Source organism: Felis catus, chromosome B2, assembly GCF_018350175.1.
Source record: "Felis catus isolate Fca126 chromosome B2, F.catus_Fca126_mat1.0, whole genome shotgun sequence".
Lineage (NCBI taxonomy): Eukaryota > Metazoa > Chordata > Mammalia > Carnivora > Felidae > Felis > Felis catus.
The window spans coordinates 11,857,918-11,930,006 of record NC_058372.1 but is presented as its reverse complement, the minus strand read 5'-3'; the positions used below and the strand labels follow the sequence as shown (position 1 = coordinate 11,930,006).

Genomic DNA, 72,089 nt, shown 5'->3' with positions numbered 1-72,089 from the left:
GCTCTCTCTCTCTCTCTCTCTCTCTCTGTCTCTCTCAAAATAAATAAATAAGCATTTAAAAAAAGAAAATGCTTTATTTTTATTTTTTAAGCAGAAGGAAAAAGTGAATAAAGGAATATTGAATAATAATATTGTTGGGGCTCCTGGGTGGCTCAGTCAGTTAAGCATCTGACTCCTGATATCTACTCAAGTCTTGATTTCAGGGTCATGAGATCAAGCCTTGCATTTGGCTCTGCACTGGGTACGGAGCCTACGTAAGAAAAAAAATAATTATATTGCTATGTTATTGAGTGTGAATAATGACAGTCATAATAATGAATCCAGCCTAGGTAATATTAATCTTTGTAGCAGTGTAGGCCTAAGACAGAATGTTTATTTATTTATTTTTTTATGGAGGAAGGGACCCACAGAAGGGCCCGGCACTAAGCTGATGTGAAAGGGACAAGAACTGAAGTACTCCTCATCTTTGCCCAGCACTGCCAGAAATTGAACTGCTCTCCACCCATAAGATATCTAGACAATGAAAGCATACCTTTTGCAGGTGCAACAGGTTTTTTTAATGTTTATTTATTTATTTTCAGAGAGAGAGCATGCACACAGGCAGGGGAGGGACAGAGAGAGAGAGGGAGAGAGAGAATCCCAAGCAAGCTTTGCCCTGTCAGCACAGAGCCCGACCAGGGGCTCGATCCCATGAACCACGATATCATGACCTGAGCCGAGATCAAGAGTCAGACACTCAACTGATTCAGCGACCCAGGCCCCTGCAACAATTATTTTTATTTGAACCCTTTGATGAGGGAAGGAAACCTCCCAAGATGTCTCACTTTGCTGCCTTATTAAAAGGGACATCATTGAAGTTTCCCGTGAGGGGGACAAGGTTGACATTTATAATGCAGCAACATGGTGTTTCCTGCCTCCGCCTTGCAGCCATGCCTATGGTCTCTGCATCACCCCCCTGTCATTGGTGTGTTTGCCTCCTACGACGTCCCCACTTATGATCTGCTGCTTATGGTCTGTTCTGTGGAATAAGGCACCTATGCTGGCTGAGATAATGTGTGGAGTCAATAAACCCTGAACAACGACTGGGGCCTCCCTGAAAGTACATGCTGTTCAGATTCTGTCTGACCATTTCAGGCACTCGAGCAGCCCGCACCCTTACCCTCGGGTTTCTCAAAATCTAGTTGAGGAAACAGGGCAAATGCCAAACAACAAGAGAATCATACAGAATCAGCTGGACTCAAACCCCAACCACGAGCATCATGGGAGATCAGGAAAGACAATAAAATGGTGCTACCCATCCACATGGCAGCCAAAAACGGGGCGCAGACCCTAGGTCCCAGCTCCACGACTCACTTGTGCATGACCTTAGGTAATTTACGTAACCTCCTGTGCCTCAGTTTCCTCATCTGTAGAACGGGGGAGATGATACTACGGATTTCACACTATTTTTTTTATTTTTGATTTCTTTAGTGCTAGGTCACTGCACGTTTGTGTTGTCCTTACATCAGTGCCTGGCGTGTAATAAGTGTTCCTAAGTGCCGTAGCATGAGATGAAGGGACTGAGAAGCTGACACAGGACCAAGAGGAAACGAGGCCTGGGATGGAAAGTGAGCCATCCGGCCAAGTCGCAGTTCTATCCCCGCATCCCATGGTGCTGAGCCAGTGCGCACATTCCCACCTGCTTGCTCACTGCGTCTGCCGTTTCTCTGAGTACCAGGATGAAACGTCACCTCTCTCCGAACGGCCACGTATCCTTACGTCCCCCTAATCAGACAGCCCATTGACTTGGGTCTCCAGAGACAACCCAGGAGGATTTTACACAGTTGCTGCCGTCTTCGCGCCGTGGCTGTTCTCGGCATGTAGATGTCTCTGTATGTACGTACCTATGTGTGTAATGCTGCGTTTCTTACCCCATTCCAGAAATAACCTGAGGCCTCCAGAAAAAGTTTTGTGAAAAGATTCCAGTCATCCGCCGAAGGGCTGGACTATTGATGCCTACAAAACCATCTTTTCGACACACGTGCTGCCTTGACGTACATTTGCTGAACCGGACGAATTTTGCAGGTGCCTTCTGCAGTGTTAGCCACGGTCCTGGCAACAGGGGGCCACCACAGAACCTCAGAGCTTATCTCCCCGTCCTGCGCTTTGTTTTATTAGCACCAAGGCCCGGATGGTGTTCGTAGGTAGAAACGCTTGGCCCGTTTCTATGGCAGCCTGACCGTGTAGCCTCAGCAGCGGGACCTTTCTGTTGCTGACGGCCCACGCTGTCTACCCGGGATGCCCGCCACCCAGCCACTCTGACACAGATACAAGCCTGGGACAGGAGGCAGTCGACATCTTCAGAACAATCCTTGAGCAAGGGAAGTTGAGCCAAGAATTTAAACACTTCCTTGCTCCCGCTCTTGAAGAATATCCTAGAAGGTTTCTCACAAGGGCTGTCTAGCACGGGGCTAGATCTCCAAGGGACAACAGCAGCTCAATCACGCTCTCTTGAATTGGTTTCCCTTCTTTCTCTGTTTCTGTCTTCCAGCCGCCCTTCGCCACTCTTATTTCCTGAGCCCAGTTCCCTAAGTATACTAAAGGCACAAAGGCCCTACTCTCAGGCTATGCATTTCCAGGCTAAGATCGTAGGGATGACCACCAAAGCAGCGTGGGAAGCCTTACAGGGCCCTCAGCCAAGGCTCTATAACAATGTCACTGCACAGAGCCCCTAAAGATGAAAATTGACTTCAATACACCGTACATTATGCTATTATGGGCTTGTTGCTAACAGTATCGGTAACAACTGAGTGTCCCCAAATTGCGGGATTGTAAAATTTACGTCAGTCTGACAGGAGGGTATGTCCCAAAATAAGTACGAGGAAAATTAGTGTGGTTGGAGAAGAGGAAATTCAACATATCCCTCTTAATATTGAGTTTAATGGAGTTTCTTCTTCCAAACGAAAATGTTATTAAAAATGTGCAGTGCCCTTAAGAAGGAATCCTCGGTTTGGAGCACCTGCGTGGCTCAGGAGGTTAAGCGTCCAACTCTTGATGTCGGTTCAGGTCATGATCCTCACGGTTCCGGAGTTCAAGCTCCCGCATAGGGGCTCTGTGCTGACAGCATGGAGCCTGCTTGGGATTCTGTCTCTCCTTCTCTCTGCCCCTCAACTGCTTGTGCTCTCTCTTTCTCTCAAAATAAACAAATAAACTTAAAAAAAAATACAGAAGCTACTCTTTCCCAGTTTATGGAGCCTGCTTGGGATTCTCTCTCTCCCTCTCTCTGCCCCTCCCCCACTCACACACTTCTCTTTTTCTCAAAAATAAGTAAGCAAACAAACAAACATTAAAAAAACAAAAAAGGAATCCTCAGTTTTAATTCCCAGAATTTAAATCCTTCGTGGAAAGGGGCACCCTGGGTGGCTCAGTCGGTTGAGTGTCTGACTTCAGCCAGGTCATGATCTCGCGGTCCGTGAGTTCGAGCCCCGCGTCGGGCTCTGTGCTGACAGCTCAGAGCCTGGAGCCTGCTTCGGATTCTGTGTCTCCCTCTCTCTCTGCCCCTCCCCTGCTCGCACTCTGTCTCTCTCTGTCTTAAAAATAAATAAAACATTAAAAAAACTTTTTAACAAAAAATATTTAACTATATAAAAACAAAGCAAATTTGCACAACATGGAAAAAAGCATTAGAAATTCAAGACAACCGACAATAGAAAAACATCTGTAAGTCGCATCACCGACAGGGATAATTTCCTTGATGTGCGTAAAGACTTACAAATGACCCTTAAACACATAAAGAGATCGTCGATTTCACCCATCTGAAAGGAAATACCAAATAAAACCATGAAGAGATACAGACAGATTGACAGCTATTAACAAAGAGGCTGCAGGAAGACTCAAGAGTTACGTGACCGGAACCACCATCATTAACGTGCAGATTCTGATGGAGGAGGTCTGGGGTGGGGCCTGAGAACCTGTATTTCTAACAAGCTCCCTGGAGAGGACTGTGTTACTGGACCGCTGACAGCATATGTTGTTGGTGGGCACGTAAGTCTGTATTACCTGCCCGGAGGGCAATTTGGCAACATCTTCCAAAATAGAAAGTGCACATCCTGTTTGTCAGCAATTCCATGTTAGTAATGATGCCGCAATAGATTTAGACATATGCAAAGCTATGTGCAGACAAGGAAATGTATTGCAACATTACGAGTAGTAGCAAAAACCAAGAATCAAGATGAGTATCCTTCAAGAGGGGACTGTTTAAATATATTATCCATACAATTGAATACGTATAAGGCCGATGATGATGTGGGGCTAGGGGAAATCTCCAAGATAGCTTAATTTTATCAGGAAATTTCAGAAAGAGAAAAGCACACACATTTCTACCTACAGATGGGTGTGTGATCGCTTTATTGAAAGGGTTGAAAACGCGACTGATTTTCCCCCTTCCCCACTAGCTATTCAAACCAGCTGTGATCCAGTTCTAACTCAGACGGTTTCCCCCAGCTTTTTCAGACACGTGGGAGTAACGTGCACGTGCACTCACACGGAACATAAGTGTAACTCTCTTCCTCTCTGCTCTGTCGGGACAGGCAGATGGTAGCAGCTCCCTACCCCTGGGTTGCTCAAAAACGAATCATCAGGCACCATCCACTATTTCTATTTTCCCTCAAACTGCAGGAGACACACTTCAAGCTCCCCAAGTAGACTCTTGGGCTTACGAAGGGATAAGGCAGAAACGTCTGTCTTGCTTATGCGACTATTTCAGGAGTGTCTGCTGTGTCACTGGAGTAGATGTAGCTATAGGTCTTTATGATACGCACCCTAATATTAGAAGCCACAAACTGGCTGGGCAGCAGAGATATTTTGTTTTTTGTTTTTGTTTTTGTTTTTGTTGCGTTTGGTTTTTTTCCAGCTTTCTTGAGAGCTAATTGACACGGAAGATTGCGTACATTTAAAGTACACAAGGAGTTGATCTGAGACCTGTATAAACTGCAAAACGAAGACCTCCATAGTATTAGCTACTACCCTCATCTTGTCACGTAGTCACCACTTCCTTTTTGTGATGGGAACATTTAGGACTTACTCTCATAGCGACATTCAAGACTATGATACGGTACTATGAACTATAATCACCATGATGTGCATGAGATCCCCAAACATAGTAATCCTCTAACTGCAAACTTGTACCCTTGGACCCGATATCTCCCCCATGTCCCCCACACGCCAAACCCCGGTGGCCACCATTCTACTCTTGGTTTTTCTGAGCTGTCTTCTTTAGATTCTACGAGAGAGACTTGCATCACTCTGAGTCAACATTCTCAGACTAGAAGATTTTATTTAGACTTCCAGGTTTCTGAAAAGTTGAGAGCTCTGCCGACATAGGGCCTGCATACCTCCTTGGCAATAGTTGGCTGGGGCTGAGCAATGGTCAGCATTTTAGTGGGAGCCCCCAGGTTCCATGTTCCAACCATTCCCAACTAGTCCAAGATCTGCTTATTATGATGCCGGCACTGTGGTCTCTCTTCCACCCACCTGTTTCTTTCACTGGTGCGCATTTGACTATGTGACCCCCTCCCCGCACCACAGAGAGCACGAACCGTGGGGCAGGGCTGCCCTAAGCAAAACTGCAGAGGCTTCAGAGCATCCTAGTACTTCTTTCTAAACCAGTCCCCCTATGTTGACACTTCTTCCCTCTCTCCAAATGCAAGAAGTTACTGTGTTCTTACTGCCTCTCCCCTGGAAGAAAGAAATATGACCATCTCATTCACAGTAAACTGTTAGTGATTTAATATGTCCTTCGGGGGACAAAACAGCCAGGAAGTGTTTACTATTTCCAAATTCTAACCATTTTGGCACTTTGGACGAAGAAGACATTTGGGGGCGGGAAACTTCTTTAACACCCTTCAAACCACATCTTGTGGACAATTAGTCCTTCCCCACTCGATGTCAGCCAGCTCAAATGTTTGCAAAAATGATCAGAAGGTCTGTTCCTTTTTGTTCCTCAGGCTGGTGGCTTGCCAGGGAATCCCTGCCCTACTTGGTTCTTCCTGGGAGAAATATTTCTATAATTTGTTCCCATTCCGGGGTGGGGTTCCCTGTGTGTTTCAGCCTACCAGAAGTTTCATCTGCGCCAAGGGTGCAGTGTGGCTGTAAAACAAAACACAACAAAACACTTGAACATCAACTTAGCCACGTCCATAGACAGGGGGAGCACAGGAAGCGGATTCCCTGAAATCTTAACCCACATCCGAGGATTTCTACAGACCGTCCTGGGAGTCCACGTGCCGAGAACGCTGACAAAGTCAAGAGCATTCCGAGGAAAGAAACCAAGAAAGGGGAGAGGTTGGAACCACACCAATGATAGGAGAAGGAAGAAAGACTCGGTGGCTGCCTTCGAAGGTTTGGAAGGCTGTCCCAGGGAAGGGACCAGATGGATTAGGTGTTTGTTGTGCCAAAGAACAAACGAAGACCAAAGGAGAGACGTTAAGGGATAGAAGTAGGAGGAGATCTTGGCTCAGGAAATAAATTTAACAGCTACTAGATAGAGATTAGAGGAAAATGACTTTCCCTTTCACTAAAAATATCCCCGGAGAGGCTGTTTGACCATCTGTTTGGAGTGCTATAGAAAGAATCCTTACAATAGTTGGTGGCCTGATTTGATTTTGTTGGGACTCTTTATACTAAATCCCACTCTTGTATGAATTCCACTTGCATATCGTAGGGAACATATAACCCACAAACGCAGGCTAACGTCTCTACCTACTCTAGTCCAACTTCAGTGTAATCATTCAGGTCCTATGGCATCAACGTTCTCTTTCAGACCCAGCATCTGTCATTTCCGCAGTCTTGTCTCTGTGTCCCTTGGACGTGCACACTTCGTATTCTTGTTGTCGGTAAGCATGTGACATAGATTCTCACTCAGCCGGTTTTTGTTTTTTTTTTTTTCTGAGTGCTCTTGCAAAGAAAATGATGTGGCCAATTGTTTATTCCGCGGATAGCCTTTTTCTGTCCCCAGAATATGGCCAACACATCTATGACTCACATTCACAGGACAGAAGGATTGTTCTGGCTTATGCTTTAACTTCTTTTGGCCAACTGGAGAGTTATTTATAAACATTTATTGATTTGGATTCATAAACCGAAGGGAGGGGGGAAGTCTTGCTGTGCTGGTTGCTATGGTAACTACCATTTCACACTTGTACTCACCAGCCAGCAGTGACAGCTCAGAACGAAAACCCTAAGCCTACCTGTAGCTTCAAAACGCATACTTACTCCTTTCACATTTTTCATTGGAAATCAGTGATCTCCTCCACCAGCATCAGGTGATAGTATGTTGTACGGAGGCAGGAAGCAAATCTTTTTTCCTTCGTTCCTGATGTGGTTCTTGTACTTGTCTTGAGGCATTTTCCAGATGCATGTGACTTCTCATCGAGTCTGACTCTCAAAAGTTAAAGGGGTCATAGGGGCGCCTGGGTGGCTCAGTCGGTTGAGCGTCCGGCTTCGGCTCAGGTCACGATCTCGCGGTCCGTGAGTTCGAGCCCCGCGTCGGGCTCTGGGCTGATGGCTCAGAGCCTGGAGCCTGCTTCCGATTCTGTGTCTCCCTCTCTCTCTGCCCCTCCCCTGTTCATGCTCTGTCTCTCTCTGTCTCAAAAATAAATAAAAGTTAAAAAAAAAAAAAGAGGTCATATACCCCAAGTGTAGCTCATTGCCATGTGTTCAGTGCAGGGTGATATGAAAGAAATTTGGGTTCTATTGTTTATCTTCAAGGAACTGAGAGCTGGGTCAAGGAGCATAGAGAGAGAGTAGCAAGCAGGCAACACAAGAAAAAAAATGTGGTTGAGTGCCAAACTATGCCACACGGAGGGTTACGGAAGCAAAGCGGCTGGGCGGAAGAGACACAACGAGTTTGCATGTGTGATCCTGAGTAAACAACTTTGTTTTTCTGCAGCTCACTGAAATGAAATGTTGTCTCAAGGATTAAATAAGAGAATTCTATAAAATGCCTAGAATAGGGGCACCAGGGTGGCTCAGTCAGTTAAGTGTCCGACTTTGGCTCAGTCATGATCTTGCGATTCGTGAGTTCTAGCCCTGCATCGGGCTCTTTGCTGACAGCTCGGAGCCTGGAGCCTGCTTCGGATTCTGTGTCTCCCTCTCTTTCTTCCCCTCCTCGGCTCATTCTCTCTCTCTCTTTCTCTCAAAAATGAGTAAACGTTAAAAAAATAATAAAAAGATTAAATCAAATGCCTAGAATAATGTCAGACCCACAGCAAGCACTCAATTAATTGGAATTTTTGTGTTAAGACACTTTATTGAGATAATAAATAGTTTTTGTTTTTTGCCAGGAAGAGATTCAGGTTTTACGGGCAGGGGAGGTTCAAGCTTTTATAATTTGGGGGCACTGTTTTAAGAACATAATAAAAATTCATGAATGTAAAATCAGGTATAAGGAAGCACTATAAATTCAAAACTTAAACAGGAAAAAAAATCAAAAAATATAACATTATTTTATATTTAATTGACTGACATGTCTCCAGTGTTTCTCTCTACATTTTCTGACTATATATCTTTGATTGCCACTTTATCGGACGTGGATTTTATAACACTTCCTAGAAGAGTAAATGCGAGGGTAACTCCGTCATTCTTCTAGCAGGGCTAATTGAAATTTGCTTTTTATTATTGGTAGTTGGGATGCATAAAACATGTGATTTCACATACAGACACACTTGCTGTTTAGAGTAATGCTACAGGCTTATGTCCTACAAGTACAAGAATTCTGATAACTTCCATTTCATGTGATTGCTGTAAAATAGTAAAGAATATGTATAGTGTATGTGTAATTACACGCATTCCATCACAGGGTCTACAGTAGTCCCCTCCTTACCTGTGGTTTTGCTTTCCACAGATTCAGTTACTTGCAGTCAACCATGGTCCAAAAGTAGATGATCTTCCTTCGGACACGTCTTCAGAGGGTCACCAGTAGCCCATGGCTATGTCACAACACCTGCGTCATTCACCTCACCACATCTCATCATGGAAGTATTCTATCATCCCGCAGCATCACAAGAAGGGTGAACACAGCACAATAAGCTATTTTGAGAGACAGAGACCGCATTCACATAACTTTGATAACAATATACTGTTATCATGGCTCTATTATTGTTGTTAATCTCTTACTGTGCCTAATTTATCAATTAAGGTTTATCATAAAGATGTAGGTACAGGGGAAAAAAACATAGTACATATGGAGTTCGAAACTATTCACGGTTTTAGGCATCCGTTGGGGGTCTTGGAACGCATCCCCCATGGGAAAGAAGGAACTCTACATTCCAGAAAGAACTCCTGTTTTGACTAGGCATCCGTGAGAATCAAATACTTGGCTTACATTTTTCTATGTTTGGCGAGTGGAAGAATTTTCCACAGAGTACCTTCTGGCTCCATGCATTTCAAACCTTGTTTGTCTTTCACTATCCATGTAATTCTGGTGCTGGGTACCCAAGGAGACACGCATACCTTAATTGACCCCCTGGCCCTGCCCAGGGAGATAACCGAGTGGCCAACGGGAGATGGCCAAGAGCCATTCCTACACCAGAGTGATTGCCCACTGTATACACATTTTCTAATAAATCTAAACTAAATGTTTTTCCAAATTAACTTCCTCCAAGCTGGGTCCCCAAAGTGTCACCCATCACCACCCAACGCTAAGGAAAAAGAGAGATTTGTCTTGTCGGTTGTAATTAAAATATCTTATTTTTGTGGGGTGCCTGGGTGGCGCAGTCGGTTAAGCATCCGACTTCAGCCAGGTCACGATCTCGCGGTCCATGAGTTCGAGCCCCGTGTCGGGCTCTGGGCTGATGGCTCAGAGCCTGGAGCCTGTTTCCGATTCTGTGTCTCCCTCTCTCTCTACCCCTACCCCGTTCATGCTCTGTCTCTCTCTGTCCCAAAAATAAATAAAAAACGTTGAAAAAAAAATTAAAAAAAAAAATCTTATTTTTGCTAATTTTGCAATGACCATGAGGGGGTCCCTCCCAGAGCCTTAGAAAGGGCCAGTGCCAGTGAGGACCCCTGAAGCTGAACTTCATTACCAGTCACAGAAATCCTTTCAGCTCTTCCTGCTTTGGAGCCAAGGGACTTTATTCCACATGTGAGAAAACACAAGGAAGGGTCTGCAGAAGTGTGGAGGACCACTGGGCTCCTGGGGCAGCAAGTCAGATAGGAGCAGAGTCCTGGTCACTAAGGCTTCTGAGACCCATCTCTGAGGACCTTGAAAGGGCAGGCAGAGATAGAACAAAGAGCAAAAGGCTTCCGGCAAGAAAGAGACAAAATGAAAGCATTTTAAAATATTAGTTCGAATGAATACCTACTGAGCCTTAGTTATTTGCAGAGGTTCAGAAAAGCATATAGAACTCATCAGGAGGTGGAACTCCGTATGGCAAAAAGAGCTTAAATAATAGAGCAGGGAAGTTCTCTCTTCTGAAAATATGCTGTTTAAGGCAATCTGTGGATCTGAGTGATCATTCCGTTGAAATGCTCTTATGATGTCCCAGAGGAGGATAATCTGTGAGACCTCAAACACAGAGGGAATATAGAAAAATTGTTGCTATCAGTCCTCCCAGGATACTTATCCAGCCGGAATTTTCAACCAACAACTTGTCTTGTTCTCAGAAGTCAAGATGCAAGTTACAGATGCCAGAGAGAAATTCTGCTCCTGTGGCCAAAGCCTTCCACACTCACTGATGTCTCCTGGCCATCATCAAGAGCATCCCCACCTGTCCGGGAGACCACTGCATTGTCCCCTGAGTGTTATTGGACAATGGCCAGAGGAGAAACAGCACTAGCTATGGAGTGGCCAGCTCATGGGGAAGTAGACTGGAAAAATAAGAAATGGGCCCACAAAAAGAGGAAAGAATTAACCAGAGTATCTGGCTAACAAGAGAGGGAAGCAAGGGCTTAGAACTGTATTACTCTGAATAGTAAAAAAAGATATGGCCACATTTTATACCTTAAATCAATGAAATGGAACAGACATATTTTATATGTGAGGCCAGTATGCCTGGATTTTAAATTACTTACTTAGTTATTCAGTGTCTGTTGACTGCCTATGTGTGAGTGTCTATAAATATTATTGTCAGTGAGGGAGAAAGCAATGTTCAAGATAGACAAGGTGCCTACGCCTGTGAAATTTACAACCTAGTCTGAAGGAGAGCAGAAATAAAAAATTTAAGAAGCAGGGGGCCTGGCTGGCTCAGTCAGTGGAGCATGTGACTCTTGACTGCAGGGTTGCGAGTTTGAACCCTAATCTCTGGGTGTAGAGATTACTTAAAAATAAAATCTTTTTGAAAATTATGCTTTTAGAAGCATAATAATTTCAGGTATTATGTTGTTATAAAAAAATATGTAAAATGGGGGCACCTGGGTGTCTCAGTGGGTTAAGCATCCAACATCAGCTCAGGTCATGACCTCACAGTTGGTGAGTTCGAGCCCCGGATTGGGCTGTCTGCTGTCAGCACGGAGCCTGCTTCAGATCTTCTGCCTCCCTTTCTCTCTGCCCCTCTCCTGTGCTCTCTCTCTCTCCCTCCTAATAATAAACATAAACACTCAAAAAATTAACAAATATTTAAAATGTAATAAGATGGAGTTTGTGGCATGGGAGGAAGGGCACAGCTGTTTTACCTTGACGACCAGGAAAGACCTCTGTGAGGACCGGATATAGGAGCTGAAAGATAAGAAGTCAGACATCCAAACACCTGGAGTAAGCACGCCTGCCACAGAGCACCAAGGACAAGATCCCTGAAGCCAGAGGAGCAGAGAGAGGAACAGAGTGTCTGAGTAGAGTGGGCAACAGTGAGAACATGAGGGCACAGATATGGCCCTCAGATCATCTACAACCTGGTAGCTATGGGAAGGCATTTGGATTTTAGTCTAAGTGCAATGGAAGATCACTGAAGGGGTCATGACCTGGCTGGTGTTTCTAGAAGAAATTCCGAGGGGCCTCTGGGTGGCTCAGTAGGTTGAGCACCTGATTTTTAATTTCAGCTCAGGTCATGATCTCACAGTTTGTGAGTTCAAGCCCTGCGCTGGGCTCTGTGCTGGCAGCGTGGAACCTACTAGGGATTCTGTCTCTCCCTCTCTCTCTGTCCCCCACCCATGCACTCACTCTCTCTCTCTCTCTCTCTCTCAAAAATAAACATTAAAAAATTCAGAATTCCTAAAAATTTGACCACAGTTTCAACGTAGAGTCTTTGATCCAGTATTGTCCTAAAGAAAAGTTATTCAAAAAATGAAGAAATTGAACAAAGACCTCGTAACTGAGACTCAACTTCATTTGTTGCCTGAGCAAAATTAAGTTTGTGGATTCAGGCTGATCAAGGCTTCCTGGGACAGCATGTACCAGCAAAGGAGCCTGACAGGCAAATGTTGAGATAAAGAGAGAGAGGAATTTCTGACTCCATTACTAGCTTTTCCAGGGAAATAAATGGCTTCCCCTGTGTCTCATACGAAGTTCTCCAGTAAAAAGACTCTGAAATAGACATTTGCTTGCAGGAAGTTTATTGGGGAATGCTCTCAGAAGCAACAGATGTTGGGGAAGGGAAGAAAGGCGGACCGGACAGAATTCCTTTTGTTGGAGAAATCAAACTTGCAATGAGTTTCCACAAACGTTTCAGTCCACCTCGTGGAAAGGTCTGAAGCTTGGCGGGTTCCCCAAAGATGTCCCTTGATCAACAAGTCAGTGAATGTGGGCTGCCTCTGGAGTGGAAAGTAACCTTGAGTGAGGGGATCCCTTCTCCTGGGAGCAGTCACTGGGGAAGAACTCAGGGGTAAGCTCCCAGCAGCTGGGATCGAGTGTCTCCATTCGGCAGGGGATGGGAGGTGGATCTGCGTGGGAACACCAGGGTCCACCACAATGTGTCAAGCAAGACAGTTGCTGCTTGACTGAGACAGAAGATATGGACATTCATCCGGGTGTGACCACAGACAACGCTTTCCGTTACCATGATGGGGTTAATGCGAGGCCCCAGGGAGTTGAGAAAATGGGAGATGAGGAAGGCAGAAAATGCAAACTTTGCTATATGAGGTGGTGAGGAAGGAGAAAAGCTGTTAGTGACCACAGAAGAAAGAAGAGATGTAGAGATTTGTATCTGTTAAAACAACGGCAGTGATTTGAGTATGTCAACAGAATGAGGGAAGAATTAAATAAGGGCACTGAAAGTGCAGAAGAGAAAACTAATCGATGAAACAAGCACCAGAAAAGAGAGGCAGCAGAGAATTGAGAGTGTATCAGACGGTGAGCCTTGGCAGGGACAGGGAAACAACTTTCTGAGTGGAGAAAGAAATGACAGCTGGAGATGGGGCTGGATGGAGGAGGTTTGAAGGGATCTCTGGCCGCGTAGTGACTTCTATTATTCTCCATGAAGTGGGAGCTAGAGCCTTCTGTTGAGAGTGAGAGGCTCAGGGTAGGTTCAGGATTCGAGATAAGAAATGATGCTCTGAGCGGTGCCTGGATGGCTCAGTTGGTTGAGCATTCAATGCTTGATTTCGACTTAGGTCATGATCTCATGGGCTTGTGAGTTCGAGCCCCGAGTGGGTGCCAGTGCAGCAGAGCCTGCTTGGGATTCTCACCCTCTGCCCCTCTTCCCTGTGTGCATTCTCTCTCTCTCCCTAAAAATAAATAAGTAAACTTAAAAAAAAAAAAAAGAGGAAGAAGAAATGATGTTCTGAAATCACTGCCTTGGGAAATGGATGAAACTTCTGGGCAGGCATGAGAAGACAAGAACGGGCCAGGAATTACACAGGGTAGAAGAGCTGGTCCTGGTCTAGCTTCTGGTTTAGCTCTTGCTTTTGGTTTGGGGGGTTTTTCCTAGTAGAAGTTTTCACCTCAGGGCCGGGAACCGAAGAAATGAATGGCTGGACTCATCCTAGGTAAGGGATGGACGGGATTGGCTGAGGTGGGTGGCATCAGTGAGGAGAGGAAACTGGGTGGTGCCGAACACTTGCTTGAAATAATTGATCTTGAAGCCTAGGACAGCTAAGGAGGAAAGGGCAGCCCAAAATGGGGCTGCTCAACTTGGATAACTGGAAGGGACCAGGATAAGGAGAGGTTTGGTGGATGTGGCAGCTGTATCAGGGGGCTGCTCTTAGGAGGTGAAGGGACAACCCCCCCCACCCCCCTGTTTCTATCAGGAGTTCCATCTTGGGCCTCCAACAGCCTTGCAACTGATGACCACATCTCTAATACCCTCTGACCCTCAGGTCTTGGTGATCCTTTGCTGTCTCCTCAGTGTTGGGCTCCATATCCTCCATTGGCAGCACCATGAGAAGGTTGCTCATCATACCTTTGTAGATCAGAGTGGAAAAGCATGACTTCTTGACAAAGCGCTGCTAGAGAGACTGGCCTTTCTTCTGCGGGATTCTCTTCTATCCTTCTATCTGACCCTTTCTTCCTAGTTACAAGACAAGGAGAAGATGCTCTTTGGCAGAATTGATTTAGACCCAGACAAAAGTTGTGCGTGCTTATGTAAATGTTGTCCATATGGGATGTGCCCATGTGCAACCACAGGGAGTTTTGAGTTTAGGTGAACTTGGAGGCATAGACATATAATAGCAAGACTTATGTTTCATGGTGCATATATGCATATACATAAAACCCCTATTAAGAATCCATTTGAGATTGTGAAAGTTCTTCTGTTCTAAGATAGCACATTAGACTCAAGGTGATCTTTATTTAAATGACATTAAACAAGGTTACGTGAGAACCGCTGAAGGTAGAAAACAGAGATGAGTGAGACCATTTAGGTCATTCTGTACTCTGAGCCTTGGGAGGGAAGTTCCGCCCAATACTGTGTTACTCACTTACACTTTTCCCAGGTCACTTATAATGGATGCAAGAAATCAGGCTGCCACCAGCTCCTTGGGATTTTCTCAGAGTTAAGACCATTGGCCTTGCTTCCGTTTGTCTTAATTTTGTCACTGCCTCCTGGATATACCATCTTGTGAAATTCCTGAGCATACCTCCTGCTTGTCATGAGCTAGATTCTAGAGCCTTCAAGAAAAGAGGGAGGGAGAACACACTTCCTTGTACAGATGCTTCGGACAAAATGGCTCCCATAACCAGCTCACCATTGACCCTAAACCACAAGCCATCACAGAGCAACACGCGCACACACACACACACACACACACACACATACACACACCCTTGCCTTAAGGACCAACAAAGAGATCATCTCGGGCCTCACAGAAGGGTTAGGTAGCTTCACAGGAGATGCCATAAATAAGTAATTCACTCCCAGGTCCGATTTCTTTTGTTTAGTTTAAGTGTCCAACCCCACCTTGTTGTTTTATTAATGCAGGTGTCTCATTTCCATTCTCAGTTTCAAAGCTGATGGAATCAGACAAAAACAAACAAACAAACCAAAAAGCCCTGCATCTGTTAGTAGGCCAAAGTCCATCAATCTCCCCATGAAAAGTATGTTAATTTTTTCTATTATAGGTAAAAATTCAGCATTGTCTCTAATTTGCTTGCTTGGGGTACCTACATTCCTATCCTGTCATTGTTTGCTGTCTCTGTATTGTCCTATAATGAGAAACCATGCCGGGTTGCAGGGAAAGAGGACTCTTCCAATCTGTATGGTCCGCTTGTAAGGGAAAATTGGCTCTTTCCTCTAGGATGGATGGGTCGTTAAAACGGGCCTCAGGCATGCTTCAGTGATGGTAGCGGAGCTCGTAGGCAAATACCGAGGTTGAACTTAGCTCCCAGAAGAGATTGGACGCTCAAACCTGGAAGGAACCTTAGAGATGGTCTCCACCAATCTCTGCCTACAGGCAAGGAAACTGAGATCTCTTCTTAGAGTTCAAATAACTTCCCCAAAACTAGCATGAACTGGGCAAAGACAAGAGTAAAACCCAGTCCTCCTGACCTCAACACTATCACCTGAGATTCTTACACAAATAACCCTAGTCCTAAGTGGATATAACTTTATGTGCCAGGAAATACCCCAAGCCTTAGCATAGATGTGACATTTCTTCCTAAGTCTTCTTAAATATGACCTTAAGATTAGGAAGCTAAGACAAGATTTTTTACTAAAAAACAAACATATATTTATGGTGCAGGAGAACACAAAATTTACATGAATTTTTAAAGAGAACACAAATCTGGAAGGAAGTTTATGCTTGGACACCCAGCTACTGTTCAGGGCACATAATGGGCTTGTTTGATAAGCATTGTTTTCCCTCACAGTGCCTCTAATGCCCAGCGAATCCTTCCAAGGACCACTCGGCTAATTTCTTTTTGTCCTGGCCATTTTCTTCTGCTCTATCCCTACATTACCAACTACAAGTGTACGTATGTACTGGGATCCATTTTGTTTCCTTCTTTCTAAATAGAGGGTGGGAAACAGCCTCAGTGTCTTAATACACTGAAATTTTATGCCTTCTCTGCCATACGCTTTTGGGATTATAAGTCTAATTTAGCAATAGTAAACTGGGAAAGAGTAGCTTCTGTATTTTTTTAAGTTTATTTATTTCTTTTGAGAGAAAGAGAGAGAGCACAAGCAGTTGAGGGGTAGAGAGGAGAGACAGAATCCCAAGCAGGCTCCATGCTATCAGCACAGGGCCCAATGTGGGGCTTGAATTCACAAACCATGGGATCATGACCTGAGCTGAAATCAAGAGTCTGATGCTTAACCGACTGAGCCATCCAGGCGCCCCTGTATATTTTTTAAATCTTGTCACTTAATTCTACATAGTGCCTTTTATTAGTTTGGGTAACAAAGATGTTACCCAAATCCATGTCTAATTGTTTTACTTCACCCTACTTTACCATCACTCACTTGTTTTAAAGAGTAAACACAATTTTTCCCCCTTCACTTAATTTACCTCCTGTCCTGCAAAAGGAGTTTCTCTTAGAGTTTCGTGAAAGCATCTGTGGTACGAAGCATCTGCTTTCTGAAAGTAGCAACTGAAAGTGTCTGAAGGCTTCTTATACAACAGCTAGAACTATTTAGGTACGTATTCCTGATCTGTTTCTGTCCAGAGAAAACAGCCTACAAAAATGAATCTGTGTAGCTCTTCCTCACTAGTTACCTTGTGGTGCTTTATGTTGAAGGCTCCAATTCTTCACTCCTTCTTGTAGCCTTGCACTTTCCCACATGACTTCACAGCCCTTCCTATCAAGTGGCAGAACTTACTTCCCTTTTCTTTGAGTCGGCGTCTAGTCATGTGACTCGCTTTGGCCAATGGGGTCTTAAGAATGTCGCATGAGCAAAGCTTAAAAGGTGCTCCTGTGTGTCTGTCTGCTCTCTCGTGCCTCTGCCGTTACCATGAGAAGAACATTCTCAAGTTAGCCTGCTAGACCCAGAAGAGGATGAGAGACAGATGGAGTAGAACCACCCCCACTCAGCCCCAGAGGTCTGAGTGAGTCCAGCCCAAACCAGCAGTTGGTTATTTTACTTGAGAACTTTGAAGATCTCATGCTCCTGGCTCCTGGCTTCCGCTGTTTTGTTGAAAAATCGACTGTTACTCGCATTGTTTCCTCTCTTGCTGCTTGCAAGATTTCTCTCTTTTTGTTTTTCAGCAGTTTTACTGGGATATGCTCAGATGTGGTTTGATTTATATTTATCATCCCTAAAATTTTTAGTGTTTCTTAAATCTGTGGCTTGATGTCTTTCATGGTTTGGGTGTTTTGTTTATTTTTAATTCTGAGACATCGCTTTTACCCCTCACCTCTTTGTTTTTCCAAACTCCGACATAATATATATGTTGGCTTTTTCACTGGGTGCCCTACGTCTCACACGCTTTCTTGTTTTCCATTTTTGTCACTCTTCTTGCTCTGGGATTCAGTATGGAGATTGTCTTTTGATCTATTTTTCATTCATTAATTCTCTTTTCATCTGAGTCTAGTTTGCTCATAAAATCAGCCACTGCACTCTTAACTTCAACTATTATACTTTCTGCTTCTGAAATTATCATCTGGTTCTTTTCTATTTTTAGTTTAATGTTTATTTATTTTGAGAGACAGAGCATGTGAGCAGGGGAGGGGCAGAGAGAGAGAGGGAGAGAGAGGATCCTAAGCAGGCTCCGTGCTGTCAGCAGAGAGCCCAATGCAGGGCTCAGTCTCATGAACCCATCAGATCATGGCCTGAGCTGAAATCAAGAGTCAGATGTTCAACTGACTGAGCCACCCAGGTGCCCCTCATTTGGTTCTCTTCATGTTTTCCATTCACCTGTCAAAATTCTCATCTGCTTTTATAATTTTTTCTGAACATTTTAAACCTTATCTGACACTCTATTATCTGTAGGTGTACTTCTATTCTTATCACTTCTCTTGAGGTGTTTTTGCCATGTTATATTATCTCTCCATGTGACTGGTTAATTTTATTTTGTGGAACATGACATTTGAAGGATGGTAAAGATGATGTTATGTTTTGGATGATGCTATCTTCTCCCAGAGAGACCTATATTTGCCTCTAACAGGCTGGGGCTAAAGCATTAGCAATCCCAGATCATCTTAACCCAATTGGACAATAAGATGATTCAAAACTGGTCTTATTTCTGATTTACCCATTCTCCTAAGATAAAGTTCTTCAGAGTCTCAACCCTAAGCTTAGGTGAGGGTAACCAGGGAAATCCCCATCCTTGGGCAAGCGATGATCTCCATTTTTGTTTTTGTTTTTGGTTTTTGGCTTTTGGTTTTTGGTTTTGGTCCTTCTAGATTTTTGAGTCAGAGGACAGCTCTTCTCAGATTCTCAGCTGCCCCTTCTAAAATCAACAGATGCCTCCAGGAGAAAATACAAATACTGAGCCCAATTCTCTGAGGTTCCTTCCTATGCCAGATTTGGCCCTATAATTTCTCAATCTAGGTATCTATCTTATGTCTTAAAACAGATTTTTACTCGTATTCGCTATTTGTTCTCAGTGGGAGGAAAGAAGGGAATTATCTCAGAAAAAATATTAAGATGTATCACAAGTATTGGAAGCCAGAAGACAACAGAATGGCATTTCTTAAATAATGAAAGAAAATACCTGCCAACCTAAATTTTATATCTTGCAAAATAAATTTTTTTTCAAAAGCAAATGTGAAATGAACAAATTTCCAAATAAACACAAATGGAGAGAATTTGTCACCAGTAAACCCATAATAAAAGAAGTACTGAGAGGGATGCCTGGGTGGCTCAGTCGAGCTTCCGTGTTCAGCTCAGGTCATGATCTGGCAGTTCATGAGTTCCAGCCGCGCTGGGCTCTGTGCTCACAGCTCAGAGCCTGGAGCCTGTTTCAGATTCTGTATCTCTTTCGGTCTCTCTGTCCCTCCCCAACTCACACCCTGTTCTCTCTCTCTCTCTCTCTCTCTCTCTCTCTCTCTCTCAAAAATAAATAAATATTAAAAGAAACACGGAGATCCAGCAGTTCTACTCCTGGGTATTTATCCAAAGAAAAAGAAAACACTAACACAAAGAGATATATGCATTCCCGTGTTCATTATAGCATTATTTACAAGAGCTAAGATATGAAAACAACCTAATTGTCCACCAGTGGGTGAATGGATAAAGAAAACATGGTGTATGTGTATATATGGAGTGTTATTCAACCATACAAAAGAATGAAATCTTGCCCATTGCAACAACATGGATGGGCCATGAGGGTGCTATGTTAAGTGAAATAAGTCAGACAAAGAAAGACAAATACTGTATGATCTCACAGATACGGAGAACAGATTGGTGCACAGAATAGGTAAAGGGGGTCCAAAGGTACAAACTTCTAGTTACAAAATAAACACATCATGGGGTGTAATATACAGCATGGTTGCCATAGTTAATCGTACTGCATTTCATATTTAAAGTTCCTAAGAGAGTAGATCTTAAATGCTCTCACTACGAGAAAAACAAAAAGTTGGCTATGTATGGTGATGGATGTTAACTAGACTTACTGTGGTGACTGTTTCACAATATATACAAGTATTACATCTTTATGTTGTATTCCTGAAACTATTACAGTGTTATATGTCAACTATAACCGATATAACCAAAAAGGAATACTGAAGGAAATTCTTCAGGCAGAAGGAAAAGGATGCCATGTGGATGGATGTAAATGCAAGTAGAAATGGGGGTAAATCTAGGTAAATACTGAGTACACAGAACAACAGTATAACAACACTTTATAGCACTCAAATATATGCAGAATTAAAATGCATGACAATAATAACACAAAAGGCAGGAGGACTAAATGGAATTTCAGGGCTCTAAGCCTTATGCTTGTCTACTGCTTTGTGTTAACAGTGTATAAATGGGTGGTAAGTGGCAGTGGGAGACAGAAAGATGAAAGAAATACTGGATGAGTCCAAAAGACTGAAAGAAAGGAAAGCGGGACCACGGAATACATACAGAACTAATAGGGTACAAATAATAAAATAGTAAATATAAACCGCAGCATATCTGTACCTCTAACCACATTAAGACCACTTATTAAGTAGACCACTTATTATAAGTAGACCACTTACTTATAAGAGACACGTTCTAAGAACAAAAAGAAGTTGTGTGTCAAAGACATAAAAATCAATACCATAAAAGCACGAAGCAAAAGAAAGCCAGTATCATTATACCAACACCTGGCAAAGTAAACTTTAAGGTGCAAAATATTAATAGAGATAAATAGGGGAGGAATTATATAATAATTATCAGTTTTTGTGCACTCAATCACATGATTTCGGAATATATAAATAAAAATTTGACAAAAATAAAGAAAAAAAGAGACAAGTCCACAATCATAATGGAAGAATTTAGCTCCCCCCTCTCAGTAACTAAAAGGTCATGTGGGGAAAATATCCGTAGGGACGTAGAGAGTCTGAACAACACAATTAATGCACTTGTGTCATTTGGGATATAGAGCACTCTACCCCACAACAGTAGACTACATATACATGTGTGTATTCAAGTGTAGGAGAAACATCTATCAAAATTAGCCATATGCTGGTCCACAAATCAGGTCTCATTAATATTCAGAGATTTTAATCACTCAGGATTAAAACACCACATATGTTTTCTGACCATAGTGGAATTAAGCCAGGAATTAATAAAGATATAACTAAAAATGTTTCAATATCTGGAAATTAAATAATAAGTTTCTATTCCAAGAATGTTGGCTTGAAATTTGAAAATCTAATCAATATAATTCACAGTATTAACATTAAAAAGGAGGAAAATTATATAATTATCTTGATAGATGCAGGAAAAAAGTTCAGAAAATCCAACACCCATTCATGATTCTTTAAAAAGCAAACCAAAAAAAAAAATGCTCCCTAGATGATAAAGAATGGCTAAAAAAATACACAAAACTACTGCAAACATTATATTTAATGGTGAAATAATGAACATTTCCTTTCTGAGGTCAGGATACAGGCACAGATTCCTACTATCAACACTTACTGAATGTTGTATTATATTTCCTAGCTAGTGTAGTAGGAAAGAAAAAAGGAGGCATAAAGTATCCCAGCAGTAATTCAAGCAAGAAGATGAAGAGATGCTAAAATCATTGAGTAAAAGGTTGTTGGCACACAGAATATGTACACAATGTCAAAGTATGGACCTACAGATTTATTTATTAATTACAAAAAAGAAAAAGAAAAATTTACAATCTGGCAAACAAGTGATCTTAACCCAGTGATCAGAATTAACATCACCAGTAAGTCAGAATGACATCACCTGTCTCCCACTGTGATGCCTGGCACACATTTTATCACATAAAAAATATTCTACTGAGAATGTTGATTCTAAATACAAACATCAAGAGCCCATCAGATAAATCCATATTGAATGAGATTCTGCTGAACAAATGGTCTTAAACGTTGTGAACAATATGAAAGAAAAAATAAAAGATCAGGAAACTGGTCTAAAGCATGTAGACATGAAGTGTCATAATGTATGCAGCTCATACAACTTAACTTTTTTTTAAGATTTTATTTTTAAGTAATCTCTCTTCCCAACACAGGGCTTGAACTCATGCCTCCAAGATCAAGAGTCCCACACTCTACCGACTGAGCCAGTCAGCCACCTCGGTTTATACAACTTAAATGATTCAGCAAAATATATGCATATCTATCTATCTATCTATCATTGGTTTATCAATCTGCCATCGATCTATCTTTCTATCATCTATCTATATCTATATCTATCTATCTGTCATCTATCCATCTATCCACCATCTATCTGAAAGAAAAAGTGTGTGCACACACATACAAATTATCACAGCGCTAACAGTGGGAGCACGTAGGCCAGAAGTCAGCAAACTACAACCCACAGGTCAAATCAGGCTGAAACCTGCTTTGCAAATAAAGTTTTATTGGAACACAAGCATGTCCATTCATTCACACATTGTATATGGCAGCTTCCATTCTATAATGGTGGTGTTGAGTAGTTGTAACAGTGACTGGGACACAATACCCAAAATATTTACTATCTGGACTTTTACAATAAAAATTTGCCAACCCGTTTTTGAAAGATTGCATAGAAGGACACCTTCATGAGTTTGGCGGTAGTCAAAGATTTCTTACAGAAGACACAAAAAGTACTAACCATAAACTGGGCTACATTAAAATAAAAAACCTTCTGCTCATCAAAAGATGTCATTAAGAGAGAGAGACTAGGCAAGCTGCAGAGCTGGAGAAGATATCTGTGATACATAGATACAGCAAAGGACATGTAGCTGAGATATATAAAGAACTCTGTGATAGGCAGTCTCAGGTGGCTTCCAGTAATCCCTCACTCCCGGCATGCATGGCCTTGTGTAATCTTCTGTCCTTGACTTTGAGTTGCATAGGTACTTACTTACCTCTCTTTGTAATGAGGAAGTACTTGCTCCTTATTATTTTGCTATTGGCCTTAAGTGGCCTCTGCAGAAGTCAAGACACAAGAGTCCTGTTATAACATTCTATTACATATCTTTTCTAGTCTATGTTTAAGATTTTCTGTTTTTCTTTGGTGGTCTTTGTTCCAGTGTGTTTAAGTGTGGATTTATTTGAATTTATTCTGTTCCCAACTTGGTATGCATCTGCAATCTTTCTTTGCTTTAAGAAAAATACAGTTAGGGGTGCCTGACTGGCTCAGTCGGTAAAGCTTATGACTCTAGATCTTGGGGTTGTGAGTTTGAGCCCAACTTTGGGTGTAGCGATTACTTAAGAATAAAATCTTTGGGGCGCCTGGGTGGCGCAGTCGGTTAAGCGTCCGACTTCAGCCAGGTCACGATCTCGCGGTCCGTGAGTTCGAGCCCCGCGTCGGGCTCTGGGCTGATGGCTCAGAGCCTGGAGCCTGTTTCCGATTCTGTGTCTCCCTCTCTCTCTGCCCCTCCCCTGTTCATGCTCTGTCTCTCTCTGTCCCAAAAATAAATAAACATTGAAAAAAAAAAAAGAATAAAATCTTTAAAAACTACAAATAAAAAAAGAAACATTCATTTACTATCTCTCTAGATATTGCCTCTCTTCATGTAATGTGTCTTCTAACCGGAACTCTTACTAGCTATATCCTGGGCCTTCTGGTTCATTCCTCCATGTTCCTTAACCTCTCTGGTTTTCCATTTCTTATTCTTTGGAAGTATTCCCCCTACGCCATATCTTGCCCTCTTTGGATGAATTCATCAGCTCTATCTACTGCCATGTTTTCCATTCATCTGTATCAAATCTCGTTTACTTATCCATTGGGTTTTTATTTTCATTTTTCCATTTCCTGAAGTTCTATTTGGTTCTTTTAAAAATTTGCTTTTTAACTCACAGTATTCTATCTTGCAATGTATTCTTTCTTCTTTCGTCTCTTGAATAATTTTAAACACACTTAAACTACAGCATTTTTCAGATGGTCTCTGACGTCCTGTACCTAAAGTACTACGTGTTTTATCTGTTGACTTATCCTCACATAGTTCCTTTTTTTGTGTGTGGTAGGTAATTTCTTCCTGGGGGCTCACACTGGGCTTCCCTCCCAGTGTGTTTCCTTCCATGAAGGTCCCAGTGTTTTCACGGACTGGAGTCTAACGATTATGTTTAGTTTTAAGCTTCATGTTCCTTTACGTTGTGGGCGATAAAAGTGTGGACTTCATGCCTGCATTGTGATTGGCTCACGCATTTACGAATATCGTTACTCACCATCGCCCTAAGAAGACATCAACCTTCTTTTTAGCTTTCTGGGTTTGGGGGCAAAGCTTTTCTGATCCCTTTCATACCCAAGGGAAGCCTCCAATATTGCCAGCTTTGATAAAGAGCTTTGTCCCAAGCTCCCCTCCCTGCAAAAGTGCAAGTTTATGTATCCAGTTCCCTGTGTGGATGTTAAAATCCCGCTCAGTTCTTAGGGTCTGTATTCGGGTCTGCTACTCCCTGGGGCTTCTCTTCTTCTGCTTCTTGTTGTGGCTCCAACTTGGAGTTTCTTCTCTGTTCTGGCACCAAGGCATTTCCTTTTCTATCAAGCTAAGCAATATATCATTTTGTGGTTGACATTTTTATGTGATGTAACATCATATGGAAGTTAAAAGTGTGGAATCAGACCTTCTGGATTCAGATCCCAGTTCTGTCACTTACTGACTATGTGACCATGAGCAAGTCTCATACCCTCTTTCAGTGTCAGTTTCCTCATTTGCAAAACGTGCGTAGTAATACTAATAATACATACCTCGTAGGAGGATTAAGGGCCTTCATATAGGGGGAGGGCGTAGAGAACAATGTGCTCATATTCCACGAGTATTAAGTAACTAGTTATTATTTTGGTCTTTCTCTTACAATCATCATCACCATTCTTATCCTATGTGTTTAGACCAAAAGCAGGGCCCTTCTTTACTGGAAATGCTACAATATATTTTCTCTTTAATCCCCAAACACTATCACCCTGCCATATGTCACACTGAATAAGACTCCCTTTTCTCTAGCTCACGTAGGTTTAGAAGATGCAAATCAACTTTAAATTTAGTCTCTGTAAACTATAGTTAGGAAGAGCAAAGTGTTTCAAGGGCTACTTCTAGATTTCTGAACTAATTATAATACCTTTTATTATCTTTGCTCTCTTTTTCAAACATCATCTGAATCCTGGCTCCCCCACGTCAGGGCAAATAACTGGGGAGAAAGGCGGTCGCATATTAACAATGCCACCAATCGCTCAACTATCAAAGACATGCTATTTGAGTTGAATACCCTGTTGTGAAGGCCCGAGAGACAGAGGTCCTCAGACGCGAAGGCTTAGCTGGAATGAACGAGGTAGAGCATAATGAGGGAGGCTTTGTCGTAGAGCCTAATGAATGACTCCTTGACATTCTCTGATCTCTGACATGACAGGCATCTGGTGTTTATCAATAAATAAAAAGGATATAATTACTTGAGGCTGAAGCATTCAGGGCTTGGTAACATTTGGTAAGCTGGAAAGCCGTCTGCCCCGCTCTTTATCCTGATAGGTGGAATAAAATAAAATGTCTCCATAAAAATCTGTTCATCATACATGGTAGTCTTTGGCTGTCTTTAGGATCCCCGAGAAAGCAGTAGTTCATGCTGTAATTTGTGTCCGTAAGTATATGGTAGTGTGTTATTTAAACGACACTTCAAGGGGCACCCGGGTGCCTCAGGCGGTCGAGCATCCGACTTCAGCTCAGGTCATGATCTCGCGGGTTCGTGAGTTCCAGCCCCGCCTTGGGCTGGCTGCTGCCGCTTCAGATCCTCGGTTCCCACCCCTCCCCTGCACTTCCCCCGCCTGCACACTCTGTCTCAAAAATAAATAAACCTTAAAATAAATACATAAATGACTCTCCCAGGTAATCACAATCAGTCCCTAGAGCTTTGGACACACAGCTCCTCAAAAATGTCCCAGACTGAAGATCAGGGCTATTCATCGCCTGGCGGTGGCCACAGCTGGCAGGTCGGTTCTGTTCTGCGGCCTCTACTAAAATCAAGGCACAGCTTGATGCCTTCAACTGCTCCCTGTGGCAAAGGCGAAAGATGCATCAACAAGGAAGCTGCAGAGGAAGGGCAGACGGGGCAGGCTTTCTGTCTGCCTACCTTGTGCATCCAGGCTACGTCCTGTCGGGAAACAGCGGGTGCAGCTCAATCGGTAGGACGATGGCGTCCAACGTGTTTCTACTCCACCGATTTGCCAGTCGCTTAGAGAGGGCCCGTGACAATGATACTATTCATAAAGCACTTTCTTCAAGTAAAGTCCTTGCTGTCACCCGTACGTTCGTTCCTTCTGTGACATCCCATGTTCAGTCGGTAGGAAATCCTATTGTTTCGACCTGCAATATTATCTCCAGAGTCTCCCTACTTCCCACCACTACTACCGCCACCGGAGTCTGAGCTCCGTCACTTCTCCCCTGGATAATTGTGACCACCTCCTAAGAGTCTCCCTGATTTTGTATGCATCGCCCTACAGTCTAGATAGATCCTTTAAGGAGATAAGTCAGATCACATCACAGCTCCGGTCAACACTTGACAGTGGCTCCGAAGTCTTCATACCGGCTGGCCAGGCTCTAAAACCGGGCTTCTCAGGGCGCCCTGGGTGGCTCAGTTGGTTGGGCATCTGATTTCAGCTCAGGTCATGATCTCATGGCTCATGGGTTCGAGCCCCACGTTGGGCTCTGGGCTGACAGCTCGGAGCCCGGAGCCTGCTTCGGATTCTGTGTCTCCCTCTCCCTTTGCCCACCCCTGCTCATGCTCTGTCTCTCTCTCCTTCAAAAATAAATAAACATTAAAAAAATTGTTCAAAATTCAATACAGCAGAGATCCAGTAAACAAGTTTTAAGCATTAGACTTGAAAATAATGGGCAAAAAGAAAATGGGAAGTCCCCAAACATAAAGCTAAAAAATGTGTTGGAGAAACCATATTAAGTGGAAAGCTAGTGCTCAAGGTCAAGTGTAGTCTCTTAATGAAGAAGTATATGGAGAATGGGAACAAGACCCACATTAACCCACACACCTGACCTCTACTTGTCCTTTCCAGTTACTGTTGCCACTAATATTGGTGTGACCTCGGGAGAGTCAAGGGATGACTCGGTATCTGATGTCTCACTTTTATCATAAGATCCGTAAGATCCGTTCCATCTCTACACATCTGTGATCCTGTATAAAAACATGACCAGAAAGTAAAGAGACTACTTTTACAAACGTACTAAAATTTAGGTATGATAATAAGTGCGATCCGAGTAGTCGCCATAATAAGCTATGCACCGATCCCAGCGATGCTTGGTCACTTGAAACATTCTTGGCATTTCTATTCGGGACTTTCCCTTGTAACAGGGCAAAATTTAAGAAATACTAACAAAGTTTTGATGATGGCCGGTAAGAGGCAGAGCCAAGACTGGAACCAGGTGGTTTGTCAGCACCCTCTGGGAGCTTAGCATTAACGCTGTCCTTTAATCAAAGTGACACGCCTCGTACACCCAAGTTCGTAGACTGCGACTGATCTACTGCAGCCTCGACAGGTTGTGAGCATTATAGAAAAACAGCCTTTCATCTTCATTTGTAACATAAGATAGTATCATCCAGCTTGATTGGTTTAATCTCCCACATTACCCATTAAGCTCGGCTATGAATAATTTTTAACCGGTTGTAGACAAAACAGTCTACCCTCCAGGACATGTTTGGTAGCACTGATGACAATCCAACTGTCCAACCGGTCCAACTGGCTCCTAGGCGATTGCAGAAAAAGAAGTCAAGAAATGATGTAAGTCATGGCTGTACCACTCAAGTAAGCATATTGTTTACCATCAGAATGATGCTGTGGTGGTTGGTTTTGTGTGTCAACTTGACTGGGCCATGAGGTGTCCAGATTAAACACTATTTCTGGGTGTGGTTGGGGTGGTGTTTCCAGATGAGCGTATCAGTGGCCTCAGTGACGTAGAGCACCCTCCTTGGTGTAGGTGGGCATCATCTAATTCATTGGGGGCCTGAATGGAAGAAAGAATGGAGGAAGGGAAGGTTCGTTCCCTTCCTACCTGCCTGCTTAAGCTGAGACGTTGGTCTTCTGCCCTTGTACTGGAATTTATACACGGCTCCGCTGGTTCTCAGGGCTTTGGACTCAGAATGAATAACACCACCAGCTATCCTGGGTCTCCAGCTTGCAGGTGGCAGATTGTGGAACTTCTCAGCCTCTAAAATTGCATGAGCCAATTACTCAAAATAAATTTCCTTTTATATATGTATAGATATATATACGTATCTCCTATTGGTTCTGTTTCTCTGGCAAAAACCTGATGAATACAAATGCCCATGGGGATAATGCATTCTTCTATATAAAATATTCTTACTTATTTATTTTTTTTTAAGTAAACTCTACACCCCCTGTGGGGCTCAAACTCACAACCCCAAGATCAGGAGTCTCCTGGTCTACTGAGTGAGCCAGCCAGGTGCCCCACTTACTGGTTTTAAAGACTCACCATATGCTATAGCCAATTCTGACTGCCATTCTACATTCAATAACCCAAGTGGATCCCTTCCAAACAAGACTCGTGCTCGCAAGGATATTGCTTTCTCAATGTATTATTTTTAATGGCGGATTAATTAAGGTATAATTTACATACCACACAATTCACCCCTTTAAAGTGTACAGCTAATTACTTGTAGTGTGTTCACAGTTGTACCACCATCACGATTACCATATTTGGAAATATTTTGGTTTTTTCTTTTTTTCTTTTTTAAGTAGGCTCCACACCCATTGTGGGGCTTAGAACTCACAACCCCAAGACCAAGAGTTGCATGCTCTATGGACTGGGCCAGCCAGCCAAGCACCCCAGTTTTGAACTATTTTCTTTACCCAAAGAGGTAACCTCAAAACCATTAGTAATCACCAACCCCCCATATCCCTCCTCCTAGCAACTCCTAATCTACTTTCTGTTCCTATAGATTTGTCCACTCTGCCTATTTTGTATAAATGGAATCATACAATTTTTGGCCTTTTCCACATGGCTTTTTTCACTTAGCATAATATTTTCAAGGCCCATCCATGTTGTGGCATGTAACAGCCCTTGGTGCCATTTTATTGAGAAACAATATTCCACTGTATGGACGTACCACATTTCTTTATCCATAACTCCGTCGCTTAGTTAACAGGCATGTGGATCATTCTTTTCCAATTTAATATTCTTGAAACACTTGTCAAAAATTGAGTATAAATGTGTGGACTTCTTTCTGGACTCCGAATTCTATTCTATTGATCTACACATCTAGCAATATGCCAGTACCACACACTCTTGATTACTATAGCTTTGGAGTAACTTTTGACATCAAGAAGTATGAGCCCCTTCCTCCTTTGCTTTCTTTTTTCAAAATTGTTTTGGCTATTCTGAGTCTTCTGTAATTCCATACGGATTTTAGGATCAGTTTTCCAATTTTTGCAACGAAAGGCAGTTGGAATTTTGAAAGAGATTTTCACTGAATCTGTAGGTCAGTTTGAAAAGTATTGTCATCTTAATATTATGTCTTCCAGTTCATGAACATAGGATGTCTTTCCACTTACGTGGGTCTTCCTTAATTTATTTCAATGATGTTTAGCACTTTTCTTTCTTTTTTTTTTAAGTTTCTTTTCTTTTTTTTTTTTTTTTTTTTTGAGATAAAGAGAGAGTGTAAGTGGAGGAGGGACAGAGAGAAAGGGGAACAGGGAATCTGAAGCAGGCTCCACGCTGACAGGAGCAACCCTGATGCGGGACTTGAACTCATGAACCGTGAGATCATGACCTGAGCTAAAGTCGGACATTCAGCTGACTGAGGCAGTCAGATGCCCCTAGCAGTTCTCAATGTTCACCTCTTGCATTTGTTTTGTTAAACTTATTCATGAGCATTTTATTTTTGATACTATTATAAACAGAATTGTTTTTCTTAATTTTATTTTTGGATTGTTCATTACAAGTGCATGCAAACAGAGTTGATTTTGTGTTGTATTTGTACTGTATTACAATTGACCTTGGCTTCTGACAGTTTGACTACAACATGTGTATAGGTGGTGATGTCATTGAGTTTTCCTGCCTGGAGCTTATTGAGTTTCTTGGACATGAAGATTGGTATTTTTCATCAACTGTAGGAACTTCTCAGCCATAATTTCTTTAGATATTCTTCCTATTCTTTTCTTTCACTCTTCCTTCTGGGATTCCCTTTGTGCATACATTTGTATGCTTGTGGCGTCCATGGGTCTCTGAGTGTTCATTTTCCGTTTCACTATTCCTTCTGTGTCTCAGGCTGGGTAATCTCCATTCTGCCCACAAGTTCAGCAATTCTTTCTTCTGCCATCTCAAATCTGCTGTTGAGCTCTTAGCAAATTTTTCATTTCAGCTAGTATTTTTCAACTCCAGAGTTTCTATCTGATGCTTTAAAAAATTTTTTAAACATTTATTTATTTTCAAAAGGCAGAGAGAGACAAGCATGAGTGGGGGAGGAACAGAGAGAGAGGGAGACCCAGAATCCGAGGCAGGCTCCAGGCTCCGAGCTGTCAGCACCGAGCCCGATGCAGGGCTCAAACCCACGAACCGCGAGATCATGACCTGAGCCAAATTCAGATGCTTAACCCACCGAGCCACTGAGGAGCCCCTATTTGATGCTTTTAAAATAATTTCTGTCCCTTTATTGATAATCTCTATTTGGTAAGACATCATTCTCATACTTCCCTTTTTTTTTTTTTTTTTAAGATGTGACTTCTTTTAGTTCTTTGAGAATATTTATAATAGCTGATTTGAAGTCTTTGCCTAGTAAGTCCGACTTGTGGGCTTGCTCAGGGACAGCTTCTTTTGACTGCTTTTCTTTCCCCCTGTGCATAGTCTTTCCCATTGCTTTGCATGACCCATAATTTTTTTTGTCAGAAATTTGTTAAAACCGGGCCTTTAAAATAATGCAATGTAGCGACTGGAATGCAGATTCCCCTCATTTCCAGGCTTTTTCTCTAACGTTTTTTAGTCCTCACTGGTAACCACAGCCTCAGGAAGCTACCATTTTAACCAACTGCCACTGAAATCTTTTGACAAGTGCCCCAGGAAAAAGGCTGTTTGCACTGGGTGAGTTCTGTGTGAGGTCAGATAAAGGCAAGCTCTGTGAGTGGAGATTTTCAGGGAGCTGTTAGAAAGGTCAAATAATGACAATTTTCTGGGAATGTTGCTTTTGGGAGATGCTCTAACACCAGTTTGCCCCTTCCAGTGGCTACTTGGCTGCTGTTTCTCACGCCTGCTGTGATTGCAAAACTATTGCTTTTCGAGATTACTAAGTAACAGAAGAAGATGAGACTCCAGTAAGAGACAATGCCACAAAGCCCATTGTTCTTACCAAAATTCACCCATTTGTCTTCAATAAACACTCCTCAAATTTTTGCAAGTGTCTGATTAATTTCCAATTTCTGAAAACACTGATTTTGACTATTTTTTGCAGATATTCTCGCTGCTTTCGTGTGAGAACATAACTTCAAAGGTCTTTGTTCGACCATTCCTGAAGCACTTTTCCTCTACCAATATGTTTTCAAACTAGATGTTTAGACCCTTTGATTCCTCTTGACAAAGAAAAATATACGGTATTTTGGAAGTTCTGAACACCCCTCTTAATACATTGCACATTTTATAGAGTTTACACTATCACAGACAACTTTTCCAGATAGAATCCTTTTATGTGGGATTCATCCTTTGGTTTTGACATGTGTAAATGGATAATATTGAGCAGTTCATTGATTTCCAAGTGAGGAGAAAGCAGTCCTTTCTTCCTTTTTAGCTGCTACTTATAGTTAATTAACATTTCAATGCTTTTGAAATCTTCATGTTCTACCCCCTTCCTCCTGGTTAGAATAGTTTAACAAGGTTTTGCTGAGCTAAGATTTAAAATAACTGAAGTATGTCCACCTAATTAAGATTAATAAAAGAGTGGCAGAGAAATCATACACACCAATCATTTTTCAGAAAAGTTCTTCTCTTCCTTAAACCAATAAGAAATGAAGTAGAACAATCTATCTTTTTAACCCATCTTGTTAATGGATCAGTAGGATATTAGGGTAGTTCTGGAGATCTTTAACCAATGCATTTTGCATTTAGAGAGTTCTGTGGCAAGTATCCGGGATGGTTCCGGGAAACTAAAGGGTAGATTAGGGTTTTCTAACATTTCAAAAAATCTCCAAACCTGAAAGATTTTTACCAGTTATAAATATTTTATTCTTCCCAAATTTACCAATACAGCTGAGACAATGATACGGCAATACTAAAAAGAAGAATTTATGTAATATATATTTTATAATCATAATAAAATATAATATTTATAAAATACAAATATATACACTGTATATAGAAAGTATATATATAAATAACAAACATATTTTCAAGAACAGGTAAATATTGGGGCGCCTGGGTGGCTCAGTCGGTTAAGCATCCGACTTCAGCTCAGGTCATGATCTCGCGGTCCGTGAGTTCGAGCCCTGCATCGGGCTCTGTGCTGACAGCTCAGAGCCTGAAGCCTGCTTCAGATTCTGTGTCTCCCTCTCTCTTTGACGCTCCCCCGTTCATGCTCTGTCTCTCTCTGTCTCAAAAATAAATAAACGTTAAAAAAAAATTAAAAAAAAAAGAACAGGTAAATATTTAATGCCCATACATGTATATAATATTTGGACTAGGCTAATTTATTTTGGGACATGGTACCATGACATTGTTTTCCAAGTACAGTATATCCTAAGAAAATATTTACTTGCATTTTTCATTTGAAATTACTTTATGGTCTTTTTTTCTAATAAAAAAAATAATGATAGTTTTCATCCATAAGTACACAAGACAAAGAAAAGGCAAGTTGAAATTGGAAGAAAAATACTATTAGAAAAAGAAATCTGTTTTTGAAGCTGTGAGGAAAAATATTTTATAAACATCTTTCAAAGATGAGAAAAATAACCCAACTGCAGCTAGTTCCTTAAGTTAAATAACTTTTATACCACTGATTCATCTCTTAAATTGCCCTTTAGGGTTAAAAGAAAATTGCTTTAATTATGACATACTACATTGAGATGGATTTTTGGTGCAAGTTGAGAGTTGTCGTTGTTCCATATACAAATGGGGGCCATGTACATTCATATGGTGATAGAAAGAGAAAGAGAACAGATAACCAAAGTAAATTATTTTCATAAAATGTTTGGGTTATTTCACTGTGTTTTTGTGGATATAATTAGATAAATTGCTTTCCTTTGTACATACAAAAAATAGATCTCTTAATTGTAACTATAAATATATATACATGTATATTAATCTTTATAACATTACTTCTCCTGTTTATGTGATTTAAAGTTTTCTTTTTTTTTTTTTTTTTTCATGTTTATTTTTGAGAGAGAGCACAGTGGAGGAGGGGCAGAGAGAGAGAAGGAGACACAGAACCCAAAGCAGGCTCCGGGCTCTGAGCCCATCAGAACAGAGCCTGAGTTAGGACTTGAACTCATGAACCACATGATCATGCCCCTACTGTTTATATGGTTTAAAACCCAGTGCAAGAGGGGCACCTGGGTGGCTCAGTTCGTTAAGTGTCCAACTTCGGCTCAGGTCATGATCTCGCAGTTCATGAGTTCGAGCCCGTGTTAGGCTCTGTGCTGACAGCTCGGAGCCTGGGGCCTGCTTCGGATTCTGTGTCTCCCTCTCACTCTGCCCCTCTGCAGCTCATGCTCACATTCTGTCTCTGTCAAAAATAAATAAACTTAAAAAAAATTTTAAAAATGAAATCAATTTTATACAACTTGCCCAGAAGTTGATGGATAAGGGAATCAATCTGGAAGCTGACTTTTATAAACTCATGATTTTTTCATTGCTTTGGTATTTCAAAATCTGATGATGAAAATGAATAGTTTCTTGTCTTTTGGCTAAGGCAAAGTGAAGCGTGAAGAAGATACTTATTTACTCTGATACATTTTTCTGGATGAAAACAGACAAACAAAGGAAAATCTCCTGCATTTTTGGTAAGAGTTTGCTGGAAATCTAACATGAATACAATAACTGCCATAAAACAAGCCTCAAGACATGTTTGTCTGATGAATTTAAAAAGTAAACAAATACAGGGGCGCCTGGGTGGCTCAGTTGGTTAAACCGTCTGACTCTTGATTTCAGCTCAGGGTTGTGAGATTGAGTCCCATGTCAGTCCACGCCCAGCATGGAGCCTGCTTACGGTTCTCTCTCTCTCTGTCTCTCTCTGCCCCTACCCTCTGCTCGTACAGATGCTCTCTCAGTCTCTCTAAAAAATAATGACAATAAAATAAAGAAATACATTAATATTCTTAGTGTAAGGGAGTTTTCACCAAAAGTTTCTATATTCATAATTGATTTAAAGGAATTTTGGTTCAGGCCACGACAAAGTAATTGGTATCACTAAATCCACATCACTAAGGAAGAACTATAAAGACAAAACACAATATACACAACATCCATTAGAAGGCATTGGACAGCAAGCGATTCAGGGGTACGAATCTTGAGGGAATGGGAATTCATGACATGAGTCTTACATTCACTCCAGATCTCTCCCTGAAGTTATTTTCCAATCCTTGGCCCAAGGAAATGGGGTCCAAGCACAAAGTGTCAGTTTCATTGGACAGAAGAAACCGAGATCTCGGAGTCTAGTCTACTAAGAATGCTGAGATTTGGGGGACAGGTACCAAATAAGGGAGAACTAAAGATAAAGAGCCCAAAAATCTGCAAAAAAAAAAAAAAAAGTCTTGGATTTTAAGCTACGGGACATATTTAAAAAGGAAGACTGCCTATATTTGTTTAAAAACCTGTCATGGGGGGTTGGAGTGGTAATCGATAAGCAAAGATTTCAGAGGTTGCAAAATGCTACAAAGATCTTACTATTCTAGCTCGTTCAAACTGAAAAGACCTTAATGAACACTCCAGTCATTCATTTGAGACTCCGGAAAATCCATGTTTCAGAATGATGACTACTTTGCAGGAGTAAGAAAATAATTAAAAAGCACTAACTCTAAAAAAATAAATTCTAAATTCCAACATTGAAAAATAGAATTGATCTGTCAGTAAGGTAAGTGCCTACCGAGTTAGCACAGACCCCACAGTTCAAGGGCTCAGTCTTAGAACATTTCCTCCACTTCATTTACCAGCAGCAAACGAGGTCCCCGGTGACCCACACTTCTGCCAGAAAGGCTACAATTCAGGGGTTCTCATGAGCACCCCCTCAGGCTCACAGAACTCAGGAAAGTGCCTTACTTATCACAATTACTAGTTTATTATAAAGGATACAACTCAGAAACCGACAAATGCGCAAAGTAGGGGGCGGGGGGGGGGGGGGGGGGGAGGGGGGGTGGGTACAGGACCTCTCCAGACTCTCCCTAGCTCTCCAAACCTTGTTGTTTAGAAGATTTTATGGAGGTTTCATGACATAACCATGATCAATTAAATCACTGGCCATTGGTGATAGAACTCAATTTCCAGCCCTCTTCCCTCCCTAGATGTTGAGGGCAGACGGGGCTGAAAGTTCCAACCCTTGAATCAATACAGGTTTTCCTAGTGACTAAAGGGTATCCTGACACTATCCAGCCTCCCTCCTCCACCCCAGTCATTTCATTAGCATACAAAAGACAGTAAACTGTGGGTTTTCAGAGCTCTGCAGGAGCTGAACACAAAGACCAAATACTTATTTATTTGCTTTTTTTACTATACCACAGTTCCCCAGAGGCAAAACGTGTGAGTCTGGGAACAACTGGGTGAAATCAAAAGTGGCCCCGATTATCATCACCCCCTGTGACTCTGGCAGGTATATGCTCCCTGTTCCTATGACTCTGGGCTTTGCGTGTATAGAATCCTGGTTCCAAAGAGAAATTCTATTCCAGGGGACACAGCAAGAGTCACATAGAACTCTAAGTTACTGTTGCCACGTGAGCTCCTATGTGGAGGGACCAGCAGACAAGAAGACAAGTCGCCACCCTGATAGAGGTGATTGATGTAATCACCAGGAGGAAATAAGGCTGCTTTACACTACCGGGGCACGTGATCCGCTTGGATGCCTCTTGGTACTACCTCGTCTGATTTTCTGTATGTGTTAACTTGGCTAAGCCATGATGCCCAGTTGTTTGGTCAAATGCTAGTCTAGATGTTGCTGGAAGATATTTTGGAAAAGTGTTTAAAGGACAGATGATAGATATAGATATAAATATAGATATGTGTGTATTTACATACACACACACACATCTATATCCATAACCATACATCCATATATCCAATATTCATGTCTGGAGAACTCGGATCAAACCAGCACGACTAGGTGGCATGCTAGTGGAGGAACAGTGGAATCTCGAACAACGAAGAAGGTGAAAATGGGTATCAGCTGCATCTCCAAGGTGCCCCTGGAGCCACCGAGGCTGTAGTTGATGCCATGAACCTTTCACTTCTAAGTCCTTTCAGGAAAACGAGCACCAGACTCCTGGAGGAGCGATCTAATAACTTATATGAAGAAAATCCAAGAGGCACCGGCGAGCCCACGAAGGACACACGATGCACTCACTGTCCACGTTCCCCTTATTATACCAGGTGCTGGAAGCACGGCCGCCTGAAGCCTCCAACTGGCCATCCCATACGGGGAATACTTGGGCTGAAGAAGACTGCTTGGCCCAAGGTCACGCCTCCTTCCTGGGGCGGGGGACTGGGGAGCATATCCAGTGACCAGTCACTGAGAAGGTATAAAGTCACAGCTCCCTGAACCCTGCAGGATCATCCAGCTTCAGAACTCCCCTTAGGGCTGGCTGAAAACTCTATCGAGTCTGCATGGTGGCTCAATATCCCCTTGTGCCGAATCCTGCTTCCTTAAACTACTGAGAAAAATGTGTTAACACTTCCGACAATGCTTGTGAATTGAGCAGAAGTAGCCAGACACAAAAGTGTAAATATCAAAATCAAAAACAGGAGTAACTAATCCACGAGGAGAGAAGCAAGAATGGTGGTGGTGGTGGTGGTGGTGGTGTGTGTGTGTGTGTCTGTGTGTGTGTGTGTGTGTGTGTGTGTGTGTGTAGAGTGAGGTGGTTACTGATTGGGAGAAAGCACAGGAATCTCTAGAATTGATGGAAATGTTCTACATCTTGATCTGGGTAGTGGTCATATGAGTGTGTACATGCATACATTTAAATTTCTGCAACTGAGCATATCTAAGTTATATCTAAATTTAACACATTTTTTTCAAAGGTACAAAAAACTTAACTTGAATCCCCATTGAGTCCTTTCCTTTTCAAGAAGCCATTTCTCTCTAGGCCTTAGTTTTCTCAACTCCAAAATGAGTTAACATGGCATGGGTCTATCAAAACAGCTCTTTAAAGTATTCTTAGAGGGGCACCTGGGTGGCTCAGTCGGTTGAGCATCTGACTTCGGCTCAGGTCATGATCTCATGGTTCATGGGTTCCAGCCCCGGGTTCAGGCTCTGTAGTGACAGCTCAGAGCCTGGAGCCTGCTTCATATTCTGTGTCCCTCCTTCTCTCCCCCTCCCCTGTTCACACTCTGTCTCTGTCTCTCTCTCTCTCTTTCTCTCTCTCTCAAAAATAAATAAACATTAAAAAAATAGTAATAAAGTATTCTTAGAAATTGAAGGAAAAAGGACAAAAACAATTTTTTTTTGTCAAGACAGGTCTCAAAAGAAAAACAAATGGGGCACCTGGGTGGCTCAGCCAGTTAAGCGTCTGACTTTGGCTCAGGTCATGATCTCACAGTCTGTGAGTTTGAGCCCCTCGTTGGGCTCTATGCTGATAGCTCAGAGCCTGGAACCTGCTTCATATTCTGTGTCCTCCCTCTGTCTCCCCCTCCCCCGCTCATGCTCTGTCTCTCTCTCTCTCTCAAAAATAAATAAACATAAAAAAATTTGAACAAAAAAGAAAAACAAATGGTCCATAGACACGTGGAAACAAAAATTAAGCAACAAGAGGCATTTTGACTCTAGAAAAATACATATATTTAAAAAATTAAATGCCAACATTCAGGATCATTTTTTATTGTTTCCAAAGCATTCATTCTACCATTTCTTCTTCCCAAAAGAACCCAGAATCTCACCACCATGGCGCTGGGTAGGGTTCTCCAGTTCCAGGGATGAGCCACCAAGGGTCTGAGCAAATCAGGGTCTATTCATCTCTGTGCCTGAGAGATTCGTTCCATGATGGGAAAACAGAATGGAGCCCAGACCTGAACAAATTAGCGAATCACATACCTTGGCCTCTAAGATTGGTTCACAGGTGAGCACACAACCTAAAATGATACAATCTAAAGAAGATAAGACTTTTATTTGATAATTGGGCAAAAAGAAGATGTTTTCCCCTGCGTGGCAACAAAAAAGATTCATGGCTTTAGTGGTTGCTGACAGCTACCTGCCGACCTTCAGGGAGTCAGCGGAAAAACAAAGCCAACCAACCACCAGCCGAGGACCATGAAGATTTCAACAAATGAAGTCATAGTCTTGGTGACATGGGGTCAAACCACACCTGAAGCCCTGCCCTGCCTCTGAAATTCAATTTGTATCAGACAAAAAATTCCTTTTTATTACTCAAGTCAGTGTGACTTAGGATTTTAATTTTTTTTTAATTTTTTTAATGTTTATTTATTTTCGAGAGAGAGACAGAGAGAGACAGAGAGCCAGCAGGGGAAGGGCAGAGAGAGGGAGACACAGATTCCAAAGCAGGTTCCAGGCTCCAAGCTGTCAGCACAGAGCCCCATGCGGGGCTCAAACCCACAAACCATGAGATCATGACCTGAGCCGAAGTCAGACACTCAACTGACTGAGCCACCCAGGCACCCCAGGATGTTTCTTACTTGTGAAAAAAAGAATTCTATCTTATATAACAGTGTCAGTGAAGATTCTAGAACACTCACGTCAATATGCTGCTAGTAGAAATAAAATCTGATAATGCCTTTTAGAAGGCAATATGTATCAAAAGATCTAAATATGACCATACCCTTCACTCTGATACATCAACTTGTAAGAATTTAGTCACTTGTTCCGCAAATGTTTGAGCACTTCTCTGTGCTAAACACAGTTCTCGGAGCTGAGGGGATTTAGCAGTGGACAAAACGAAGTCCCTTATAGAACCAGCCTTAGGAAATAATCATCAAGAATGTGTAAAAAGGGGCACCTGGGTGGCTCAGTCGGTTAAGCATCTGACTCCTGATTTCGGCTCAAGTCATGGTCTCATGTTCGTGGAATCGAGCCCCACATCAAGCGCTACATTAAGAGCATGGAGCCTGCTTGGAATTCTCTCTCTCCCTCTCTCTCTCTCTCTCTGCCCCTCTCCTGCTTGTGCTCTCTCTTTCTCAAAATAAATAAACTTTATTTAAAAGAGCATGTGTAAAAAGATTTGTCTACAGGATGTTAATTTCAGAGCCCTTTATAGGGGATAGTTGGAAACAACATAAATGCCCAACCAAAGGGGATTGCTTAAACAAAGCATGAAGCATTAACACAATAAAATGCTATTCAGGCATTGAAAACGAATTGAAGAAAGTAATTACAGGGGGAAATATTCACCATTTACTATTAGGTGAAAAAAGCTCACAGTAAAACAATGTAAAGGGCAACCCATATTTGTTCACTTATATGTGGATATTTATGTACAAGGAATGACCTCATACTAGTCACTCTAAAATGTTACATTATTTTGAATAGAACTGTGGGTGGTTTTTATTTTCCTCTTTGTATGTCTCTAGGCGTTTTTATAATTTTCTGTCATGAACATGTCTTTCCTTTGTTAGCAGAGAAAATATCAGTCTTACAAAATGCTCTCAAGTAGTTTAAATTAAAAAGTAAATAACACCTGAGTGTTAACATCAGGCTGTCTCATAAATCCAAGGTGACTCTAAAACACATGTGTAAAGCAAGGGTCAGACTAGCGTCCTGCATTCTAGGACACGTCTGCTCAGGGAAGACTGTCGCAGGTTTTTCTGACCACCTTCATACTTTTTACTGGAGTGAACCATACAAGGGTCTTGGAGGTGGCCCAGGACCATCTGGGCTGGGCCCTAGGTCTCCTGTCTTGGGATCCAGGGCTATTTCCACCACACCGTGTCCTCTGCTGAGCACACAAGCAACATCGTTAGATGTCATCTGTCATCAAGACAGAGTCATTCAATACATTTGGAAAGTATCATCCACTCCGTAAAAAATAACTTGGCGGCTCCGAGGCTCACTGTTTAAAGACTTAAAACCAAAGTACTTTCTGAATTTAAAATGTGGAGAAGCACCCGGTGGGTTTACATGTTTGCATGCTCTTCCTTCCTTTCGGAGAGAGGCTGTTTGTGGGCAGGGCAAAGTTGGCAGTGAACTCTTTTGTCCCCACCCCCCACTTTGATTTTTGCCCTTCCCTCATTCTGCAGGTAACCCTAGCCTGCTTTCTGTTTTCTGGATGTTGATGCAGAAGAGACATTATGACTTTAATGCCTGAATAACAGTTACAAATTTCCATTTCACTTTACTTACCAGCTTAGATGTGGCTTAATGCAGCATGAATAGAATTTGCCCAGAGGTGGATGTGAGCTGAACTGACTACGTTTCTGACTGCCAATTCTTCTGCACACTAAAATAGCAGCGTAACCTATTACCACATTTGTTATCTGTTATGCAGAGAAAATTACCGACCCACCCAGAGAAACAGAAATACAGCTGATCATGGGGCTTCTCCAAAGGACAGAAAACCTATTGGTTTTACACCAGATGCTCACACAGACTCTCAAAAGAAGGTAAACGTTTCCAATCAGCCAAAACAAAACATGTCATTGAAGCCATATATCTGTTTTTTAAGAACAAAAACAAAACAAAACAAGTGTCTGGCCTAAATACACTGCACGTGGCCGGTTCTGATCAAGACTGTATATTTCCCCCCATCAAGCTTGCAGGTAGATATCTTTTTTTTTTAACGTTTATTTATTTTTGAGACAGAGAGAGACAGAGCATGAACAGGGGAGGGACAGAGAGAGAGGGAGACACAGAATCTGAAACAGGCTCCAGGCTCTGAGCTGTCAGCACAGAGCCCGACGTGGGGCTCGAACTCACGGACCGCGAGATCGTGACCTGAGCCGAAGTCGGACGCTTAACCGGCTGAGCCACCCAGGTGCCCCGCAGGTAGATATCTTTAATATACCAACCCTCTTCAGCAATATTTCTTCAGTGTTTGTATGTGTAGGACTCTGGAGGATCTCACTGACTTGCACGAAACACAGTGACATCCAGAAGACCAATCCTACATGCAGGAGACTTAACTCTCTGAGCATTGCTGTCTTTGGGGCAAGGGGCCTTCATGAGCCAGAACACTGCTTCTCTACCTTCATGAAATATTACTCTGTTTTCTCAAAAGTCTTCCTAAGCCTTGGCCCTGGAGTTGATTCCCATGATTAATTTAAGGGGGCGAGGGCAGAAAATAGGTAAATGAATGCGAAACTGGTCCGTGTCGTTCTGTCCTTCAACAGCCAAATAAAGAGTTTGAACGAAGTGGACACATTTACTGTAAGTAATAAAATAATATCGATCTTGCCATGGAGTAGGAACCAAGGATTCGGGGCCATCCATATGGACTAATTTGGATATGACAAGCTTGGAACCTATTTATAACTTTTAAAGTATTTTATGGTTCTTTCTTTCCAAAGAAGAACACATCATATTGCACAAGGTCTGGACTATCCAAGTATTCTCTGCCAAAAGCAGCTGAGAAAGCAAAAGGATTACTCAAGCATTGTTTTTCAAACTTGACTTTGTAATGGGTAATTGTACAGAAATATTTGGTACTTAATAACCTTGAAGGTCTGAATTCAGAAAGACTTTATGACCCCAAGGCTACACGGTGTGATGGCTCAGGTTCACAAATCCCCCCCAAGAATGGTTCTGGCCCTTGTAGCCGTGCCCACCTTTGGGTAGATGTTAAAACAAAACCCAGCGTCAATAATGCCCAGCCTAAGCACAGTGCCTGCGTGGGGGGGGGGCACTTGGTGCTTTGTCAGACTGCCCTGCGTATGAATTATGGCTTCTGTTTAAATAGGTTTAGAAAGTAAGGAATATCTATTCTTCTTCTTTTTTTATGTTTATTTATTTTTGAGAGAGAGAGAGAGAGAGACAAAGGGTGAGCAGGGGAGGGGCAGAGAGAGAGGGAGACACAGAATCCAAAGCAGGCTCCAGGCTCAGAGCTGTCAGCACAGAGCCCGATGCAGGGCTCGAACTCAAAAACCTCCAGATCTTGACCGGAGCCGCAGTCAGATGCTCAAGTGACTGAACCACCCAGGAGCCCCGGAATATCTATTCTTCTTAACCTTTGTTCTCGGTCAATCCTGTAACACCAGATGATCAGTAATGTTTTAATGATCTATCTGTGCAATTCAAAATCGGGAATACTGAGGCATCATTTCATACAGAACAAACAAAGTTTCAAGCCGAGCTATCAAATATGTACTGCTCGATTGAAAAAACTACAAGCACACCAGTCAGGGGCTGCACGGGATGTGGGAAGGGAGGCTGCATTTTTTTTCTCTGGGACCATGGCAGGGAAGCGTCTTATTTCCAGAAGTGGAGTCCTATGACACAGCGATCCCAACGTGGGATCAGAATTGCCTTGTGGGTCTCACTACTTTACTTAGTGAACATCCAAGCTGCTGGCTATATCCCAGACACCTTCCATCTCTGATATGATCACAGCCCCCTCTGCGGTGGTGGGCTCCTCATCTAGGTACGACGAGAGTTGAGACAGCCGAAGTCACCCCTCCCTTTCAGCCTTCTGTCAGTAGCTTCCCCTCTCACAGAGGGTTTTGCCTGAGCCTCATCTAAGTACAAGTAATTCTTCAGTGACCCTGCAAGATGGAAGTTAACTATTAAAGAACACGCCTCCTTTGTCTCATGGCCCGCTTTGTTTTTCTAACTTTTAATGTTTTTTTTTTGTTTAAAAATTTTTAATGTTTATTTCTTTTGGAGAGAGAGAAACAGAGTGTGAGCAGGGGAGGGGCGGAGAGAGAGGGAGACACAGAATGTGTCTGTCAGCACAGAGCCCGATGCGAGGCTCGAACTCACAAGCTGTGAGATCATGACTCGAGCTGAAGTCGGTCGCTCAACCAACTGAGCCACCCAGGCGCCCCTGTTTTTCTAACTTTTAAAAATTACCGGGGCGCCTGGGTGGCGCAGTCGGTTAAGCGTCCGACTTCAGCCAGGTCACGATCTCGCGGTCCGTGAGTTCGAGCCCCGCATCGGGCTCTGGGCTGATGGCTCAGAGCCTGGAGCCTGTTTCCGATTCTGTGTCTCCCTCTCTCTCTGCCCGTCGCCCGTTCATGCTCTGTCTCTCTCTGTCCCAAAAGTAAATAAACGTTGAAAAAAAAAAAATTAAAAAAAAAAAATTTAAAAAAAAAATAAAAATTACCTTTCATCATACCAGTACACAGAGTCCCTTTTAAACTTGTACTTTACTTAAGCAATGAGGAAAGGATACTATTTACAACTTCCCTTTCTGGCTCTCATATGCCTGTAAAATACCTTATTTTTCTTCAACTGGATTTTTAAAACATTTTTCAAAAAAAAAAACAACTGTAGATTTCTTATTTCTGCACATCACCCTCTGGGGGTTCACACTTAAAGAAACTCATGACCTCAAGAGGCCAACTTCCTGCAGAATTCGACAAGGTGAAAAGCACCAGGATATTTGCCTTCCTGTTAGCTTCGGCAAAGGCAGTGTATGTCATCCTTTTGGACTGACTGCAAAGGTGCCCTGGAAAGAGAAACAGAAGTATGTGTTTCCCTAATAGGTTAACATACTGACCTGCTTTAAAGGGAATAAATGGTACAGCCCAGGGGCAACTTATGTATGGACTTTCTCAGACACTCCTGGTAGACAGAAATGACTTAAAAGCAAATCATGTTCCAAACCGTGGTGGATGAAACATCCTGCTCACATGAAATACCTTCATCCAAACCTCAACTATGACAAGGATTTTATGCTTAATTGAATGTGCTCTTGATAAAAAAGAAGTTGCAAAAAGCTGATATTGAAAAAGACATATAATATTATAATAATAATATTATACACACACACACACACACACACACACACACACACACAGGTTGTTCTGAAGTCTGTATTTTCTACAAATGCTTTAAAGGTCTGCTGGTAGAAACCAGTGGTTATGTAACAAGTCGATTTCAAAAATTACACCTTTTACAGTTACAGCGCATCCTGATAAAACAGCTGAGGTCAAGTCACTAAACGTTCTGGCAATTCAAACAGAAGGAAATAAGATTGATCCTTCGCTTAGGGAAAAGAAAAAAAGAGAGAGGATTTACCATGAGAAATCTGTACCAATCTCCCCAAATAGTTAGGGGGGAATAAGTAGGGAGGAAACACAAATTCGATCATTGTAAGGGCTAAAGTACTAATTTATGGTCCTCTGAAATAGAAGGTGGTGTCTACGGTTACCTAGCTTGGCCGGGCCGTGAGCAATTAAAGCTGTGGTTCTTTCCAGCACACCCAAACACTAGACCTGTTCTGTTGTTGTTGGTGTTTTGTTTTGTTTTGTTTTGTTGTTTTTTGTTTCCCCTCTGGCTCTGCCTCGCTGGTTCTCCCCACCACCGGCTCTTCCGGGTCAAGGCAGGTTGGGGACCCTGAGACCCCAGAGTATCAGACTCGGGCGTCGTTGGCCAAGCTCGCCGGCCCCCCGCGCCGGGGAGGGAACCGGCCTCTCCACGAACCGCCCCAGGCCTCCGGGCCCCCAGCGCTTCCGTCCAGGTCGCCGGCCCCGCCACCGCGGTCGAGCGCACAGAGCTCGCGTCGTCGTTTTGGAACGCGACGCAGCTGCCTCCTCGGACGCGGTCTGCGCGCCCCGGGTCCCCGCTGGGACGGCGCCGAGTCCCCAGGACTTTGACGGGCTGGAGCAGGCGACGCCGAGAGCAAGGCCGCCTCCGGCCGTCCCCAGCCCTGCCCCAGCGCCGGCTCGAGAGCGCGAGCCCCGCGGCCCAGCGCCGCGCCGGGAGAGAAGCAGCTGTTCCCAACAGCTGGGGGGCGGCGGCGCCGGGCACCCCAGGTGCGGCCGCGGCCAATCGCAGGCGTCCGGCCCGCCCCCTCCCCAGCCGGGCGCCGACCCCCGGCCCGCGGGGGAAGGGAGCAGAGAGGTGGAGAGCCGTCCTCGCCACTCGTCTTCCAGCTTCCGCGGCGGGAGGGACACCACCGGAGCCCCGAGCGGCGCGGACTCCCCCACCCCTGGCCCCGCCGCCGCGCCCCCCGCCCGCCCACCTCCGCGCCCGGACGCGCTCTCCGCCGACCCTACCCACGCCCCACCCAAGACACCTACCTAATTTCCAAGAAGGAAAAAAAAAAAAAAAATCTACCTCTAAACGCACCCGCTTCTTCGCTCGAGGACCACCCTCTCCTTTTCGTTTTTGGCCTCCCAGCCGGGTGAGTGGAAACCGCTTGCACATTCTATAGAACGGGATCCTAACCCGGACGATCCGGAGAATTTGTACGGCGACCGGCAGGGGGGGCGGGAGGAGAGAGCGAAGTCAAGTCTCCGGGGCTGCTGGCGACTTCGGAAGCCGCGCGCCCCGCGCCCTCGGCCGCCCCCGGCCGCTCGCCCCCGCCGCGCCGCCGCCCTCGCCCCCGGGCGCGCCCTCGGCCCCCGGCGGCCGCGAAAGGGTGCGGGAGACGCGGAGCAGGAGGAGGAGGCGCAGCCGCTGCCCGAGCCGCAGCCGCAGCCGCAGCCGGAGCCCGAGCCGCGGGGCGGGCGCGAAGATGCACACGACCCAGAAGGACACGACGTACACCAAGATCTTCGTCGGGGGGCTGCCCTACCACACCACCGACGCCAGCCTGCGCAAGTACTTCGAGGTCTTCGGCGAGATCGAGGAGGCGGTGGTCATCACCGACCGGCAGACGGGCAAGTCCCGGGGCTACGGATTTGTAAGTTGCGCGGCTGGGGGCTGGGGGGAGGTGGGGGAGGGAGACGTGGGGGCGACCCAGAGCCCGGCGGGGAAACCGAGGACCGTGGGGGAGGAGAGGCTCTGGGCGGCGCAGGGCCTCGGGGGTCGGGGTTCGCAGCGGGGGGTCGGGGGGGGGTCGGCGTGACAACGCTAGGAACCCCGCGGACGCGGGCGGCGCTGCCCCTTTGCCCCCGGCTGAACTGAAAGTTTGCGCGCGGCTTTGCCGGGGGAGGGAGGGCCGGCTCCTGCCTCGCCGGGTTCCGAGGGGATCCAGCGCCCCGCGGTGTCAGGGGACGGGCGGAGCGGGGGTGGAAGGAGAGAACTAACCAGTGCTGGGTTTGCGGGTGCGCGGGGTTGGGAGGGAGGGGCCGCAGCCCCTCGGAATCGCCCTCCCGGGTTGGAGGCCGGGCGTTAAGCGCGCTGTTGCTTTGTAAAAATGCGTGTGTCTTCAGGCGTTCCGGTTGGGGCGGGGAGGGGACACCCCAGGAGGTCTAGGGCTCTACTCCTGATGCCATCCCCCCCCACCACCACCACACACACATACTTTTTTTTAAAAATGCAAAGATGGGTTCTTTAAAACGATGATCCTGTGGCTCTTTGCTGAACTGAAAGAGAGCATATTAAGCCCCCTGGGGATTTAAGCGTGCAAATTCAGCTGCCGGAGAGCTGGGAGCTCCAGAGTAGGACAATAGCTATTGTCGTTAAGGAGTGCTTGCTGGTGGTTGGGAGCACCCGGCGGATGTGACTCTGGACTTTCTTTAAAGCAAACAGTGCCTCCTAGGCTGGGTAGGGACCTGGGCGGGGTGGGGGGCGGTTGAGGGAGGGAGGGAGGATCGAGAGTTCTAAGATGGAATTCAGGCTTCCGACTCCCTGCTAGGCCCTGCTAGCACCCTTGGGGGTGTGGAGAGGGGCTTGTTTCTTCCTTCCTGTTTTCTTTTCATTCTTCTTTTCTGTTTTCTTTTTTTTTTCTTTTTCTTTTTTTTTCTTTGACGGGGGATCAAGGAGTAAGTTCCAACAAAAGAAAAAAAAGAAAGTTTAAGAACCCTCTTAGTTTTATCATGAATGACTTCTCCATCGTGACCATTGGTTTCCTTCAGGGGTTGATTTAAGGCTTTGTATGTGTGTCTGTGTGTGTATGTTGCTAAGGTCACCATGGCTGACCGAGCTGCTGCGGAAAGAGCTTGCAAGGATCCCAACCCCATCATTGATGGCAGGAAGGCCAATGTGAATCTGGCATATTTGGGAGCAAAACCAAGGATCATGCAACCAGGTGAGAGATGTCCTTCCTCCCCTCCTCCCCTTCTCCCCCCAACTTGGGACACCCACTTCTGAATAGAATGAAGATGTGGCCGGTGTGTTCAACCATGGCTAGGTATTGTACCAAGACATTAAATGAGAGTCGTAAACAGCTCTTGAAGGAAACATACGTTGTGCAAACATAAATCTTGGGGGTCTAAGCAGTTTGTACCCACCCAGACTTAGGCTTGACTCCTCTGTTTCAGGGATGACATACAGTCAGTCCGTGGACTCTATTTTCCAGTTTTCAGCCACTTGTAGATAATTCGCGTGTGGATCGTGGGGGCCAAATGTGGCAACCCCAGCAGGTTATCCTTCCCTGCTTAGTGTTGTCTCTCCTACCACCGGTTGACCTGTGCCCAGAGCGGGAGATCCAACCCAAAGCACTGACCCAAGAGAAGCAGGGGTGAGGGTGGTGTCTCACCCTCTCACATAAAATCACAGACTATTAGTAATTTTAAAAAATGGGGAAATGTCATGTACTTCTGGACCCTCGTGTTGCAGATAAAGACGCTGACACTTAGAGATGGGAAATGTTTTATTCCAACGTCATGCAGCTAGCAGCTAGCAGTGGGCAAGCAGGCTTTTGTCCATGTGAAAATTTGACCTTTTGGATTATTTACAACACTGCCCTTTGCCTTAGCACACATAATTAAGAGCCGAACTATTGACCAAATGGTAATCTTTTTCTTGGGTAAGCAACTTCGTTTCATTATGTCTTGTTCTCTTCACTCAAATCTTTCCGTCTGAAATTTTGGAAAGAGGTTGACACTTTCATGCAAATGGCTTTGCTAGGAAATGAGATTGTCAAGAAAGTGAGTGCATGTGCCAATATCTGTGAACATTCAAAAACACGTGTTTGTCTGCGTGTGTGCTATCCAGAAAAGGAGACTTGGTTTGGGGGAATTTTTAATACCATAATCCGTAAAATCTGTAATCTTCCAAAGCATTGTCCAGCATGTTCTAAATTAGACTTTTTACGGATCATGATTCAGAATTGCAGGAATATTTGTGACTTGTAACTTCATTGTCAAGTCCTCTTGTGTCTGGTTTCATTCCACAAGAATTTTTCCCTGGTCTAATTTTCTACGGTCTTACTGTATGATTGTCAACTAAACTTTGCAGATAATTTTTAGTGTCCACTTGTAGCCTCTTAAAATTTGGCGGGGGGGGGGGGATCAATGATAACATTAATAAAAAGGACATATATATATGTATATATATGTTTATAAGTTATATATATATACTTTACTTTTCTGTAAAGTATCCAAAGAATGGTTATCTTTTCTAAGTGAAAGTTGTGATTGCATTTTATATGTAGGAGGAATAAATGTCTAACCATGCACAAATCGAGAATGTGGTCTGTTTTATTGTTAGGTTTTGCCTTTGGTGTTCAACAACTTCATCCAGCCCTTATACAAAGACCTTTTGGGTAAGTCCATGAATCCGGCCCTCCTAAGTTTTGATAGCTATCATTGGTTAACCTGCCTCTTTGTTATATACAGACAAGACCATCATGTCACAGAACGTTCCTTGTGATACTATTTATATATGTTTGTATATTTTTGATGCTGATAATATATTTTTAGATGAGTCAAGTTACTGACCAAGTACGCAGCCTCCCAACCAGACAAATTTTGAGCTTATGATTAACAAAACAAAACAAAAGTACCAGGTATGACTTGTGTACGAGACGATTGTGTCCCGGCACTGTTACTGCTGTTCAACTTGACTCAATTTGATTTATCTCTTTCTAACCTGACAGGGCTCGTACACAGTTAAGCTAACTGATCAGAAGGATACGATGATAAAAGGTGGAATAGTTCTGTTTGGAATTAAACTCTGTAACCAGTAGACTCAGACACACAAGCTCAGATGGTGATTAACGATGCATGGATGTTGGTGTTGGTGTTTTCTTTTTCACAATAGTCAATAGACCTCCGTGTGCTGTATTTTATTTATTACAGTAATGAAGTGTTGATAGCTAAACTGTGTGCTTTTTACTTAATTGAAAAGAGCTGTAGTGAAAGTGTTTTCTTTTCCTCGGGGAAGGGGCTCTTTGTGGTTTTGATTTTGGTGGTGGTGTTGAGGAGTGTTGACTTTTGACTTTGCCATGGGAAGCAAAGGGCCTTTTTTTTTTTTCTTGCTTTTAAGCTATAGCCTGTGACTTCCACTTAACCATATTTTTGTAGTGAGTGCTAAATTGTGTGATTTCCCTCTGTAAGAATACAGATTCATCGCTTGCATGTCCTAAGTTTCTGTTTTACTGGGGAGTTTTCTGGGAATGGGGTTCTTTCTTTTGCAATGTGTATCCACTTTTAGGCCTTCTAATTTAAAGGTTGAGCAACACTCATCAGGTTTCACGGACACTAGTTTTTTTGAGTCACGCAGCACTCACTTTTCACCTTTCGGACCCTAACTCAGTTGAACAGGCTGCTCATATTTGTTGTCTCTCTGGGCTCTGGGGTTTCCAGCTGTTCTCATCCGAGCTCCCTTATTTCCCTTCCATTCAGACATCATTAAGTGGGTGACCCCCCCTACCACCTAGATGTAGGCAGACCACTTAGAGTCTGTGTTGGCTGTATTCTACCTGAGGGACACTGCTGGGACTCTAGTGCCACAGACTTCAACTTCCTTTTTAAATATTCTAACTGTTCAAGGAGTATTTTATCCTCAGCTATAGTTTCTTCTCTGGCTTAGCACCTAAGTATCTATATGTGTAACCTGGAAGGTCAGATTCCATCTACATAGATAGATAGAGTTCTACCACATGTGTCTCCAAGAGTAGCCCAGGACAAGTAATCATCATTTGACTTGGAAAGGTCAAGTTATATTTTCCACGACCACCTTCTTATAACCCTCCCTTTAACATATGGATACTTCACCTTACCACCGTTACTTTTTTAAACTGAGGAAGAGTATTATTTCCATTATGATGAGAAAGGGCCTTCATATATCCATAGCTTTTTATCAGATGCCTCATCCCAACCATCCTGGACACTGACAACGCATTGTGGGTTGACGGGTCCAGCTGCTTCTGTGGGTTCTCCCCCTCATTGGTCTAGACCTTGTGTAAGGTGGGATTGGGGAGGAGAACATACATATTAAGAAGTGATGATGAACTGAGTCATGATCTCATAATAAGATTCTTGACACAGTTATATAGCTAAATCATCAACAGGTATTAGCATGTTGTTGTGTTTTTCCTGTGCCAAGTGGGTGATACAAAACAGGGAGACTGTAGTTTGGGAGGCAAAACTCACACAAGCCAATCAAGAACTATTAATTGCTAAATTACTTGGCATTGTTTTAAGGACAAAAGGAATTCAGAATAGCAAGAAAACAGGTGAATTGGAGGGGTTGGACAAGGCTTCATGGGACTTGACCTAGTCTCGGACCAGTGGGTATGTCCTGGACAGGTAAGAGGAAGAAGGGACAAGCCTGAGGGGTATAGGACGAAGCGAGCATAAGCACAGGGACAGAAGAGAAAAGATTTAGTGCGTGGAGAAACCAGACCATTGATGGAGGGTCTTGGGAGCCAGACCTAGAAATTTGGACTGGCTGTGGTAGTCTGCATAGATCCTTGAGAAAGAAAGTCGTGGGAGGAAAATAAGAACAACCAGAATAAAATGTCCTATGGAAAGTTTAAGTCAGGCATGCTTTGATAGTGATGTTTTGCTTTTCATCCCTGCTGATATGAAGCTGTCTTTATAAAGGATGGTGATTATTACTGTTTGCATAAATTGTTTGAACTTGAGATTCTTATTAGAAATAGATAGCATTCCACCAGGTGGACCAAGTGAGTCCTCTCTTTTCTGTTTTAAAGGGTTCTTAACACCGCTCTCGTTCCCAGAGCCTGTGCCCAACAAATCACACCTGGTCATTCTAAATTCTGTTTGAATGCCACATGTTCTTATTTTAGGCCTGGAAAGAAGCTTGAGAAATTTTAATCTTCCTTGTTTGAAATTCTAGCATCTGAACTATTTTTCTTTATGTGGTCCTTAACTGGCCCCCAGATTACTCTGGGCTTTTCAAGCGAAAACCTTGGCTTGAAAGAATTTCTGATGTGACAGAGTGGGCAGACGTGTAGAAACGTGTACGTTTGCTAAACAATATCTTATATATTTTTTTTCTGTTTGAAAGAAGCGTTTTCTTATTGAAGATAAGGAAGGAAAGATTATGGGTCTGTGAGTAGAAAATTCTAGGGTAGGGGCGCCTGGGTCGCTCAGTCAGTTAAGTGCCCGACTCTTGGTTTCCACTCAGGTCATGATCTCGCGATGTGCGAGTCTGACCTCCACATCAAGCTCCACGCTGACGGTGCAGAGCTCGCTTGGGATTCTCTCTCACTCTCCCTGCCACTCCCCTGCTCGTGCTCTTTTTCTCAACATAAATAAACTTAAAAAAAGAAAATTCTAGGCTAGGTTAGATCAGGTTGAAATACCCTTAAACATTCACTCAGTGTACCTGTAAGTGCTGAGTTTTAGGCCAGTCATGTGAACACTGTACTAGAGACTATACTGTCCAGTAAGGGGGGCAGGGGAGACAGGACCATTAAGTGAACATCTGCTGTACGACCCAGTTCTAATAAAAGATTTACGTGAGTCCTATAATAGAATTCTCAATACTTATTTGATGCAGGCTGTTCATGTCAGCCTGTTCAAATGGCCTTTCCATGGGTGAAGAAACTGTGATACAGAGACGTTAATTAACTTCCCACAGGGCTAGTAAGTCACAGAGTCTGGTTTCCAGGTTCAGAATCGTGGTTTCCCCGACCTCCCTCAAAAGCGGTGTTCTTTCCTCTGTGTCAAGCTACAGCCAAAAAAGACACAGTTCCATTCTCCCCTGTACTCTGGTAAGAAAACTTGAGAAACCCCCAGAAGGGTTGTGGCTTCAGACAGGGAGGAGAGACAGCAGGTTAGTGGGACCCAAGAAGTCTTCATGGTAAAGGTGGAAGTTGACCTAGATTTGGAAGGACGGTGGAGGATGCGGTACTCTTGTATGGAGTGCCCACTTTTTTCACCATTGTTAGGCTCTTTGCGTAGATAATGTTATTTAATGCACGGCAGTTCGCGGTTAGAAATGCTAGATTCATTTCACGTTTGAGAAAAGTGAGACTAGAAAGTGAAACAAATCCCCGAAGGCTCCATAGCTGGTGAGTGCTAGAGCTAGGGTGGAAAGGACTTGGATTTCAACAGGTGGAGATGGCAGTGACGATTGGCATCCCCAGCAAAGGGACAGCGTGAGCAAAGGTGAGGATCTAGAAACGTGGGGCATGTCCAAGGAGCACCGAGGAGCTCAGCTGACCTGGATCCAAGGAAAGGTGGAAAGAAATACTGGAAGAAATAATTTGGAGCCAGAAGCATGAAAAGCCTAGCATGCCAACCTTTCAGAAATTTGCAGTTAGTTCGGTATGACCTTAGGGGCCACGGAGTCCTATGGACAAGTGAATGAAATGAAGACTTTGCCAGCAGTCTGGTGATAGATTGGAAGAGGAAACCAGTTAGGATGTCCAAAGTCACGAAGAGATGTCAGAGGGACCTGAAAAAGAAGGAATGATGTAGTCCATTTTCTTTGGAAATCGCCCGAGGTATCTGCCTTGCCCTTGTGCTTTCCTAACCTTAGCTAGGGACGCACACGGTACAACTGATTGAGGGAACGGACACCGGTAGATATCTAACTGGGGGAGAGATTCCCAGATCACCTTCGTGGGCTCCTCAAACTAACAAAAGCCCTCCTAATGCAAGATCCTTTTCAGAAGCATCACCTTTCCCTTCAGTCCTTTCCTGCTTTCCTTCCTGAATTGAGATATTTCAGGCTCTCCGTGGTCTTCTGGGTTCCCCTTCTCCTAAGCCTCTAACAATTCTGGGGTTTCGTGTGCCTTCCAGACATATTCCTAACCCTTGCCAGACTTCATGTTGGATTCTGATAGTCCGGGGAACTCTACACTCTCATTGGTTGGCATTATCAAATGAAAGCTATTAATGTGAAATCAGCGCAGAGACAAGAGTCCCGTAGGAAACATTGCTTATCTGTAGTGCATTCTAAACACACACACGCACGCACGCACGCACATTTTTATCTTGCCTGTTTGTAGGCTAAACTTATTTTCCGTCACCACCTTCATTCAAAGATAGGACCCTGGTCACCATCATGTTGTCCTCAGAGCTTTGGGAGTACAGGGGTTAATGTTTCAGTATCAGTGAGATTCATACTGGCTGGCCTCTGCTGCTGATAGATGTTTTACTTTGGCCTTATAAAGACATTTTACCCGCTGGAAACCCTTGTCGCATGACAGGATCAAAAATAGCCCTGCCACAGCCCCTGCTGTCCATCACCACATGTAAACTGGCATGAGAGGGTAGGCTCTCTTAGCCGTGTCTGCACATTGTGGACACGGAGGCCTCCAAGGACAGGGTTTCATAAAGCCACACCTGTTGCTGTGAGGGAGCCAGTCACCTGACCTACAGGCAAGTTTTGAGTATGTGCATGACCGTGCGTCTGGTTTCTGACGAGCAATTAAGAACATGTCTAAGTGTCCTCAGAAACACTTGATGACGTCGTTTCTCCTGGCACTGGGAAAGAGCTGCGAGTCTAGTAAAATTGAGTGTATTTTTATCATTGGGGTCAGAGTTCACCACCCTCTGCGATAAATTCATCTTTTCCATGGATGTTCGTTAATAAGTACTTTCAGTAAAACTCCGAAAAGGCAAAGCAAAGTCTGTTTTCGAAAATCTCAATGTGAAGTTTTCGGCGTTGAGTTCTTTAAAATTCTTTAAAGATTGTTAACTGTTGCTTGTACTTCCTGTAAGTTGGCTTTGCCCACAACCAGATGGCATCATAGTGTCATATTTTTAGAAATATAGGGGGTTTTGATGGAGATTGCTTTAAAGAAAGATGAAAATAAATCAGATATTCATGGTAGCATTTGAAAGGGGCAGTAATGAATCGCAAGAGTGAGAGCTGAAATGCATGGTGTTTTTTTAAATACCTCTTGTGATTTATTTTTTTTAACCAAATTAACTTTTAAGTAAGATCGTTGGGAGTGTGTCTTGATGTGATCTCTGAACGTATAATTTTTAAAGGGACTTGATTTTGTTTCTTGAACTTTTACAGGATAATACATAATACAATTGATTCGGATCAACTATGTATGAGTAGGGGCAGATGTAAAACAAATACGCCAGTCTATCGGTTGATTTGGAAGATGAAACGAGTATTTGCACACAAACAAATATTTCCTTACTCATTTTATTATGTGAACCTTTTAAGTTTGTATGAATTTTGGAACTATTTAGTTGTGTTTCCCTATTCCTACCTTTTCCCTCAACCTCATCATTTCCCCAAAACCCCTTCTGTCTGTCTTGCATAGAGATAAACAAGCTGGCTGACCTTCAGGTGCCTGATAGTCAAACAGGTTTGATTGACCCTTGTGTCCTTATGAATTTTACGGAGAGAAAGAGAGAAAGAAAGGCAAAAAGCGTGCTGCACATCTCTTTGGGAATCACTGCCGTGAATGTTAATAGCATTTCTGTAGCTTCCCACAACAGCCTCTTGTGATAGAGTGAGCTGCACTACAGTTCGTTTGAGAAGTGTGATTCTGCTGTGTTTACCACACTTGTGAACTTTTAAACTCCTTTTTTTTTTTTATTTTTGTCGCCTGCTTCTTTTATCATTATTATTTTTAATAAGGGTGACTGAGGTTGCAGAGAGATTAATGTGTGCTGAGTCTGCATAGCAATTTCAAGTAGGGTTGCCATGATAATAAACATGTGGATTTTGTGGAAATTTAATGTGGGGCACTCGGCCAACCCCCCCCCCCCCGCCCCTCCACCTACGGAATTGGACGATCACAGACTACCTCTGGAGTCCTGTATTCACAGCTGAGAATTTTCCTATTTGCTACGCAGTCTTATGAACCGATCACAAAATTCTCCAAAGCCTTCCTCAATTTAGCAGGTGTTAAATACCTCTCATGTGCGTAAGCCCTCATGAACCTCGATTTAGTCTGCAAACTTCTGCCGAATGATCGAAGTATTGGCCCTCGAAACGATCATCACTCAAACTTGGCAGCAGGGAGGGGTGTCATCCGATTTTTGTCGCTGAAGTCCTCTCGGGGCGCTCCGCGCCTCCGGGCTACCGCCCGAGCGCTCCGCCCCGACCACTGGAAAGGAGATATTGTGGCAACCCTATGCTCGTAATAACCACTAAATCGGAGTCTGTCTGATCTCTGAACGAGCCGCGCTGGCGGGCGGGAGGCGAGCGGCGCCTGACTCGGTGTCCCGTTTCTCCGCAGGATCCCCGCCCACTACGTGTACCCGCAGGCTTTCGTGCAGCCCGGCGTGGTCATCCCGCACGTGCAGCCCACCGCGGCCGCCGCCTCCACCACCCCCTACATCGACTACACGGGCGCCGCGTACGCCCAGTACTCGGCGGCCGCCGCCGCCGCCGCCGCCGCCGCCGCCTACGACCAGTACCCGTACGCGGCGTCGCCGGCCGCCGCGGGCTACGTCACCGCCGGGGGCTACGGCTACGCCGTGCAGCAGCCAATCACCGCCGCCGCCCCCGGCACGGCCGCCGCCGCCGCCGCCGCCGCGGCCGCCGCCGCCGCCTTCGGCCAGTACCAGCCGCAGCAGCTGCAGACCGACCGCATGCAGTAGCGCGGCCGCGTGGTCGCGGTCGCCTCGCGTCCCCTCCCCCCCACACACAGTTGCCCGACGTGTAGTAGGTAAGGCGAGTTCACGTTGACTTACCAGCTTTAAGAAAAACAAAACAAAAACAAAAAACAAAAAAAGCGCTATGCTATTGTGAAACAGAATCCTCCTCCTCCTCTTCCTCCTCCTCCTTTTTTTTTTTTTTTTTTTTCCTACTCCAGTAAGTGTCGTAGTTGAGAGAGAGAGGGGAGTGGGCGCAGTTTTGGAAATCGATCCCAAAGAGCCTGAGGAAAGGAAAGGCCGCGACGACGCGACGGTGGCAGGGGCAAAACAATGGAACTTCACTTTTTCTAACGGGATTTTTTATTTTTTTGCTCTTTTTATAGTATCAGGGAAGCAAACTGCCTTTTACAAGTTTAGGAGATGCTATTTGAATCTAGTCGAACCAGGGAATGCAGAGTGAGCAATATGTAGCTTGAATTACCTTTAAGAGCAGATTTCAAACACACACACACACACACACACACACACACACACACACACCACAAAAGCGGTGAACGCACTGATTGTCATTTTTAGCGGTCACGAGGGCCTCTAGAACTTCTTCAGGTAAGAAGATAACGTTCTTACCGTCTCAAAACATGGGCATCGAACAATCAACCTAGGAGCGTGGCAGTGGGTGAAATGGTGGACAGGCACCAAAGCTATTTTCTCATCTATCCTGTGGATGAGCGGGACTGTGGGGCAAGTGATGTGGAATTAATGGGTGCAGCAGCTGTACAGACAATCAATAACACACACAGTTCTGGAAAGAACACATCACTTGTGCTTGTTTGATGAGCTTGTCACATTCTAATCCCTCTCCCCATCCTGTTTCAATTTTGGGAAACTTGTATCTGCTGGTGTCAGCAGTTCTGATTCTGAAATAGGATCAGGCTTTTACTACAACAGCCTTCTCTTTCTATTTATTGTGTTGACTCGTGGCTTACGATTAAAGGCAGGCAAAGTTTGCAGACTCCAAACCCTTAAGAACTGTCTTAAGGACACGTATTTCCTACCCCCTCCCCCTTTTTAAATAATTTTACACTTTTTAGTATCTATTTCAGAGTCATATTTAAAACTATTTATTAGTGAACACAGTACACGAAACAACAAGGTTACTGAGATTATAGTTCTTCAAAGGTTACCGATAATGTGGTTTATACTGTGCCTTAATAGTAACGCTATTTAAGATATTTATTTTTAAGTTTTACTATGCTGCACTCTAAAGAAAGGAACTTTAGATGTGACACTGTAAAATTATGTATTCATCTCATGGCATAAATTATTTAGTAGGTCTAGATGTAGCATATTAAATATTAACCTATTCAGCTAAAGATGTTGACTTGGATTTATTTAAATTCGTATGTGCACTGTATAAGAGAGTACTCTGACATTAACACATTTTAATTTATTTTAGTTTTTAGGTTTTATTTTAAAGCAGATATATTGCTAGTTTCATGCTTCCTTCTCTTAATTTTTGCTCGTGTAGATCTCATTTATTGGTACTTCATTAGTTTAACACTATTCTTCTGTAGTTTATGTAGTTTTTAAATGCTGCTTTACTTTTTTCTTCCAAAACTGCAATACTTGCAATTTTTATTCTTAAACTAAATTGAATACTATTTTACACTGTATTGGATTTTTATACTTGAACAATTTCATACAAGGGAAGACAGGTTAGCATTTTTATGGACTTTCTCCATTATCACTGGATTTACTTTAAGTATTCCCATACTAGACAGTGTTATGTAATGTAGACATGACTCTCCTGTGCAAATTATTTATTCATTGTGTATATTGCTTTATAACATTTCAGATCTTCTAATCTATTCACTTGTATTAAATATAATTTTTAAAAACTTCTGTTGCATCGATCGTTTCTAATTTTGTCATAAAGGTTAGAACAGCTTCTCCTTCCAACTAGCATCCATGGCCATGGTTTACATGTAACATTTTCAGTGAGCAGAAAGGTTCCCAGATGCCCTGTGTTCGTACCTTTTAAGTACATTTTATTAACCCAGGTCTTCCTTGCATTGAGCAAATGGTATAGGTCCTCCCCCAACAGTGAATCCTAAAGGACTGTTCGTGTCGCTGAACATTGCTTACGTGAAGGTCACTTGAAAGTGTGGGCTGCACAGGGGGACAGTCCATCCGAAGCTGGAGTTGGGTAAACTGAGGCTTGGTGTTAGACTCTACCACCTTCTAGTAATACGAATGGAGTGGGTTGTGTTCTGTAATCGACTTTTTGGGTGAGGTTTTCATTGATTTCTCATCCATAATGGGACAGTAATACCTGTCTCACATGCTTATTTAGATATTAACTAAAATAAAGTGTATCAGCTGCTTGGTCCAAGGCCAAATCTATAGTACGCTCTTAATAAATGGTCACCAGTAGTAGTTGTGATACACTATGGTAAAAGCTAACCAAAAAGGAAGTCACCTGTTGGAATGTTCTCATTTTTAAATTTCTGTGTACAATGATGTGGCAGCATGTAATAACGTTGATGGCAAAATTCATTTGACTGCCATATTGATTGTCTTAAAGGGTGTATGGTACTTTAATTATGGAATAGATTGTTGCTGGTCAGTTGGTCTCGGTACTTACCAAATCTGTGATGTAATATCTTTTCTTGAATTCCATTACTTTGCAAAAATTACGAGCAGTAGAAAGTTGTGATAACAGAATCTATTGTGCTTTCCACTTTATGATAACCAATATCCTAGTTAGGGCCAACACAGTCTCAAATTTTAATTGCTTTTAATTTTCCGAAGAAAAATAGAGACCAACTTATTCCCAGGCTGGGATATTATTGCACTTCAAGGTATTATCTTGGATCAGTAAAATAATTTCTAAGCTACTTAATTCAGTCAGTGCATCAAGGATTATTGTACTCAAAAGACATGTTCTACATTCAATTTTTCAGATTTATGAAAGGTCACTTTTGTCCTCAATAAGCCATATGTTGATTGTTGTATTTTAGAATGAAACATTATTTGACTTATCGGTGAAGAATACGTCAGACAGTTCTGGAAAAAGCTTGTCTAAAGTAGCCATACTCAAGAAAACCAAAAGCCCACCTATGCTTGGTTGTACCTTCCTTGGGGGTGTTTCTGATCTATGTTAATATCAATATTAGCATTTGGAGACAGGGTAATGTTTTTACTTTGTAATACCACAGCATATATTTCTCTTTTTTTAATTTTTTTTTTTTTTTTGAGAGAGAGCAGGAAAGAGAGCAGGGGAGGAGCAGAGAGAGGGAGAGAGAGAATCCCAAGCAGGATCCGCGCTGTGCAGGACAGAGCCTGACACGGGGCTTGATCCCACAAACCATGAGGTCATGACCTGAGCCAAAATCAGGAGTCGGACACTTAACGGACTGAGCCACCCAGGCACCCCACAGCATGTATTTCTAAAAATAAATACAAGTTCTCAGTGTCTAATAAGGAGGGGAGAGTAGCCATGACCTAATGTGTACCGTGGTCAGGCAGGTTGGTTGTATTGGTAGAGGCACAGAAACCAGTGGGTCTGAGAAACAAAGAACCAGCTGAGTCCTGATTTCCTTACTTACTAGCGGGGTGAACTTGAAGCGCTGTACCCTCGTAAGACGTGAATTGATAGCACCCAACACGGTGGCTCTGTTCAGTGAATTAAGTGAATTAATTATATGAGAGCGTTCTGAAAATTCTCAAGTAGTAGGCAAATGGAAATTACACTGAGGGAGTATATGCGATACGAACCTGGAAATTGATCTCCAAGGTCTTGTATTGAATGACCCTTCCAAAGGAGGACAAAACTGTATCTCAAGATGTTATGTTTATTCAGTCCCAACCAAGTAACAGCTAAAACTGCTGTGCCACAGGAGCGGCACAAAAATCACGCTGAGAGATAGAAAGATTGCCCAGATAGGGGAAGGAAGGGGAGAAGAGAAGAGTCTCGAATACGTTTCTCTCACAGGGGAACTATATTTAGCTCCTTCCTCGGTCCTGTCAAATACTGTTCTTCTTAATTCCCTCTGAGGCTTGAAAGCGTTCATTAAGATGACAGCCTGAGGTTTGGAGGGGCAGAGGTGAAGAGGAACCAAAAAATAAATAAATGCATTTTCATGCTTATTTTTGTCCTCTCTTCTCCTTCAAGAGTTCCGGGCCGTTTCCATGGAAATTCTAACTTGTTTTGCTTCAGCACTTCGTACAGAAGAGGTTTCATTTGGGGTATTTGTTCTGAGTTGAGTTTCAGAAGTTCAATAATGATGTTAGCCAAGTCCTTTAAATTCCAGGCTCTGAAACCCTAATCGTAAATCGCAATGAGGAAGAAATCAGACAAAGCATGTGTAAGCACTTTAGGAATTTTAGATAAGGGAAGTGATATATATACATTTACAGCTTTGATAACATAAATTAGTTAAGTCTTATGGTGCACAGTATTTGGTCATCCTTGACCCTTGACCAGCTTCTTCAGAGAAAGAGTCTATAAAGTCCCCTTTTTTCCGGTCACTTGTCTCCTGGAAGATGGATGCCATAGATCTTTAGATCCAGGATGCTACCATTGAGCTATTAATATACTTGAAGTGAGTTGGGGGCTGTGCTTTGTTTTCCATTCTGCCACCGTTGGAGGTAACTCAGATTACATTACCATAGGGATTGAGTACCAAACCTTACTTTTTTCTAGATAACGTGTTCATAAAAGGGCAAATACCTGGAACTGACTTCCAAAAGGAGTTTAAAATACAAAAATCTAGTTTTGCCAAGTAGAAAGTGTGTTTTCTCTCTACTTTAAAACTGTGTTCAGGGCCCCTGGGTGGCTCAGTTGGTTAAGAATCCGACTTGGGCTCAGGTCATGATCTCGCGGTCTGTGAGTTCAAGCCCCGCATCAGGCCTGCTTTGGGTTCTGTGTCTCCCTCTCTCTCTCTGCCCCTCCCCCGCTCACACCCTGTGTGTGTGTGTGTGTGTGTGTGTGTGTGTGTGTGTGTGTGTGTCTGTCTCAAAAATAAATAAACTAAAAAAATTAAAAAAAAAACCAACTGTGTTCATCCAACAGTCCCAACCAGTATGAACTTGCTTCCTGGGTACGTACTCTGACTCCTGGCTCTGCCACCTGTACTGCAGGTGTGTGAGGTACAAGAGATACGGCAGGTGCCTTTGGAGACTCTCAGGGTATGCATTTGCACCCTACGCTCACATATGTATATTTTACCATTTGAGAAAAGAGGGGTGTAAAAAGGATGTAGAAGAAAGTAATGAAGAAAAAAGGCACTAAGGTCAAAAGCATCTCCTAAAAGCATTCCCAAAAGAGGTGAGATGATGCAGTGAGGGTCATGTGGATTGAACCATGTGAGGCGAGGACTTGCCACTAGAGGGGCCACGTATGGGGAAGGGGGAGAGGTGACTTTGCTGGATGGAGGACATTCATCTGGGGACGGGCGGGGGGCAGTCGGTTAACAGACCATAATTGGATATATGGGTTTCTGTTTTCTAGTTAAAAGGCATTTAGGACAAGCGCTGAGTTTTTGAACTTGGAAAGGTTTGGATGTTAAAAAGTTTGAGTTTACTCTTTGTAGTGGAAAACTTTAAGAAACAGGCAAACATGGTGGGATTAGATGAAGCTTCGCCATGGACCTTGCCCTCCAGGAACATGGAACCTTGGCATTCTTCATCTGTCGTCACTCCCCGTTTTAAGCAGACAAGTGAGTCAGAAAAAAAGGCTGAGAGAAAGTGTATTTACCTTGCTATCCAGTATACTTTCCTCCAATGTATTCAAACATCATTTCTGGGGCTCCTGGCTGGCTCAGTCTTTACAGCGTACGACCCTTGATCTTGGGGTTGTGAATTTGAGCCCCATGTTGGGTGTAGAGGTCACTTAAAAATAAAAATAAATAATAAAAGTAAAACGTCATTGGTGGCTGAGCCTCAAGCTCATAATATCGGTATTTGCATGTGCTATGCGGCTTCTGTGCTGATGCTGGCAGATACCTGTTGATGGGCCTTTGTAGAAATAATGCCAAGTTTGCAAAGGGACGCCAGGAAGAAGCCTGCACCACTAACCACATAGCACGCACCGGGTACTTATATTTAATCCTCATAGCAACGTAAGGCGGGTGATGGTATCCCCATTTTCCAGACGGAGAAGAGTGCAAAGGCAGTAAGCAGCTTGCCAAAGTCACCATGTCAGCATGGACCTGGTTGTACCGGGATGTCAAGGTGGGGTGGCCGGAAACCACATCCTGTATGCACGCCACCTCACTGTGCTGCTTCCTGACTCTTCCCTTCCTAGCGAACCCTTTGCGTTTCCCCTGGGGTTCATAAGACAGAACCACTGATTCCCTGTCCTCCATCTGTTACATATGAGCAAGCAACCACTGAATTAGTTGGAGGGGACGTTCCTGCACATCAGTATGAATTACTGGAAAGAACAGGGATAGAAGATATCAGAGAGGCTGAAAAAGTCTTCAGGATTGCCTTGAACAAATTTGATTTCATTCTCCATCACAGCTGAATTCACTCTTTGGACCTTTAGCCTGACATCTAACTGTGCTAACGTGTGTCTGCTTACAATCGGGGCACCGTGTTTAAAAAAAATCTTGTGATGCCAATTTTCACACTACACCTACTTCATCACTAATACTTTCAAAACGCTCCACCTGCTCTGTCATTGACCGTGTTCGGCATTGCTCGTGGCATAAATCATTGCCCGGTAGAAAGAGAACGTGTTGGGACAGCATGATTGGCCAATGTGAAGCCAAAGTAAGTGTCGGAAGTCCCACGAGAACACAGAGGGTCAGTACAAAACCTTAACCTCACGGATCCTTTGTTTGGTCTGTTCCCTGTGGCCGTTTCCATCCCGTAGCTCCATATCGGAAAAGGAATACCGGTAATAGTCAACCTCAGGTTGAACAGTCTTCTCTTTACTCCCGTTGTTCACTTCCTTACTGTAAATGGCTGCATTTTGGCTGGGTATCCATTTAAGCCAGATACAGCATGCGATATCTTAAATCCTCACCACCTCGCCGTGGGGTCGGCACAACCATCTTCATTTGACGGAGAAGCTAATGTAATCTTCCAAATGCACCGCTTGAAGGTGGTTGACATGTGAGGTGAACGTCAGGTCTGGATGACGTCAAAGATCAACCACCATTGGGCTATTTTTGCAATCTCTTTCTGTGTCTGCAGGAATTGTCTGAGAAATTTCAAGGGAAGCTTAATAAACATGCCTTGGGTTCAACAGACTGAGGGACCAAAACCGAATCTAAGGATCCCAAGGCAAGTTACATGCACAATTAAAACCCTTAATACGAATTGTGTAACATACGTGTCTCCGTGCTCATATTTTAAATTTAATTTCTGCGGTCATGTGTTTGTCATACTGCTAAGGATTAGAATGTTTATTTATCATCGTGACCTCCATCCACTTGTGCTTTTATGGGAAAGATAGTATGATTTATGGTTATGAACTACTATAAAATTGAAGAAGGGTATATGCCAAGGAATATCAATTGACTATAAACTTTTAGCGAACACTGCCAATTTTGATAACAACATCAGATTTAAATTGCAGAAGGTCGTTCTTAAATGTGTGTGGTTCAAGTCCTGTGCCATTATTCGCTGGACTCTCGGTGAAAACTGAGAAGAGCTGGAGGAGGAAAAGAGGAAGTAATGCCAGAAACAGGAGCCACGGCAGCTTGGGAATGGCTGAGCAGGAGGAATGCACTGTGTCCTCAGTTGGACAGAGTTTGAGAGGGGAAGCTGCCTGGCCGAAGAAGTCACTGTGCTTGTCCCCTAAAGCACACGTGTGGACCGTCCTTACCATCTGGGCATACTGAGAATCTTGACAATTCATGCTTTCATAACAGCTGCATTTCTTATCATCTCTGGCATATTTCTTCAGCTTGCACAAAGCCTCTTATCTCGCAAACAGTCTCTCTCTGGACCGCTGTCTCTTTCAGCTGCTTAGAGGCCACGGTCCCTTAAATCTCCCAGCTGTCTTTCTTACCTCTCAGCCCTTGCTTCCTTTATCTGTCTGTATTTTTTTAAATCTTTCCCAGCTGCCACTTTTGGCACAGTGGTTGTCTCTTGGTTCTCTCAGAATGAGACATTTCAGCATGCTGATGTGGGGAAGGGACGGAACGGTCGTAACAATGCATTTTCAAAATTAGCCTTGCAATCTATCAGGAAAAAAGTTTCACCTCGGCTTTCATACAGCCTGCGCGCCATGAATCAACCCGTGCGTTTCTGAAAAGATGAGACACCCCAGAGGCTTGCACAAAGAAAAGCGAGAGAGAACCACAGGGCTCTTAATTGTCCAAAACAGGAAATTTCTCCCCTTAGAAATGCAGATTCTCTGTGGCTGCAGCCTCGAAGAGTTTATGTAACACCCTCTCGGTTGGATGAAAAGTTAACTGGCATCCCCACTGCGTACAGAAATGTAAATGCTAGAAGCTGGAGAGAAATTTCATTTCACGTTGGAAACTATTTGGCTTCTGTTGCAACTACCAACACCTCTAGTTGATTCCAAACTTGTATAATCCATGTAATTGTCTCTTCTCGGGTAACTCTGATAAGGGAATGTTAGTGGTTCTATGGGGTTACCTGGTTTTCTCAACATGATGGATTCTGAGTGAGAAAAACAATCTTAGTTTGGAAAGGATTTTTTAAAAACTATAGGATAAGGGGTGCCTGGGTGGCTCAGTCGGTTAAGTGTCCAACACTTGATTTGGGGTCAGGTCATGATCCCAGGGTCATGGGATCGAGCCCTGCAGTGGCTGTGTACTGAGTGTGGAACCTGCTTGGGATTCTCTTTCTCTCCCTCTGCCCCTCCCCACTCATGTTTTCTCGCTCTCTCAAAAAACAAAAAACAAAAAAACTATATGATAAGGGCTTGAGGACCTCTACAAAGCAGAAAGAAACAACTTCCAGGTCCCACACTGCTAAGGCACAGCTAGAAGATTCTGGCCTGGCAATTGTCACTCTTTGATTCCCACTCAAAAAAAGGCTCAAAAAGTACAGATGTCTTGGGTGATCCCCTAGTTCCCTTTGAGGTTAACTCAGGAAATACGGACAAATTTGTTCAAATGTCTTTGTGTTGCTAGTATGCTATTAAGATTATGATTCCAAAGAATGGTATCCATCAGTATTGAAAGTAAAACTCTTGATTGTGCAGAAATACTTGCCCACCGTGCTCTGAAGCAAATGGGAACTTTTTATATACTTAATTAAGTCCAGGTTCTTGGAGGAGAGGAAAATCAACAGGCAAGGTCTATCCAAGCTGGATTTACTCATTTTGATTGCTTTCTCAATCAGAATCAATAGCTGTATCTAAACGGATTCTGCAGAAATCCGCATCGATGATAGTCTGCCAGAAAGAACAGCCGAACTGATACTCCCGTGTACACACACATCTCCAGGTTACAAAGACCAAACTCTTTCTAGCTAGTGCTAATAAGGTAATAGTTCGGATCTCGATAGAAATAGTTTGTGTTGAAAGGATAGAAGCTCTATAACTCTGAAAGATGAATTGGGATTGTGGCATTCCAAAAATGTATAATTTAACTGAATCAGCTCAGTGCTCCTCGGCTCTCGGGCAGACAAATCATGCAGCCAGTGGATGCCACCAATTACAATTTAAAAACTAAAGTTGTAATGATTTTTCATTTCCAGAATTGTTCTTACTCTTTTTTTTTTTTTGGTCGTAATAGCATTCCATTTTCCTGTTCTATTACAATGATATCACCACTAAAATCTAATCTTTATCAGGCATTAGATTTCTTTTTTTTTAATTTTTTAATGTTTATTTTAGAGAGAGAGAGAGAGAGAGAGAGACAGACAGAGCATGAGTGGGGGAGGGGCAGAGAGAGAGGGAGACACAGAATCCAAAGCAGGCTCCAGGCTCTGAGCTGTCAGCACAGAGCCCAATGCGGGGCTCAAACTCACAAACTGTGAGATCATGACCTCAGCTGAAGCTGGACGCTCAACCGACTGAGCCACCCAGGTGCCCCTGTGGGCATTTCTTATGCATAAGGCTTGTTACAGACACTACATATTTCTGCGATTTTTGCTTCTATGTGATAGCCAGGGTGTAGCAGCTAACATTCCCTTGACATTATTAATTTTTGCCAAATCTTTGAATAAGTTACTTTTTAAAATCTCTTATAGAATAAAGTAGGAGTAACTAAAATGGTGGGAACTGGTTTCTTAAAATTAAACTTGTCACTGTTTTACAGACCAGTTGTCTTTCTTTTAATTATTCCAAAGAATAATTCTTTGCAGTGGCACTCGTGACATTTTAATCATCTTCATGATTTCATTTATGTCAAGTTAGATATATCTAGGACGTGTTTATAGATTTTTTTCAGACACAGAGGAGATACCCGTTAATCCGGACTCGAATCCAAGCATAAAACAACGTACAAACATGCAAATGCCGAGAAGAATGAGACCAAGTATTCTCTAAGGGTGGTAGAATAAACATAGTGCGCACCAAGGTGTGAAGAATTATAAATATGAACGAAGAGAAGAAACATTGAACTCTATGAATGCTGCAGGATCCATGGCACTATAATAGGACCAGCCCAGAACTTAGCAGTATACAACAAAAAACAGCAACTTGCTTATGCTCGCTGCCTGTGGGTCAGAAATTCAAAAAGGGCACAGTGGTAAAAGCCCTCGTTGCTCTACAAGGAGCAGCCATGAGTAGAATGGCCAAGCCAACTGGAAGGCCTGGTGGCGGGAACAGCTGGAGCCTGGGGCAAGGTGATGCCTCCAGAGGGACGGCCTTGGAGTTGTCCACCCTTACACAATGGCCCAGGACTGCAGGGAGCAAGGTACAAGCTGCCCGGCTTCTCCTGGCCTAGCCATGTTCCGTGGAGTCCAAGTGAGTCAGGAAGGCCCATCCAGACTCAGTGCCGGGGGACTTAGACCCCACCTCTTGGAGAAATAAAAGGCATTTGGTACCATCTTTAAAACAGCCACATTAACAGAATTTTTATTTTCAATATGAATTCATTTATCTGTATTCAATGCCTTTTTCATCCTGGTATCTAATAACAATAATAATAGTAAGTTATCTTCTTTTTCTGCGGCTATATTTGCTCTTTTTTTTTTTTTTTTTTTTTTTTTTGAAATGTAGGAATTGGTGTGTTATAAGTGGCAGGACCCTAGGGATATAGCTGTGTTAAGAGGTGACTTCTGATATATTACTGATTAGTTTTGAAATAAAGTAAAAATACATTTGTTTATTTTTTTATTTAGACAGCAGGGGAGAGGGAGAAAGAATCTTTAAAAAAATTTTTTTCTTTAAAGTAACAAATGTACTTTCAACTGATCTACAGATAAAAGCTACTCAGAGCACGTCAGTAACCATTTCAGCCCTTACTCTGTCAGGGTCGTGTCCCGTAGAGTCTTCAGGATCTAGGTTCATGGGCTAATTTCATCATTTCACGTCATCCACAGTATTAGAAAAACAAGGCATTGTTAATCGGTTTATATGAAATGCATTGCCAGCAGCCAAATCCAGTTCCTTATATTCCATATTTTTTCTTTAGCTCTTCTACTTTGTTGATGTAAGCTTTCATGGCATCTTCCTTGGAAGTCCCTTTCAGCTGATTCCAGACATCCCACTTGGCCTTGCCTTTGAGATCTAGCAGTCGGGCCGTTCTGTGTTTATGTCCCCCACAGTTGCTTGTTTGTAGTGGCCGTAGATGAACAACATCTCATCATCTGCTGGCTTGGTCTTGAGGTGCTTAAACATCCTCAGCAGCTTTGTCAAACTCAGCTTAAGACGTACCGGCAGGGTTGTGAGGATTCCAGAGAGTGCGCGGAGGTGGCCAAGAGCAGGAAGCGGTAGTCAAAAAACTTTTTTCTTTAGGTGGGGCACCTGGGTGGCTCAGTCAGTTGAGCATCCCCCTCTTGGTTTCTGTTCAGGTCATGAACTCGTGGTTCATGAGTTTGAGCCATGTGTCAGGCTCCTTGCTGACAGTGTAGAGCCTGTTTACGATTCTCTCTCTCCCTCTCTCTTTGCCTCTCCTCTGCTCACTCTCTCTGTGTCTCTCTCAAAATAAATAAATCAACTTAAAAAATTTTTTTAATGTTTTTTAAGTTTATTGTGAGAGAGAGCAAGTGTGCATGGGCAGGGGAGAGGCAGAGAGGGAGAGAGAGAATCCCAAGCAGGCTCCATGCTGTCAGCACAGAGCCCAATGTGGGGCTTGATCCAGTGACCCTGGGATCATGACCCGAGCTGAGATCAAGAGTCAGATGCTCAACCAAGTCAGCCACCAAGGCACCCCCAAAATAAAAATTTAAATGTCAATTGGACATATTAAATAGTTATCACATGTAATTTATAACCCAACTTTTTAGGAGACTGACAGTTTTCCTAAACTTGATAACCAACTTGCCAGGTGTTAGGATGCGCATCCAAATTCCTAGAGTTGAAATAGAAGCCAGAGGAAAAAAAGCTAGATCTACAGACAAAGTGAATCTTGACAATAGCAGGCAGGAACCCACATCCAGAGGAAGCCAGCAGGCTATCGAGTTAGAAGGACACTGGACTAAGAAGTGAAAGGCTTCAAGTTCAATCCATGCCTTCCAAGTCACTATGATGTACTTGAGCAAGCCACTTGACTTGGTCATTTTGTTTCTTCATCCATAAAGAGTTTGGCTAGGTAACCTCAGGATGGCTTCCTTCCAGTTTTAGTAACGCTCTGACTTTATTTCAAGTCCCTCCTACTGTGCTCTTAACAGAGCAGCTCTTAAAATATGTATGAAAAGAAGTTAGGAAAAATAATTGAATGAGCATTCCTTTGGTAATCAACTTTCTTTTATAGGCACTTTCCATGCATTTTTTCCGTGCACGTTTCAGTGCATTTTTACACATAATAAAATGCCTAAACTAAGAGAAGAAAGATACAAGAAAGAGCTTGAAGAGAAGGTGTAAATAGGTTACAATTAAAATTTGGGGTCCAGAGAGAGCTTCCTGGTCAACTTGAGAGATGTTCAGTAACAATGTCTGTCTAGGGCAATGACAATTGCCAGTGTCCCTCCTCTCTTCCTTCTCTATTCATTTAGCCAGAGAAAAGGTGCTTTCCCTTTGATAGGTACGTTGAACAACAGCCAACCTCTCAGTGCCTGGGGCAAGCATGCACATGGGCCACTGGGAGGGGACATCTGTGCCTGTTGAACTGAGGCTTAAGGAGCTGTGTCGTGTTTGTCTAGGGTGGCAGGGGCCTTGCCTAACCATGAGCCCTATCAATAATCCATGGCCCTGTGGAGAAAGAACCCTATTAATAAGAAATGCTGGCTGTTCATAGAAGACAGAGCCAATGATGCCCTTGTTCCAGGGAAACAGAATATGCTCAGACTGACGCAGCACTCTCTGAACTTTCCAGTTACGTCACCAGATAGCTTAGATCAGAGGCAATTTTAGAAGATGCATTCAACATACGACTCTCCTTTTGGCCATCCTAATTTGTTGGGGTCAACGTCTGGTCAGAAGCACACTATCAGTTTGTCAATTACACCTCCTTAAAGAAAATGAAGGGAGGGAGGAAGATATTTGACCAGGGATTCTCTTGTTTGACTTTAAGATTGGTCAAGGGCACCGAGTTATTTTGGAGAGTTGGGCTTTATATCAGGTCACTAAGTATGAAAATGTGATCTGGGTTTTACATCCAATATGGAGGACTAAAAAACAACAGAATTCCCAAATCTGTTTTTTGATTCCATTTAAAGCTCATAATCTTCTAGGTCTGTCTAGTTCTTCTTTATGGTGACGTTTAATTATTAATCCTGCCTTACTTTGAGGTTCTAATTTAAGAGTCCATTAATAGATTGTTCACTAGGGAGTTTGCCAGAATCACAGCAGGACAAGGTCATTAGCGTATGATAGCTAGGAGCATGGACTTGGAAGCAGACGGACCTGGAGCTAAAACCAGGCTCCATCACCACTTGCCGGCTGAGTGACCTTAAGAAGTTAAAACCCTGTCTAAGTCTCTATTTCCTCCTCTATAAATATCATACTCATAAAGTACAATAATGTAAAGCATGAAGTAAGACAAGAAGTAAGCATTCAATAAGTTTAGATACGTTAGTTGTTGTTTTTCTTAATTATTCATTTGACAAATAGTTATTGAGTGTTTAATATGTGCTAGGCATTGCTTTTGGCACTAGGGATGTAGGAATACTCAGCTTTGATAACTCACGGAGCTTGGCATTGTGGAAGCAAAGGAGACCAAAAATAAAGAATCAAGTGAATATACTTTTGCAGGAGGTAAAAAAAAAAAAAAACCATAAAGAAAAAAAGAGAAGAGTGATGGAGATGGGAAGGGGGATAGTAGCACATTACCAGTTTCTCTAATCAGATGACATTTAAACAGGGAACAAGAGGATGTGAGGGTGGAAGCCATATGGACATTTAAGGGAAGATAATTATGGGAACAAGAAAGTGCATATGCAAAGGCCCTGAGGCAAGCAAGTGCTTGGTGTGTTCAAAAAAGAGTAAGGAAGAAAGTTCAGCCTTCTATAGCAGTAGGAGGTGAGGTCAGGGAAGTGACAGGAAGCAGTCAGAACATTATAGACCTTCCTTCCTCCCTTCCTTCCTCTCTTATTTTCTTCTTCCCTTCTTTTTTTTAAAATCCAGGTATCACTGACACATTGGTCAAGTGTATTTCTGAGCAGACTTTGACCCTGACAAAGTAGGCTGGCTGGAAGGAGAGTCCGATGTTGATTGTGTCTTCTATAAAACAGCTGTAGGACTTTATAGACCATGATGACTTTGGATTTTACTGCGATGAGATGGGGAGCCACTGACAGGTTCTGAGCCAGGAGAGTCAAGAAAAGACAAAGTTTAAGGAGGATTACTTTATCTTCTGCTTGAAGAATATAGGATATATACAGTGAGGCAACCAGGGAAATAGGGAAAACAGTTAATACAAGCATCCTCACAAGACATGATGGGAGTCCGCACTAGAATGGCCATAATAAATGGGTGAGAAGAAATTCTAATCTGTATATATTTTAATTAAAGAGCCAACAAAACTTGCAGATGGATAAAATGGGGGTCTGGGAATAGAAAGTAGTCAGAGGACTTTAAGGTTTTGGCCTGAGTAGCAGGTAGAATGAGGTTGCTACTTCCCAAGAAGTCAGCCAAAGGCAGTGACAAATCTGGCAACATGAGGTGAGGGTGAGAGAGAAACAAAGAATTTTGATTTGGATAAAATGAAGTCTGAATTGTCTCTTGTGTATCCAAGAGAAAATGTCAAATAGGCACTTTGATCCACCAGTCAAGAGTTTAGCAGAGAAGTCAGAGTGAGGGTTAGGATTCTTGTAACCATTAGAGCTATTCACCAATGTTTCTAGGCCCGACAGGACTGTACTTTCTACCCCCTTAAAGTTTAGCATAGCCATGTGACTCGATACGACCAATGAATTGAGGGCAGAAGTGATTGCATCACTTTGGGCGGAATCTTTAAGCTGTATGCGTGTGATTCACCATGGTTCCTTCTCCTGCCCAGGGGATTATGGACACATTTGTTGCCCTGGATCCCTGGGTGACTGATGCCTCTACCGACTCAGGATGGAAATTGACAGTGAACAAAAAATCTTTACTGCTCTGAAGCCTTGAGACTTGAGGGTAGTTTGTAGAAAATTCTTCCTTACTCTGAGAACCGTGTACGAAACTAAAGGTGTTATTAAACCAAGGAACTGGGTAAGACCATGTAGGCATGAGTGTTAAGGGTAATGAGAAGAGGACTGAGGGGCTGAGCCCTGCAGCATCCCGACACTTAGAGGTGGGGAAGGAAAGGAAGTTCCAGGGAAGGAGACTGAGAAGGAGCAGTTGCCAAGGGGAATTAAGAGATCCCAGGAAGAAAATGCCTCAAGAGGGAGGAAGTGATGAACTGCGTCAAGTAAAACCAACCAGCTTCTAAGGCGAGAATTAGGAAATAAGCAACGGGTTTGGCAACATGGCAGCTACCGGTGACCTGACACAGATTTTGTGAAGGGGGTGGGAGCAAGCGTCTGCCTGTCCTGGGTTCAGGAATGGGCGGGATAGAAGGAATGAAGACAGATAGACAAGACAGACAAAGGAAATGTTTCTGTTAGGAGAAGCAAAGAATGGAGGAGTCAAAGGAGGATGTTTTAAGTTAGAAGATTATGGCAAGAAAGAACTGCCTGGTAGAGAGGAAAATATTAACAACACAGGACACTGGACAGTGTCAGGAGCGATGTCATCCACAGGCAGAGATGGAGATCAGGTGGTCAAATAGGCTGGAATGTGGTCGGTCTTCCAAGGTAGG

At 43.3% G+C, this 72,089-nt stretch overlaps 1 protein-coding gene, 1 long non-coding RNA gene and 1 pseudogene across 3 annotated transcripts; 1 reads left to right on the top strand and 2 right to left on the bottom strand.

The window, feature by feature from the left end:
- Positions 1-45,177: 45,177 nt before the first annotated feature.
- RBM24 (RNA binding motif protein 24) lies at positions 45,178-57,672 on the top strand. Of its 2 annotated transcripts, none has more exons than XM_011282139.4 (4): positions 45,178-45,800; positions 46,967-47,090; positions 48,494-48,548; positions 55,410-57,672. In XM_011282139.4, exons 1-4 carry the CDS (start codon positions 45,633-45,635, stop codon positions 55,771-55,773), a joined length of 711 nt encoding a protein of 236 aa, XP_011280441.1. In that variant the 5' UTR covers positions 45,178-45,632; the 3' UTR covers positions 55,774-57,672. The 2 variants fall into 2 exon arrangements, with proteins under 2 accessions (XP_011280441.1, XP_019685760.1); XM_019830201.3 differs by lacking the exon at positions 45,178-45,800 and adding an exon at positions 45,971-46,606.
- Positions 49,378-55,410, bottom strand: LOC111560418. Its single transcript, XR_002742176.2, has 2 exons — positions 55,084-55,410; positions 49,378-52,654 (listed from the first exon to the last, which is right to left on the bottom strand). It is a non-coding gene; the product is annotated as an uncharacterized LOC111560418 (long non-coding RNA).
- Positions 57,673-67,253: 9,581 nt separating the features above from the next.
- Positions 67,254-67,597, bottom strand: LOC101091534 (annotated as a pseudogene).
- Positions 67,598-72,089: the final 4,492 nt, after the last annotated feature.

Coding starts and splice junctions, on each gene's coding strand:
- RBM24 (XM_011282139.4), top strand. CDS start 45,633: ATGCACACGACCCAGAAGGACACGACGTACACCAAGATCTTCGTCGGG. Junction 45,801..46,966: donor AGTCCCGGGGCTACGGATTT/GTAAGTTGCGCG, acceptor TATGTTGCTAAG/GTCACCATGGCTGACCGAGC. Junction 48,549..55,409: donor CTTATACAAAGACCTTTTGG/GTAAGTCCATGA, acceptor GTTTCTCCGCAG/GATCCCCGCCCACTACGTGT.